Raw genomic sequence first — 60,948 nt, 5'->3', positions numbered from 1 at the left:
CAAGATAATCCATCCACCTGAAAGGTGTGGCATATCAAGAAGCTGATTAAACAGCTTGACCATTACACAGGTGCACCTTGTGCTGGGGCCAATAAAAGGGCACTTCAAAATGCGCAGTTTTGTCACAACACAATGCCACAGACGTCTCAAGTTTTAAGAGAGCAGGAATGTCCACCAGCGCTGTTGCCAGAGAATTTAATGTTAATTTCTCTACCATAAACTGTCTCCAACGTTTTTTAGAGAATTTGGCAGTACGTTCAACCGGCCTCACAACCGCAGAACATGTGTAGCCACGCCAGCTCAGGACCTCCACATCTGGCTTCTCCACCTGCAGGATAGTCTGAGAGAGGGAAGGGGGGGGGGGGGGGGTGAGGAGTATTTATGTCTATAATAAAGCCCTTTTGTGGGGAAAGCATTCTGATTGATTGGGCCTGGCTCCCCAGTGGGTGGGCCAAAATGCCAAGTAGGTGGGCCTATGCCCTCCAAGGCCCACCCATGTGAAATCCATAGACTAGAGCCTAATCAACTCATTGAAATTGACAGATTTTCTTATATGAACTGTAATTCAGTGAAATCCTTGAAATGTATTTTTTTTCTCCCCAGTGTATGTATATATACGCACACACACTTAGGCTCCCGAGTGGAGCAGCAGTCTAGAGGCGTCCCTACAGTCCCTGGTTTGAATCCAGGCTGAATCACATTCGGCCGTGATTGGGAGTCCCATAGGGCGGCACACAATTGGCCCAGCATCGTCCGGGTTTGGCCGGGTTAGGCCATCATTGTAAATAAGAATTTGTTATTTTAACTGACCAGGCAAGTCAGTTATATATATATATATATATATATATATATATATATATATATATATATATATATATATATATATATAGCTGACTTGCCTGGTTATTCAACCAGGCAAAAAAAAAAAATGTTGTACTGCTATTGACAACATATGCCATATGGGCAAGTACAAAAACATGTTTTTTAATCAGTGTATTGCTACTGATTGTGCCAGCATCAGACATACTGTAGTACATATTCTGCAGGTAGGTGGGTTGTGAAGTAAAGCCGTCTGTTGTGTAGCTGGCCTCATACTGGTCTGTTTGCTGGCACTGGTGTGATGTGGTTTAAATAGTGGGTCTGTCTGTAGTGGTTCTGCATGGCTGAGATAAACTGCCCGTCATTCTGGGTCTTTGACTTTCACGCCTGATGCATTCTGATCCCTCCATCCATCCTTGCTTATGATGCTGTTCGGAATGCCCATTACAATAAGGTTTTATACGTTTATATAAAAATCTTCCTCCATGTTCTCCTCATGTGCTCTTATTCCCATCCAACACTACCGTTCCATAGAGACTCTGTAACCACATGGTAGTGATGAGTCATTAGTGTAGCATCCATCCATGCTGCTCGTCCCTCCAGCCCCACAAGGGGTGCTGTCAGTCTGATGAGGAAAACGGCAGGCGTACCATGATCTGGCCACAGACTCGTCCAAGCAGTGAAGTGGTTTTGCTCTGTCCTCCTGAGAGGAATGGAGGTGTATGGGCAGAGGATGAGGAGGGTTCGAGATAGGGGTCTTTGGGTGGTCTGAGAGTCTGTGTTCAGGTGTGTTTCTCCCCCTCTCTCCCTCTCTTTAGCAGGCTTTTGGCTTCTCCAGGCCTTTCACAGGAAACTGTCTTCCACCAGCTCTGAGTCCAAACACATCTCATCCAACAAGCTGATGTCCTCCAGGGTCTCTCCTTCTCTCTTGGCCAGCGTGAAGCTGGAGCCTGTCTCTATGGCACTCTCTTCAGATGTCTGAGAGCTTCACAGGACAGAGAGGAACAGGTCAGTGTTACTAAACAGTTAAGTGAGTGATAGGGTATTATAAACAGGAGGAGACCATTAAATAAATATAAAGGATATCTATCTTGTTTGCATTTGGTAAACAGAACTAGCACATGTGAGGTTGTAAAACGGTGTTATCAACCTATACCACATATAAGAATCTGAGATTGAAGATACACATGTCTGAGATTAAGGTGGTAGCCTACCTGTGGCGGTTCCTCTTGACGTACTCATCATCAGACAGAGGGTCCAGGTCGGGGAGGGGGATGATGTAACCGCTGTCAGAGCTGAGGCGCTGCTCGTCGAAGCCACTCTCCCTGTCCTTCAACTTGTCCTGACTCTTATAGGTGATCCCAATGTAGGTGTCATCACTCTCCACCTGGACCCTGGTCACTGCTGGATGGTCGCTCTTCAGGAACTCATGGCTTGCCCTCTCGAAGCACTGCACAACAGAGAGAAAGCCCAATGAACATTAACCTACAGTATCGAGGAGCATTGAATCATGTCTACAGTACCATGCAGAAAGCTATATGTCTAACCGTTTAAAAAAAACAGTGTTGTGCATGTAAATAAAACATGTTTGGCCTGGAGTACTCAATAGTTATTTACTGCTCTGGTACCTCCCATACAGTACCTCCAAAACAGTAGCATCCCCTTCATAATCACAATTCATAAATCACTTCAACTCATAAATCAATCCTAAAACAGATTTATCAGTTGAACCAGTTAAACCAGCTGTCAGTGGTGTGTGTTCTCACTCAGTCAGCCTGGTGGTGATCTCCCATCCCACCCCACCCTAGCCCAGCCAACCCAACCCCAGCCTGAGGTGCTAAAACAGGAGCTAACTCCTCCACTCTCCTGGACCAGCAAAGCAGAATAGTGGGGGAGGAGGAGGTTTGATGTGCCATGTGTGTCGTGCTGTTTAATAGGCTCATTATAGTTAGCCTAGCCAGTGAAGGGGAGGTGGAGGGGAGACCTGGGGCTGCTGCTGCTGACTGCGTCAGTACTGTGGTTGGGGTTGGTCACTGACCGCCAGCTGGAGCATTAGCACTCTAATCATCGCCAGAGCTGGGCTTTAATACAACGGAAATGCACAGTACTCAGCGCCCACATAAACAGCCTCAACTGGCAGAGCCCACAGAAACACACTACACTGGCAGCGTTGGGGGAAGTGGTTGGAGTTTGTGAGCCTGGTTTTAGATGAACTTCACTTTGTTAGTACTGTAGAACTATAACAAGCCCCAAGGCTAGGGGGAGCGCACTGGCTAGGAAAAGTGTGAGAAAGGTATGGAGAAAGAGTATGGTTGAAGCACTTACTCCCTTTCTGTGTAAAATTAGGATAGGTCAGGTAAGGTAAAAGGGGGATGAAACTGATTAGAAAGGACAAGAAACATTAAGAGGGAGGAGTAGGTCCAAACGTTGGAGGTCAGGGTCAGGAATTAAAGAGAGAGGGACATTAGAAAGCAGGGGTGAGGAACCCTGGGAGAGATTGTAAGGTCAGAGCTCATACTGAAGAGACGCTCACCCTCTTGTAGCCGGAGGGCAGCAGTGAAGCCACACTCTCACTCAGGCTGAGGAAGGAAGGCCTCTTCTCAGGCTCACTGTTCCAACACTTTATCATCATCTCATACCTGGAGGAAGGAAAACACCCTAGTTAAACAGAGAGAACGGGACAGACAATACAGGGAGTGAAATGCCATGGTATAACAGTCATATAATTGTATTGTATATCACAGTTTAGTACTGTGCATTCACAGCAGTAGTAGCGTTCCATAGTATTTGCATGACATATGGGACAATGTTATCTGATCCAGTGTTGTAAAAATTGTTTTGGCATAAAAAGTGTACACAACACAATGTAGAATTATATAAAAAATATATGTACATACACATCAGCGGGGGCGTGCTCAGGTTTGGCCATCCTGTAGCCACTCTTGATCTTGTTGTAGAAGCTGGAGTCCACTACCATCCCTGGGTATGGGGTGCCACCTTTAACACAAACACACTGCCATCAGTACACCAGCAAACAGCAGTAACACTGTCAACACTGTATCTACACACGGATCTGGAGTCAGATGTCTCCTTAACATGCTTCTCAAGATGTGTCTTTGTCACAGATTTGGGGTCAGCTTAGCCTCACCTAGAGAGAAAATCTCCCAGAGGAGGATGCCGTAGGACCAGACATCACTGAGGGTGGTGTACATGTTGTCAAAGATACTCTCAGGAGCCATCCACTTCACTGGCAGGAAGGTCTGTGGTCAACACACACAGCAGATGGATCAAACACACAGCACTCATATAACGGATACTACAATAGTGGAACATAATGGAGTGCTAACATGAACAAGCAGGAAACATGTCTATGCTCAGGGGACACAAACAGCCAGTATGGTCATAGAGAAATACTAACGCTGCCTTTGGAGACATAGTTGTTGTCATGCATGATGTCTCTGGCCAGGCCAAAGTCACAGATCTTCACTATCTTCCCCTGAGAGAGCAGGACGTTCCTAGCAGCCAGGTCCCGATGCACACACTGTACAACAAAACAGACACACAGAGAATTAATTTAATCTCAATTCAAAATAAACGATTTCTATGTTCTCCCTTTCCATTTATTCATTCTTTCCTCCTCATGTTTTACAGGGTGGCTTTATATCAACAGGCCAGCCTAAGAAACAGCCTTGACTGACCACTCCTGGCCAGGGGATATTCAGGGATAATAACTAGGAGGCTGTATGAGGAGCTTATAGCTTCTTTGTACCCAGTGTAATTCCAGCCTACTGGGTGTTCTATATAAAGACCTGGCCTGTCTCCTGAGCAGTGAGCTCAGCCTTCACAGGGCCGCTTATCACACAACCCCTGATTTAGCCAACCTCTTGGCTTTCACAGCTGTCATCAAGCACAACAGCAGCCCACAACCTGCCTGCCATCATTACCGTGGTTACCACTGGAACATACAGACGGCAGGGTTGACGTGGCAACCGACCCACTCCCTGTTGTGTACCAACAGAGAGGTCAGAACAAGCTTGCCAGTGACACTAGCTTCTGCTAAGCCAAAGGAATCATGTGACCATCACTTCCTTTGTTGCAAAGTCAGGCCAATAAAAGATGGCTATGGCATCCTAGGCTCACTTCTATATCTCTTGTTGATATATTCTGGAAATTCCCTAGGTCTCTCCTGAGTTAGGTAAATCAGCTTTTAGTTTTATTGCACCTTATTTGTGTAAAAATATAATAAATGTTGTTAAAGTGGATGTTTGTTATGATTCTTTTTACCTATATTTTAATAGGGAAGACATATTGAGACCTAGCTCTCTTTTACACATGTACCCTTTATATACACAACATAAATATACACATTATACCCAACCTACATATATACATTAAAATACAAAAACACAGTCATGGGAAGCACAAATAAAACATCACAAATGCTAAAGAAAAAAGTTACATTCCTCCACAAATAAGTCCCCAATCAATACTTTTAAATTGGCCGATCTGCACCAGAACATCAAGACGAAATGTACAGCCTGTTTTGGTGCCTCTGGGGCAATTCACAAAGCTGATTGAGGACCTTATTACTGATGAATCCATTTTGTTTTTTATGACTGTGTTTTTCTTTCTGCTTACATTTTGATGTGTGTAATTTCTGTAATTCAGGGCTCATCTGTAAAAGAGACCTTGGTCTCAGTATAGCTATTGTATTGTATGACATTGGCCTGTTATCCCCAGCCCACTGCACTGACCTAACATCATGTCCCACTGATCTCCAGTCATTCCCAGCCCTTGGTCCCACTCACGTTCTTAGAGGACAGGAACTCCATGCCTCTGGCCACCTGGTAGGTAAAGCTGAGCAGATCTGTGGTGCTGAGGCCCTCGTTGCCGTCTTCTGACAGCAGGCTGTCCATCTCATTATCTGGATCAGAAAAACACACATATACAGACATTTAGCTTCAGTCGGTCTATGAGTGAGTGAATAAAGTGTGTGTTTGTATGTTTACGTGCATGTAAATATAGAACTGGCTGCTGTAACCTGGCTTTTCCTAATGGGAGGGAGAAATACAACTGCTACAATTACCCTCTCTATATAATTACAGGCTGGACCCCTCAACCAACCCAACCAGCGTTGACTAAAACCCTGCGCCGAGAGAGAGAGAGAGAGAGAGAGAGAGAGAGAGAGAGAGAGAGAGAGAGAGAGAGAGAGATAGAGAGAGAGAGAGACTGTCAGACTGAGATGTACTCACCACCCTTCTGTGATGGTGGGTGGTCATATTCAGACCTCTGGATGTCGGAGTACTTGGAGGCATCACTCATCTCCAGCATGGGCACGTACTGCGTGGTGTCTGCCTGCTTCATTTCCATGTAGTCCCCTTTACCACTTTCAAAGGACAGGATCACATAGCTGCAGGGAAGGAGGGAGGGAGAAGGTTGGTAGAAAGACAACAACCATGGTAGAATCACCATTCTCAAAGAACACCCAACGTATATACTGAGGTTCCCGCTACAAAGGGTGCAGGTGATGGTGTGGTCATTTTGAGATGTGGTCATTGTAAGTAATCTGTCAACACAGATCAGCAGAGCAGACAGGAACAGGCAGGCCTCTCCCACTGTTTCCCTCATGCTCTCCTGGTCAGAGACCATTAACAGGTACCAAACAACAGTCATGATTAGGCTGAAAGCCGAGCACCACTTCAGACACAGATTTGATTAGTGGAAGACACCAGATGACCTCCTCAGCCATGTGGAAGACTGGGGTAGGGCTACGTTATGTTACCGAGAGCCTGCAGTAGAGTGCTGTCAATGAGACAGAATGACTGAGTGGGGAGAGTTGGAGCAGGAACTGAGGAGGGGGACACATGACATAGGGGTGTGTGTGCGTGCTAGTGCATGCGAGTGTGCGCGCCTGTGCCTGTGTGCGTCCGTGCCTGTGTGCGTCCATGCCTGTGTGCGTCCGTGTGTGTTTCTGCAGCTGATTCTATGTCTCTTTACCTCCTGCTGCTCTCGTCTGCAGGGTTTATGCCAAAGATGTCCAGGTCTTTCTTGGTCTTCTCTGAGTGCAGGCTGAGGAAGTTCTCTCTGTTCTTGTGCAGGTAGTTGACCAGGTCTCCATAGAAGCAGTACTCAGTGATGATGTAGGTGGGGCCTGCATGGGAAGATAGGAGAGAGAAAGAGACACAAGTGTCAGTTTGCTGGCTTAACTTTTCAGAGGCTCATGAAGGCTAAAAGCTACGCCAAGAGGGCAAGCCTTTACACTCATAAAAACACTATTAAAATACCACACCCACCAACGGCCCAGAGAGTAATGGCAACTGCCTTTCTTGACTGTCAAAACCATATGTGTGTGTGTGAGCATATCTGCAGCGGCGGAAAAAGTACCCAATGGTTACACTTGAGTAAAAGTAAAGATACCTTAATAGAAAATGACTCAAGTAAAAGTGAGTCACCCAGTAAAATAAAAGTATCAAAAAGTAAAAGTATAAATCATTTCAAACCCCTTATTTTAAGCAAACCAAATGGCACCATTTAAATAAATAAAAATGACTGATAGCACACTCCAACACTCAGACATAATTTACAAACGAAGCATTTGTGTTTAGTGAGTCTGCCAGAGGCAGTAGGGATGACCAGGGATGTAGGCATTGGACCATTTTGCAGTCCAGCTAAGCATTCATAATGTAAAGAGTACTTAGTAAAAGTAATAGTAGTCAAAAATATAAATAGTAAAGTACCCAAAATAGTAAAGTAAAGCACCAAAAAAAATTACTTAAGCAGTACTTTAAAGTATTTTCACTTAGGTACTTTACACCACTGCATCTGTAAGTGTGTGTGTGTGTGCATGTGTATGTAGTCACCTGACTTGGTGCAGGCCCCCAGGAGGTTGACGATGTTGAGGTGAGGGCCCAGGTGAGTCATGATCTTCAGCTCTGACATCAGGGCCTGTTTCTCACTGGAGCGGGCCGTGGCTACAACGCCAAACAGACAAACAATAAATCAACCTTCAATCAATCACACAGCACATATCGGCCAATCACACACAATCAATTCATCAACAAGATCCATCAATGACTGCCATTGTTTCATCAATCACAAAGTAAGCTGTCTGTGTTCAACTCTATAGCTGTCTGTATAGCTGTCGGTGGTCAACTCTATAGCTGTCTGTATAGCTGTCTGTGTTCAACTCTATAGCTGTCTGTATAGCTGTCTGTGGTCAACTCTATAGCTGTCTGTGGTCAACTCTATAGCTGTCTATGGTCAACTCTATAGCTGTTTGTGGTCAACTCTATAGTTGTCTGTATAGCTGTTTGTGGTCAACTCTATAGCTGTCTGTGGTCAACTCTATAGCTGTCTGTGGTCAACTCTATAGCTGTCTATGGTCAACTCCATAGCTGTCTGTGGTCAACTCTATAGCTGTCTGTATAGCTGTCTATGGTCAACTCTATAGCTGTCTGTGGTCAATTCTATAGCTGTCTATGGTCAACTCTATAGCTGTCTATGATTAACTCTATAGCTGTCTATGGTCAACTCTAAAGCTGTCTGTGGTCAACTCTATAGCTGTCTGTGGTCAACTCTATAGCTGTCTATGGTCAACTCTATAGCTGCCTATGATCAACTCTATAGCTGTCTTTGGTCAACTCTTTAGCTGTCTGTGGTCAACTCTATAGCTGTCTGTGGTCAACTCTACAGTTGTCTGTATAGCTGTCTATGGTCAACTCTATAGCTGTCTGTATAGCTGTCTGTGGTCAACTCTATAGTTGTCTGTATAGCTGTCTATGGTCAACTCTATAGCTGTCTGTGGTCAACTCTATAGCTGTCTATGGTCAACTCTATAGCTGTCTGTGGTCAACTCTATAGCTGTCTGTGGTCAACTCTATAGCTGTCTATGGTCAACTCTATAGCTGTCTGTGGTCAACTCTTTAGCTGTCTATGGTCAACTCTATAGCTGTCTATGATCAACTCTATAGCTGTCTGTGGTCAACTCTTTAGCTGTCTATGGTCAACTCTATAGCTGTCTGTATAGCTGTCTGTGGTCAACTCTATAGTTGTCTGTATAGCTGTTATTGGTCAACTCTATATTTGTCTGTGGTCAACTCTATAGCTGTCTGTGGTCAACTCTATTGCTGTATATGGTCAACTCTATAGCTGTCTGTGGTCAACTCTATAGCTGTCTGTGGTCAACTCTATAGCTGTATATGGTCAACTCTATAGCTGTCTGTGGTCAACTCTATAGCTGTCTGTGGTCAACTCTATAGCTGTCTATGGTCAACTCTATAGCTGTCTGTGGTCAACTCTATAGCTGTCTGTATAGCTGTCTGTGGTCAACTATATAGCTGTCTGTGGTCAACTCTATAGCTGTCTGTGGTCAACTCTATAGCTGTCTGTGGTCAACTCTATAGTTGTCTGTGGTCAACTCTATAGCTGTCTGTGGTCAACTCTATAGCTGTCTGTGGTCACCTCTATAGCTGTCTGTGGTCAACTCTATAGCTGTCTGTATAGCTGTCTATGGTCAACTCTATAGCTGTCTATGGTCAACTCTATAGCTGTCTGTGGTCAACTCTATAGCTGTCTGTATAGCTGTCTATGGTCAACTCTATAGCTGTCTGTGGTCAACTCTATAGCTGTCTGTGGTCAACTCAATAGCTGTCTGTGGTCAGCTCTATAGCTGTCTGTGGTCAACTCTATAGCTGTCTGTGGTCAACTCTATATCTGTCTGTGGTCAACTCTATAGCTGTCTGTATAGCTGTCTATGGTCAACTCTATAGATGTCTATGGTCAACTCTATAGCTGTCTGTATAGCTGTCTATGATCAACTCTATAGCTGTCTGTGGTCAACTCTATAGCTGTCTGTGGTCAACTCTATAGCTGTCTATGGTCAACTCTATAGCTGTCTATGGTCAACTCTATAGCTGTCTGTGGTCAACTCTATAGCTGTCTATGGTCAACTCTATAGCTGTCTGTGGTCAACTCTATAGCTGTCTGTGGTCAACTCTATAGCTGTCTGTGGTCAACTCTATAGCTGTCTGTGGTCAACTCTATAGCTGTCTGTGGTCAACTCTATAGCTGCCTGTGGTCACCTATAGATGTATGTGGTCACCTATAGATTTCTGTGGTCACCTTTAGATGTCTGTGGTCAACTATAGCTGTCTGTGCTCAACTATAGCTGTCTGTGGTCAACTCTATAGCCGTCTGTGGTCAACTATAGCTGTATGTGGTCAACTCCATAGCTGTATGTGGTCAACTATAGCTGTCTGTGGTCAACTTTATAGCTGTATGTGGTCAACTATAGCTGTCTGTGGTCAACTCACGTTTCAGCATCTTCACAGCAACCTTCATGACGGGCTGGGAGCGGCTGAGTCCATATGCAGTTCCCTCCACCACCTTCCCAAACGCCCCAGAGCCCAGAACACGACCTGCAGACACAGCAGACATGGCACACGATCAGTTAACATGGAGGGTAAACAAATACACAAACATAGACAGACAGGCAAACACACACACACACTCTCAAGCACTGACTCTATGCACACACACTGGACTCTACCCACAGACTCACACTCTAACACACAGATACCTACACACAGTACATATGCCCACACAAACACATAACATGCGCACACATGCATACTGACGCCACACACACACACTTTCACACTCACCACATACTCTGCTGCTACTGTCTATCTATCCTGTTGCCTAGTCACCTTACTCCTATCTATATCTACAGTACACAGTTACCTCAATTACCTCGTAACCCTACACATTATCTCAGTACTGGTACTCCCTGTATATAGCCATGTTTACTTGCTTTTGTTATTCACTGTGTATTTATTCCTTGTGTCACTATTTCTATTTCTATTTTATATTTTGTATCTTTATCTTTTACTCTGTATTGTTGGAAAATGACCCATAAGTAAGCATTTCACTGTTAGTCTACATCTGTTGTTTACGAACCATGTGACAAATAAAATAAAATGTTACTTGACACACACGTCTGCCTCTGCCCTCTCATCTGTGACTTCCCCAGTTACCCAGTGAGTGAGATTCCCTTTGGTCAGTGAGTCACAACCCATACCCAGGCAGCACGCCCCAACCTCCCCTTTCTGCCAGGCCAGATGGCCTTATCACATCCTCACTTCAAAGACCAGAGGGAGACATCCAGACCAAAGCCTGACTAGAACACGACCACCCAACCATGATGATGTGACACTCTGACCGGAACATGACCACAGTAAGACCACAGAGAAAGGAAGCAGTGCAGTCGGCTCTTACCCAGTACGAGCCCATCGCGAGAGAACTCCCATCTGGAGTCATAGGGCAGTTGCATGGGGTCAACGTAGATGTACTCATGGCCATCAGGGCTCACTGACTCTATCACCCTCCAGCGGATCTCATAGCGAGGCTTCTGTAAGATAGAGGACATAGATAAACAGATCCATGCATAGGCTCTAGAGCAGCGTTTCCCAACTCCGGTCCTCTAGTCCCCCAAGAGTACACATTTTGGTTGTATCCCAGGGCAAACATACCTGCTGACTGAACTCATCGAGGGTTTGATGTTGACAAGTTGAATTAGGTGTGCTTGTCCGGGGCTACAATTAAATGTGTACTGTTGGTGGTACTGGAGGAGCAGAGTTGGGAAACACTGCTCTAAGACAAATTGTAGGCGACTGATTTAATGAGTCATTGGGAGAATGAGTCAGTGAGTGAGTGAGCGAGTTTGTGCGTGTGTGAGGGGCAGTGGTGATCTGTTGTACCTGTTTCCAGATAATGACCAGGACAATGAGTGAGATGATGACAATGACCAGCAGCACCAAAACAGCAGCAGTTACAGGCAGCTCAGAGTGGGGGCCTGTTCAGGAGGAGAACCACCACACACACATGAGATGGAGAGCAAATCATGGAGAATGCCACAGAGAGAAAACAACATGGAGAATGCCATAGAGAGAAAACAACATGAAGAATGCCACAGAGAGAAAACAACATGAAGAATGCCACAGAGAGAAAACCACATGGAGAATGCCACAGAGAGAAAACAACATGGAGAATGCCACAGAGAGAAAACAACATGGAGAATGCCACAGAGAGAAAACCACATGGAGAATGCCACAGAGAGAAAACCACATGGAGAATGCCACAGAGAGAAAACCACATGGAGAATGCCACAGAGAGAAAACCACATGGAGAATGCCACAGAGAGAAAACAACATGGAGAATGTCACAGAGAGAAAACCACATGGAGAATGCCACAGAGAGAAAACCACATGGAGAATGCCACAGAGAGAAAACCACATGGAGAATGCCACAGAGAGAAAACAACATGGAGAAGTCAATGTAAGTCAATATGGGAATGTTAGTTTGATTAATTATTTGAAGAACCCAACATGAAGTAAAATATAAAGAACTTCAACATGGCAATCCAAATACCCTATTTAAATGGCATAGTTCAGCATGGTGACTCACACCCAATAAACCAAGCCAGTGGGGTCTCCAGATTATCAGGACCAAAAGGTCTGCTGAAGGGTTTAGGGAGAGGTGCGGGGTAGGGGGGCACAGCTTGAGGGGCCAAATGTACTAAGCTACCTGGGCTTTACTTTTCACAGTAAAAGTATCCCAGGCTAATAAAAGTCTGTGAACATCTGCCCTACCACAGACAATTTACCAGACAGCTACCTCAACACTGACAGCCCAGCCCAGTCTCTTCAATGCCTATCGCACATCAAGTGTCATAAAGGGGCACAACTACAGGAAGAAACTAGCTATTAAAAGAGGAGACTATGGCAGGAAGAAAATATACGGTAGCAGGCAAACTAAGATACTGTGAATCTAGTCACCACACTATACCAACCATGTATGTTGTACAGGGCCTATAGAAAGTCTACACCTCCTTGGATTTCTCCACATGTTATTATGTTACAAAGCGGGATTAAAATGGATTTAATTGTCATTTTTTTGTCAACGATCAACAGAAAATACTCTGTAATGTCAAAGTGGAAAAAAATGTCTAATTTTTTTTAAAAGATGAATGAAACATAAAATAATAATATACCTTGATTATATAAGTATTCACCCCCCTGAGTTAATACATGTTAGAAACACAGTTGGCAGCGATTACAGCTGCGAGTTTTCTTGGGTAAGTCTCATGAGCGCTTTGCGCACCTGGATTGTCCATTATTCTTTGCAAAATTCTTCAAGCTCTGTCAAGATGTTGGGGATCATGACTAGACAGCAATTTTCAAGTCTCGCCATAGACTTTCAAGCAGATTTAAGTCAAAACTGATAACTTGGCCACTGATTCACTGTCTTCTTGGTAAGCAACTCCACTGTAGATTTGGCTTTGTGTTGTAGGTTATTGTTCTGCTGAAAAGTGAATTCCTCTCTGTGTCTGGTGGAAAGCAGACTGAACCAGGTTTCCTCTATGATTTTGCCTGTGCTTAGCTCCATCCGGTCACTTTTTATCCTGAAAAACTCCCCAGTCTTTGTCGATGTCAAGCATACCCATACCATGATGCACCCAACACCATGCTTGAAAAGAAGGAGGCAGTTACTCAGTGATGTGTTGTGTTGGATTTGCCCCAAACATAAAGCTTTGCATTTAGGCCAAAAAGTGTATTTATTTTCAGTGTTTTTTTGCAGTATTACTTCAGTTCAGAGGAGGTGTGTAAACTTTCTATAGGCCCTGTAACGGAGAGAGGAGGTGTGTAAACGTTCTATAGGCCCTGTAACTGAGAGAGGAGGTATGTAAACTTTCTATAGGCCCTGTAACTGAGAGAGGAGGTGTATAAACTTTCTATAGGCCCTGTAACTGAGAGAGGAGGTGTGTAAACTTTCTATAGGCCCTGTAACTGAGAGAGGAGGTGTATAAACGTTCTATAGGCCCTGTAACGGAGAGAGGAGGTGTGTAAACTTTCTATAGGCCCTGTAACGGAGAGAGGAGGTGTGTAAACTTTCTATAGGCCCTGTAACGGAGAGAGGAGGTGTGTAAACGTTCTATAGGCCCTGTAACTGAGAGAGGAGGTATGTAAACTTTCTATAGGCCCTGTAACAGAGAGAGGAGGTGTGTAAACTTTCTATAGGCCCTGTAACTGAGAGAGGAGGTATGTAAACTTTCTATAGGCCCTGTAACTGAGAGAGGAGGTGTATAAACTTTCTATAGGCCCTGTAACGGAGAGAGGAGGTGTGTAAACTTTCTATAGGCCCTGTAACTGAGAGAGGAGGTGTATAAACTTTCTATAGGCCCTGTAACGGAGAGAGGAGGTGTGTAAACTTTCTATAGGCCCTGTAACTGAGAGAGGAGGTGTGTAAACTTTCTATAGGCCTTGTAACTGAGAGAGGAGGTATGTAAACTTTCTATAGGCCCTGTAACTGAGAGAGGAGGTGTGTAAACTTTCTATAGGCCCTGTAACTGAGAGAGGAGGTGTGTAAACTTTCTATAGGCCCTGTAACTGAGAGAGGAGGTATGTCAACTTTCTATAGGCCCTGTAACTGAGAGAGGAGGTGTGTAAACTTTCTATAGGCCCTGTAACTGAGAGAGGAGGTGTGTCAACTTTCTATAGGCCCTGTAACTGAGAGAGGAGGTGTGTAAACTTTCTATAGGCCATGTAACTGAGAGAGGAGGTGTGTAAACATTATATAGGCCCTGTAACTGAGAGAGGAGGTGTGTAAACTTTCTATAGGCCCTGTAACTGAGAGAGGAGGTGTGTAAACTTTCTATAGGCCCTGTAACTGAGAGAGGAGGTATGTAAACTTTCTATAGGCCCTGTAACAGAGAGAGGAGGTGTGTAAACTTTCTATAGGCCCTGTAACTGAGAGAGGAGGTGTGTAAACTTTCTATAGGCCCTGTAATTGAGAGAGGAGGTGTGTAAATGTGACTTGGTGCGTGTATGTCTCACCTTGTGACACCAGCTTCACCTCCCTGCTGACTGCGGCCATCTCGTTCCTGGCCAGGCAGCGGACGGCCAGAGTGTTCTCAAGACGCACGAAGATCACCTGGCTCTCCAGCTGGTTGTCCTGATCAAAATGCGCTTCCACAGTGATATCTGTGTCGTTGGTTGGCAGGGGCACCCACTGAGATGAGTCATTGGCGCAGCTGGACAGGGGAGGAAGGAAGAGTAAAGAAACGAGAACTGATAGCGTGACATTATCACATTGGGCATAGTAGCATATGAAGTGGCCAGGGAAGTAAACCATGTACAGTAGGTGTATTTTAATTTTAAGGAAGAAAACTGGCTATTGTTGGAGTGAAAGTGAGAGAACAGGGGGAAAGAGGAAGAAAGTGGGGTTGTGAGAGGGTAATCTTACTGTTTTATGTTCTTGCAGATGAACCACTCCACCTCAGGAGTGGGCATGCCTCCAGCGATACACACTACAGACTGGCCTGAGGCTGAGCCATGGTGGAGGTCCATCAGGTCCACAATGACTGCAGGTACTGGACACAGACAGAGAAAGAACAGGGGGTCAGACCACAATACAGACAGTGACAGAAGAAGCGAGGAAGAGAGGGGAAAAAGAGAAATAGAGAAAGGGGGTCAAAGAGAGATGGTTAGGAAGTTATGGGAGTATGGGACCACAGGTGTCAGTGAGATAAAGGTAAATGAAAATTGAGGAGTTGGAGCATTCCTCTGCCTCACCTTTGACCTGCAGGCTGAAGCTGTGGCTGTGGGTCTGGTTCCCGTTCTGCACTCTGATGGTGTAGTTCCCACTGTCCTCCTCCTTGGCCCGGATCAGGGTCAGAACACTCAGGTACCTACAGAGACAAAACACCATGTATGGTTACACTCTAATCTCATGTGATCGCTGTTAAGTCTGTCATGAGAGACTAGTTCCAATCTAACATCTCACCACACCACACCTTAATAATAGACATCTGAACATCCTAGGTGAACTGGGGGACCTGTTATTAGCCAGAGAGTTTAGTGTGCAGGACAGTGGTTTATCATATCTCTTCAGTCAGTGTGGAGTCATGTTAGAGGAAGTTTCACCTGGTCTCGCTGAGCTGCTGGAGGCTGTTGGTTATCTCAGCCGCCACATAGTTGAGGGGGAGGCCATCTTTGAGCCATGTGACCTGGGCGCTGGGGAATGAGTCGATGTCGGCCCGGAACTCTCTGCTCTCATCCAGGTCTGCTGACTCCTGAGAACTGAACACAGGGCGCAGCGACACAAATGGGCTCTCTGTCAGGACAGAAAATGGAGAGAGAACCTTTCATTAAATATGTACAGGTCACAGCTAGTTAAAACAATCTACCAGTTCAAGCAAGATGATAGACCAAGATTATTGCCTTGTTACTAGGTTAATAAACAGTGACAAAAACGTACCATAGACAGTGATGGCCAGCTCCTTGGTCTGGCTCTCATTGCTGATGATGTCAGTAATGGAGCAGGCGTAGATGCCGCTGTCTTTGGCTGAGGCCTGGGGGACAGTCATGATGTACTGGATCTCCTGGTCCCTCTTATTCTCACGCACTGACTTCAAGCCACGGTTCACCTGACACACACACAGGACACACACACAAGTTAGACCCATTTATAATCAAACAAACAAATGTATTTTCAAATTAATCAATTAATATGCACTCCAAAAAGAGAGTAATAACTATGTACAGTATGTGCTGTTGTTTACCAGTTTTCCAGGGTACTTCCAGTGGTCTTCCAGTATCTCAGACCCCCGGGCCACACAGGTGACAGTGATGGTGTCTCCCACCAAGAGAGCAGTCTTCAGGGCCTTCAGCTCCACATGCAGCTCCGACCCCCCTGCCCAGCCGTGGACGATGTACTCCTCACTGAGGTGCTCCTCTCCATTGACGAGGGCCTTGCAGACATAGGTTCCTGCACTGAAGAAGCCCACGGCGCCCCTCTTGCTGTCGTAGACAGTCATGGGCACGGCCTGCTGGGTATCAGTGTTAACCAGGGTCACATTGGCACTGGGGTCTGACACGCGACACTGGATCTCCATCTCATCATGACCATTCAGGACGTGGTTGCCAAAGGGCACCAGAGAGGGGACAAAGGGCACCTCTGGATCTGAGGGGGTGAGAAGAGGGCATGGTAAGTTTCTAATCATTCAAACGTCTTACATAGATTTAACTCCAACACCACAGTGATGTCTTCCCTATACCTGGCACATATATGTAGATGCTGCTGTCCTCTCCCTCCTCAGTGGAGTTCCCTCCGTTGTAGAAGCAGGTGTAGAAACCAGTGTTTGCTGCAGTGGCGTTCTCTACGGTAACCGTGGTGATGAACAGGCCGCTGTTGTCCTCCTCTGTCTGCTCTGATAGGTAGACGGGCGTGTCCCAGGCCAGCTCGGCCTCGCCCCTGCAAGTCAGAGTGAAGGGGGTGTGGAGGGGAACAACCATCTCCTCTCTCTGGGGGATCAGCACCGGAGCTGAGGCTGGCTGGAACAGCACTGGGGCTGAGGCTGGAAGGCACACACACAGGCAGACATATGGTCAGATTTAGGATTATTCTGAGACAATACACGCACACTGACACATTCACAATTCCTAACACATTTGAACACATAAATGCATGTTCACACACATGTAAAAGTGCATTTTCACTTGGCTTGAAGTTATTCTCACCTTTCACTTTGAGGGTGAAGGAGAACTGGGCAGTGTGAGGGATGCTGAGGACCATGATGGTGTAGTTACCACTGTCCTCCTCTAGTGGCTGCCGAAGAGTCAGAGTGCTCTGATGCCTGAGAGATGGGCAGAGAACCACTTAGCTCAGTCCAGCACACACCACACAAAGGTCCACAGACACACAAAAAAACAGCCTTGCTATAAACAGCTGTTGTGATCTTACTTGTTCCCCTCCAGGCGGCTGGTCTTGGTGAGGAAGTAGCTGTTCTCAGTGATGGCGATGCCATCTTTCAGCCAGGTGACTTTAGGAGCAGGGAAGGCTTCAATACTGATGGTGAACTCTGTCTCCTCCATCATACTGACAAACTCCACCACTCCAATCCCACTGTGGTCCAACATCACAAAGGGGTCCGCTTCTACAGAGAGAAGGGGTGGAAAAGAGAGGGGAGCAGAGGGAGAGGTAGTGATGAAGAGTGGGGTAAAGTGAGAGTGAGAGAAAAAAGAAAGAGAGAGTGATAGAGAGGGGACACAGAAGGAAGGATGAGAAACAGAAAAAGATAAATGAAATTCTGGCACACATCTGTTGAAGCCATCCCATAAAGCATTGGGGCTGTTGAAGCCATCCCATAAAGCATCCCTTCCCTCTAGCACGTCAAACTGACACTGATAGGCAGGATGAATTAACTCTATACTTTTATGTGAATTCAAGGGGACTACTTTTAAAGACTTATTCCAAGAAGTATGATGGACCCCAAGTCGTTTCTGTTTAATACATCTACAGCTAAGTGGTATTGGTAGTAAAGAGTAATGCTGTTGAAGGATAAGCAATGTCTTGAGTGATATTGATAGACATTGTGCATATGTTTTCAAAATGAATTTTTGATTGGCCATAAGGAGGTGAGAGTGTACCAAAGACAGTGACAGCCACCCTGTTGGCTCTGATCTCTCCACTGAAGTTGTTGGTGATGGAGCACTCATACACCCCACTGTCCTGAGAGGTGGCTGCTGGGATACTGAGGGTGTAGACCACTCTATCAGGCAGAGTCTGTTTCATCTGGACTGCATCCACAGCCTAGATAGAGGAACAAAAGGAAGGAAGATGAAATACACTATAGACACACTCACACACACATACACCATCTATAACCATCTCTCGGGAATAAAAAATCTTGTCTCTATGCTCTTCTCCACCTTTTTACAGGTTTAGAGATTAATTCTGTATGTCAGAGCAGTATGTCTCTCTATAGGTCTGTGAGCTGATGGGGTAAACATGTGCTGGTCCACAGGAGATAAATCAGGACCCCAGGGCCTTTAAATGCCTGTAATTGTAGCTGAGACCAAAGCCAGGAATCAGGAGTCCGGTGCTCTTCTTACCCTAACTGTCTCTGGAAAAGGGCTTAGGAATCCCACCGCTAAAACAGACGCTCTGTCACAACGTGCTGCAGGGATTACTGAACAGTGCACACAAAGACAGAGGTGCACACACACACCAAGACTATCACTTCAGACAATCCACTATCTACACTACCATCTACACTGACACACAAACTTAAATTTACTACATTTATATTATATCGGTTATATCTGCGGGGTCATTTAGGGTCATTAAATATTGTGTGGATGAAGGGCAGGTTTAGGGTCATTAAATGTTGTGTGGATGAAGGGCAGGTTTAGGGTCATTAAATATTGTGTGGATGAACGGCAGGTTTAGGGTCATTAAATATTGTGTGGATGAAGGGCAGGTTTAGGGTCATTAAATATTGTGTGGATGAAGGGCAGGTTTAGGGTCATTAAATATTGTGTGGATGAAGGGCAGGTTTAGGGTCATTAAATATTGTGTGGATGAAGGGCAGGTTTAGGGTCATTAAATATTGTGTGGATGAAGGGCAGGTTTAGGGTCATTAAATATTGTGTGATGAAGGGCAGGTTTAGGGTCATTAAATATTGTGTGATGAAGGGCAGGTTTAGGGTCATTAAATATTGTGTGGATGAAGGGCAGGTTTAGGGTCATTAAATATTGTGTGATGAAGGGCAGGTTTAGGGTCATTAAATATTGTGTGATGAAGGGCAGGTTTAGGGTCATTAAATATTGTGTGGATGAAGGGCAGGTTTAGGGTCATTAAATATTGTGTGATGAAGGGCAGGTTTAGGGTCATTAAATATTGTGTGATGAAGGGCAGGTGGGTTGAATAAAGAGAAAACAATACCTTAAAATAATCCTTAAATGTATCATTCTTGTGCACTTTATATCTATAGGCAACATTGAGGTTTTTCTGACATTAGTGCATAAGTCTAAACTTTAGGACCTAACTGCATTCGTGCCAAATAGCCTACATGTCAATCGCCAAATGCTTTTGGGAATGGGCAGAAAAGGTTAATGTCGATCTAAGGAGGCAAATAGGATAATGTCTGAAGTTTATTCAAGAAGAGAAAAGCTGTGAAATGGAGAGTTGAAAATAAAGAGAAGGGAGGTCCAGAAAATGTTTGGGAAAGATTTGGGGAAGTGTTTAAAGAGGATGATAGCGGTGCTGGCAATGTTATGTGTAATGATTGTGAGATGCTATACAAATTCGACAGTCACAAAACGGGACTTCAAATAGGCCTATGGCATGTCAAGGGAGCTGTAGCCTATTGTTCAGATGAGTTAAATGGAAACTGAATTCGGAACACTGACTGTAAGTCTATAACCTCTCACATAGACTTAATATTAACCCCTGCAGAATTAAGCATTTCTTGCTGTAAAATGATACAGTAAATGTAAGCAACATTTTTACTTGGGAACAGGAGTGGAGAAATATGATTTAATTATTTCAGCATCTTGAGAGAATGTGAATATGCAGTTAGATACCGTCTGTAGAGGTGCTTTCTTTATCAGCATCATAGTATGACAACCACATCAAATATTCATCCAAGCCAAACTGAACACTTATCAGAAACATGTTGGGTCATTTTCACAGCTTCTTTTATTTAATTTTGAAATTTTGCACAAAACATCTTTCAATGTATTTATTTTGTATTGCATTTTCTCATTTTGAGGTATTGCATTTTCTCGTTTTGAGTTATTGCATTTTTAGTTATTGCATTTTCTCTAATTGAGGCTGTTCTGATGGAAAGGGGGGGTGGGGGGGGGGGGTTGGACAAATGTTTTTGCCTGCACTAGACGTTTTTATTCTGATTTTACAGGGGGTGCTGCAGCACCACTACTTCTCACGGCTATGGGGGTGAGGCCTTGCCTGTTTCCTGGGGTGGAGCCACTGCTGCTGGTTAGGCAGTCCTGGAGGTGCCACACAGGTGATGTTGAAGGGTTCCCCCAGTCTCACTGCCTCTTCGCTGGCCTTCACCTCCACATGGACGTTTTCCATCTCTGTACAGATCACCAGGGGAGGGAGGAGCAATACGGTCAACGGGGACAATATGGTAATCTACAGGCCTCTGCATGGTATCACCCTCTCTGAGTTCACTGTAGGCTGATGGCATCACATTCTCTCTGTCTGACTACAACTTTGTGAAGTTATCTCCCCAGTACTAATGACATGATGTCATCTCATCTCTCTCTATCACACACACACACTCTCTCTCTCCCTCACACACACTCTCTCTCTCTCACACACTCTCTCTCTCACTCTCACTCTCTCTCAGACACTCTCTCTCTCTCTCACACTCTCTCACACACTCTCTCTCTCTCTCTCTCACTCTCTCTCTCTCTCTCTCTCTCTCTCTCTCTCTCTCTCAGTAGTAAACAAGTCCAGGGTGTTAATAGCTGGCCTCAATATCATCCCCCTTTCTGGGCCTAATGTTTATTCAACCATGTCTCTGCTCTAAGGCATGAAAAAAAGATGACCGCTTTTTTAAACCAATGTGATATTAAAACTAAGCAGCATTTGTCATCAAACAAATCATGCACATCTGGACTCCTTACGTTTGTTGGCCTCCACGGTGTAAGTGTCACTCGTAATTGTCATGCCATTCACGGTGGTCTCACAGATGTACAATCCAGCGTCCAGTTTGCCAATGAAGCCGATCTTGTTCTTATAAACTGCGTCCACCTCTACTCCACTGGGAGCGCTCTTTAGGACCACCTGGGATTGAGGGTCTGACACCCTGCATGGGATGATGGTTCTATTGGGATAGACTGGGACTAGCATGCGATCTGGCTCCTCAGGCACAAATGGAATCTCAGGATCTGAGGAACAAGGCAAGAACATGGTTGTTTGGTCAAAAGCTATCAATATGGGAATTCATATAATAGAATAGAATCACAGAGCATGGATATGACAAACAATTTCACTATATTTACCTGGGACGAAAACGTATATGAACGCATCATTGGCTACGCTATCCACCTCTTCATCGCCCTCTTTGTCTTGGTATTTGCAGGAGTAATATCCGGTGTGTGTCACAGAAGCGTTGTAGATGAAGAGCGTGGAGGTGTAATATCCAGGCAAAACGAATGTGTCGTCCGGTAGGGGCTCGACCCAAGCAACGTTCCTTTTACCAGTGCAGCTGATGTTGAACACCGAGAGCGGCTCGAGAACAAACTCATCTTCAGTTGATACAATGGTCGGTGTGGCCAGCCCGCGGGTAACTAATGGAAACCACAAGTTCACTGAATGTCGATAGTGTTTTCAATACAAAATATTGGACAGGTTTGTTTATTTAACAGTGATAAAAACACATGTCGAAAGGAAAAGGCAAGTTGGGTGCGCTGGCAGTATATTTTCAGGTTATAAGAACCAAGAAACATTTTGACTTACTTAAATTAGTTTCTTACCTGATAACAACCCAAGCAAGAAAACCCCAATGATGAGACATGTCTTCATTTCATCCATGGTCACGGATGGTTAATTCTGCTGGAAGAGTTTAAATACTTGCACGTCAGACATGGTTCCACCAGATGTTGCAAAAACAACACTAGTATCTGTCTAAGCTTAGAGAAAATGTGTTGATTTATGGGAGAAGATACCCCTGTCTCCACTACCTAAGCCTTTTGGAAAACATTGCAATTTAATCAATTAAAATCAATAGAGGGACTTTTACTGCTCCAGCACAGCAGTAAAACTGACTGGCTCTATCCTGTCTCCAACTATAGCCTACTGTGGCACACCAGGTCTTGTAAAGCGCACACTGAGTAATCTTGTTGAGCCGGGGTGATGATTACACTGGTTTGGTCTCAGAAGATGTTTATAAAAACGTTGGACATGGTTGAATCAGCAAAGTGGCGCCAACGTTTATTTTTTTGCCAAGAAGAGCTGGAATTCAATTCAGGCTCTGAAGTCGCTAGGGGGCGACATAGTTCACGTTTCGCCTGCATCAAGCAGTCATCTGTGGGCTGTAACTTCTTTCTCCAGCAGGAAAGTTGGATTATTGTTTGTCATTTCGCCAGAAATGGAATAGCCTATTTCTGTGGCAATGGCCAGGTATAGGCCTAGACTACAAACATGCCAACTGTATTAGGCTACTGTATAAGCCTATAGAGCTATAGGAATTATGCCGTCTAACAGCATCAATTAACACAAATTGTAAGTACTACAAAAGTCGAAACAGAATTTCAGGATTGATTCTGATGTTTCAGTTAACAAATATGTTTGCATCTTGACTTATTCACTGCAACATAAAATCTAGACATGGCTACCATAGGCTTGTAAACCAAGTAACTCGACCCAACTAACTTTTAGGTTGTTAAAGAACTCGTCCATCCAGGTTTAATCGTGCTTGCTGTCATGGGTCTGTGGTCAACAGACATTCCCCTGGTACGAGCATTATCTCTCTGTCTGGTGCGCAGGACCCTGGATTCCATCAACGCACGAGCTGAGAGAGACGCAACTCCAAACACAGGCGCGCTTAACTCTGAAACGTTTATATACCTACCAGTTTTACTCTAATCTATTCAATAGAAACACTTAGTTTAAACCTAATTTGTGACTATAGGATAATTATTTTACATTTCCTTCTAATTGTTATCTCCCATTGGCTCGATTAAAATACATTATTTTAATCTATAATCAAAATCCCCTTTGTCTCAAAACGTTTGCTGCTACTTTTAACAGTGTAGGGCTAAGTGATTAATTTGAGGTAGTCAGCTCTATCTCACCCGGGACTGGCTAATTATCCCTGGCAAACCAAACCCAGGGTTAGAGAGGGACTATAATTAAGAGACCCCTCTCTTGAAGAGAAGTCTGTATGACAAATATTCGCGTGGGAATCCTGATTTATACATTTTGACACGTTTGCGCATTTTTTGAGTCTTCTCCTTTTCTCGCCCGAACAAAACACTACAGTCTCAGCAAATGTGCAGCCTGCCAAAACCCCCTTCTGCTGCGCTTGACACTTTGGAGCAACAGCTGAGAGATGGTTGATCAGCTCTCTGTCCTCCACAGACATTTAAACTGTTAAATTCAAACCCCCATGTGCAGAATTGATTTTCATGGGAATATAGCAGAGACATGTCTAAATATAGCATTTTGAAATGAAGAGGGTGGTAAGGGCATTGGGGCAAGCAATAGCCTACACTCAAAAATGTCCAAGGCAGTGAGTATCACTGATGGAAAACTTAAAGATTTGTATCTAACTTGACTGTTACAGTCGTGCAGCGCGCAACTCTATTCTATTGCAATCTTAACAAATATGCATACATATTTTCTGCATGTTATATTGGCCATCATTAAATTATAGGCTAATTATGAAGAATTATCTTGGGGGCAAATGTAGGCTATTTGCATGTTGTTGTCTGGTGCACTGAAATTACATCCAACTAGGAATTGGTTCCCCTCTATAGGCTACTATACTTTTTTAGTGGGTTAAAAAAACAACCTTTCTATCTACTTTTGAATTCCGTTCGGCTACAGCTTGCGTCCAATCTCAGAAAGCAAATGGCAAGGTACAATATTCAATTTAATTCCACACATTCCAAGTGCAATAACGAAAACAACTTGAAATCCAATTTCCAATGTGTTTTCCATTAGATGTCAAGGCAGGCAGCAGCATCCCACAATGGACCCTCAGTCCTAGAGGTGACACCTCCAGCTGTGAGGCCGAAATTGAGCGCTTTTATCCAGCCGAGTCAGCGACATCTCTCCGCTTGGCATCCGGAGGTGAGACCATATGTTTCATGGAAAACTGAATCCCGTTCAAAGCATAATTCTTTTTGCATAACGCATAGCCTGCAAACTAATGCATTTTCAAAGTTTCAAGAAGTTTACTGGAACGTTTCTTCGTAGCGAAATTAGGCTAATGAAAGCCCCCAAAGTGGGATGGATGGATCAGGTCAGATTAATCATTTCTTCTTGGTAAAGTTTTCACAATATGGTGATATCCTAATAAGAAGCTAGGCTATTTCTTCAATATTCACTAAGGAGGACAAATCGAACTAGTCTAAAAGTGTCCAGTTGGATAACCTTTTTATTTTAGCAGATTTGAAATTATCTCAATTGATAGCCTTGTTGAGAAAATAACAGTTAGCAAAAACAAAAAATATTTGCTAATTTATTTTAAATACAAACCTCTTAAATTCCCTTGGATTATGTGTCTTGATTTTAAATCCCAATAGAATGAAATCAGGAGCATAAAAGCGCTCCGGTCGCCTCAGTGAAGGCTCCTCTACGCAATTGTGTTGCAGTGGTAGTAATCCTATGGCCACGATCCTTCACTGTGAGAGCTAGCATATGTGCGCCCCTCCGTCTGCGTCCACTGCCGCGCTCACAATGTGCTTGAGCTACAGCGTCCAGTAATTGATTCAATGTTACAGCCCGTCCTTCCCAAAAAAACTAATCATCTGGCTCAAAGTAAATAACTCTCAGGAAATGACCCCCCTCTCCTCCCCTACAGGAGGCTCCAGCTCTGGGATTCTTTTCAAAATAAGAGTCATGTTTTCTCCATGAGACTGGAGCTGGACTCTGCTGGGCAATGATGTAGGAAAGAGGGACGAGAAATAAATATGCACAAAAATCCGGTGTCGAGCTTATTTTCGAAGAAAAGCAAACGATATAACTTATCAAGCGACATTGACGGATGTTTTCAAATAGATAAATAAATGTCACCATTCCGCAAATACGCAAAGGTAACATTAAAGGAGTTTTGTTCGAACATTAGTGCTCAGTTCATTAGCACTTTTGAAAACTGAAACTTGCTAACATGAACGTCCAAGCCTCCATTGCCCACAGGGGGCGCTCCAACACCAGGCACTACACACAACTCAACTCTCTCTCAAGTCAACCACATATTGACTTCATTATATTCCCCAAGAGGGAGGTATTTCCAGTTATTCTTATTTTTTGGGCAATTTCTTATGAAAAAAGTTTTTTGTTTGTTGCCCGTTTGGCACACTGTTTCCTCTGTTGTTTGCCGACTCTGTGAAGGTGTTTTGTGACCCCAGCCCCTTCTCCCCAGGCCCTGAGGCTGGCCTAATAGCTGGGATAAAGGGTCATTATGAATTACCTATCTCACTGCACTCAGGGATGTGGAGCCAAGTCAGCCGACCAGGCCGTTTTTCATGGAGTGGAGCCCCGGGGCTGACCACCCCCAACCCCTCTCTCAGCGGCACTTCCAGCGGTGCCCGGCCCGTCCCGCAGCGCTCACCTTGCAGAGAAACACATATCTCCAGCCGCTCAGCGCGATGACTTCCACATGTTCCCTCAGCCGAAGCGCGCAAAAGAACACTTCACTGTACCTTGTTCTCCAAACAAAAAAAAATCTAATTTTAGTGCCTCAAACTGGTAGAGTTCCTTACTGAAGGCTCTCCTCTTATTTTACCCTCTACAACAACACATTCATAACGCCAGTCCATTAAAATAGTACGCTTATTTACTTAAAGTTTTTTAAAAAATTGGAATTGTGATTTGTAGTATGCCTCGACATACAGAGGGCTATAAAAAAACTGTTCCAATGCATTGGTGCAAAATCAGTTGTATACCTATTAAGGTTAGTGTGTAGCCAATTTCTTTCAGACATTTTCCAACTCTGTAAAAGGTCATGCAAGCTGGCTTTTGAGGACGTTGTTTGTGATAACTGGCTCATCTAAGGCACTTTCCATGTTTCTCGTGTTAACTCATTTTTATCGCATTGCGCGCTTGTAAAACAAGTACAATGGCGTTTTGTGGATGTGATATGATTACATTTTGACGTTAATTCAGCATTGCACATCTTTAAACAGAGTGGAATGTAATCTATGGCTAAACATGCGCAACCAAGAGTGACTGTTGAGTATAAATCAAATCAAAGCAAATTGTATTTGTCACGTGCATCGAATACAACAGGTGTAGTAGACCTTACAGTGAAATGCTTACGTACAAGCCCTTAACCAACAATGCAGTTCAATAAATAGAGTTAAGAAAATATTTACTAAATAAACTAAAGTTTTTTATTTAATTTTAAAAAAGTGACACAAGAAAATTACATAACAATAACGAGGCTATATACAGGGTCAATTTGCGGGGGTAGAGGTTAGTCGAGGTAATTTGTACATGTAGGTAGGGGTAAAGTGACTATGTATAGAAAGTGACTATAGACTATGCATATAGCACACATGTACGCGTGCACAAACAAACACACACACACACACATTTCCTAGCATTACTTAATACATCATTAGGCCTATTACAGTCTACAGCAATAATCCAGAAATATAATTCATGAATTGTGATGACCAGTTACGAAATGTTGATCAGGATGGCCACATTTATTGACTGCCAATAAGAAAAGATGACCTGTGGAAATTACATACTTCTACTTAGAAGCAAACATCCACAAGGGGGCATTGAAATGTTTATGGTTTCAACTGGAGGAATTTTGATATATGAGCCTAAACAGTGTTTTTTCCCAGACCGGTTTATTGTTTGAACCCAGCATCATTCAAAATGAAGTAATTTCAGTAGCCTATAATAAGCCCATAGAAATGAATTAGAATAGGCTATCTATGGTTATGCCACTGTTCCTGCTTTTCTACTGTAACATTGTTACACTAGTGCACCCAAGTGTTATACTAGGGAAATTGTGTTTCCATAGCTATAAGGCTGACAATGAGGACTTGTGAAGAGAAAAATCAACAAACTCTGCATAATCAACAAACGTGCTTTGTGAGAAGGTGTTAAAGTTCACAGACAGTCATTGTTATGTAAATGAGTGTTGAAAAGTACCAGTGACCTGGCTTTGGCCCCGTGAGAGCAGATCCAAGCATGGCCCGACAACGCCTAGATCACACCTACAAAGTCATTGCGTAATGGTACACCAGAAGTACATTCATTTCCAATGGAACTGCATTTGCCTTGCAGAATCGCATTGCAGAGGCAGTTGTTGTGCGTTCTGTATGGTGCATACATTGAATAAATCAAATCAAACTGATTTGTCACGTGCGCCGAATACTACAGGTGTAGACCTTACAGTGAAATGCTTACTTACAACTGCATTGTTGGGTTGTAAGAAAAATAAGAGTTAAGAAAATGTTTACTAAATAAACAAACATTGTTTTTTTTAAGTAACACAATAAACTAACAATAACAAGGCTATATATAAAGGGGGGTACCGGTACCGAGTACAGGTTAATCGAGGTAATTGAGGTAATATGCACATGTTGTAAGGGCTTTCGTCATCGGATGAGGAAGAGTAGTCGGACCAAAGCGCAGCGTGGTAAGTGTTCATGTTTGTTTATTGAACTGAACACTAATACAAAATAACAAGAGAATAAAGAAACCGAAACAGTCCCGTAAGGTGCAAACACTAAACAGAAAGTAACTACCCACAAAACCCATGTGGGAAAAAGCTACCTAAGTATGGTTCCCAATCAGAAACAACGATAGACAGCTGTTCCTGATAGAGAACCCTACCCGGCCAAAACAAAGAAATACAAAACATAGAAAAAGGACATAGAATGCCCACCCAAATCACACCCTGACCAACCCAAAAATAGAGACATAAAAAGCTCTCTACGGTCAGGCCGTGACCCATGTAGGTAGGGGTAACGTGATTATGCATAGATAAAAACATTTTTTTTTTAAACAGCGAGTATGAGCAGCGTTAATAAAGTGGGGAGGGGGGGGGGGGGTCAATGCAAATATGGCTTTTATGGCTTGTGGGTTGAAGCTGTTAAGGAGCCTTTTGGACCTAGACCTGGAGCTCTGGTACTGCTTCCTGTGCAGTAGCAGAGAAAACCGTCCATGACTAAGGTGGCTGGAGTCTTTGACAATTTTTAGGGCTTTCCTCTGACTCCACCTGGTATAGAGATTCAGGATGGCAGGAAGCTTTGCCCCAGTGATGTACTGGGCCATACACACTACCCTCTGGATGCCCGAGCAGTTGCCATACCAAGCTGTGATGTAACCAGTCAGGATGCTCTCGATGGTGCAGCCATATAACTGTAGTCCATGATCATCTTCTTTGTCTTGATTACATTGAGGGAGAGGTTGTTGTCCTGGCACCACACTGCCAGGTCTCTGACCTCCTCCCTATAAGCTGTCTCATCGTTGTCGGTGATCAGGCCTAGCACCGTTGTGTCATCGGCAAACTTAATGATGGTGTTGGAGTCGTTGCTTGGCCACGCAGTCGTGGGTGAACAGGGAGAACAGGAGGGGACTAAGCACGCATCATTGAGGGGCCCCTGTGTTAAGGATCAGCGTTGCAGATGTGTTGTTGCCTGCCCTTACTACCTGGGGGCGGCCCGTCAGGAAGTCTAGGATCCAGTTGCAGAGGGAGGTGTTCAGTCCCAGGGTCCTTAGCTTAGTGATGAGCTTCGAGGGCACTATGGTGTTGAACACTGAGCTGTAATTAATTAACAGCATTCTCACGTAGGTTTTCCTTTTGTTCAGGTGGGAAAGGGCAGTGTGGAGTGCAATAGAGATTGCGTGATCTGTTGGGGCAAGCTTGACTGGGTCTAGGGTTTCTGGGATAATGGTGTTGATGTGAGCCATGACCAGCCATTCAAAGACCTTCCTGGCTACAGACGTGAGGGCTACGGGTCAGTAGTCATTTAGGCAGGTTACTTTGGTATTCTTGGGCACAGGGACTATGGTGGTCTGCTTGAAACATGTTGGTATTACAGACTCGATCAGTGACAGGTTAAAAATGTCAGGGAATACACTTGCCAGTTGGTCAGGGCATGCTCCGAGTACACATCCTGGTAATCCATCTGGCCCTGCGGCCTTGTCAATGTTTACCTGCTTAAAGGTCTTACTCACATCGACTATCTAGAGAGTGATCACATATTCATCCAGAACAGCTGGTGCTCTCATTCATGCTTCAGTGTTGCTTGCCTCGAAGCGCGCATAGAAGTAATTTAGCTCATCTGAAAGGCTTGTCACTGGGCAGCTCGTGTCTGGGGATTCCTTTGTAGTCTGTAATAGTTTGCAAGCCCTGCCACATCTGAAGAGTGTCAGAGCCGGTGTAGTAAGATTAAATCTTAGTCCTGTATTAATGCTTTGCCTGTTTGATGGTTCGTCAAAGAGCATAGCGGGATTTCTTATAAACGCTCCTTGAAAGTGGCAGCTCTACCCTTAAGCTCAGTGCTGATGTTGCCTGTAATCCATGGCTTCTGTACAGTCACTGTGGGGACGACGTCATCGATGCACTTATTGATGAAGCCGGTGACTGACCAGATGAATCCTGGAACATTTTCCAGTCTGTGCTAGCAAAAAAGTCTGGTAGCTTAGCATCTGCGTCATCTGACAACTTGCATATTGAGCGAGTCACTGGTACTTCCTGCTTTAGTTTTTTCTTGTTGGAGGGTATCAAATTGTATGCGGAGAATGCTTGACAGAAATGGTAACAGAAATGATAGCGTAAATCCTCGATCACACCTACAGCGTCATTGCACAAAATGGTAAATAGCATCATCTGGATATGTGTGCAACGAAAGTTCAATATTCACCTTCTGCTACCATTTCTGTCAATCCTTCTATGCATACAATTTGATGCATACATTCAATAGCAGCATTCCATTGAAAATGTATGTACTTTTGGTGTACCAAAACGCAATGACGCTATCAATGTGATAGAGGCGTAAGACTCGGGTGCCTGGCTGTGTAGATGGGTAAAACACCGGAAATGAATCAACCTATAGAAATGCACCATGGTGAGACTTCTAAACAGCAGTTTAGGAGAGCTCTCCAAGTTCCAAACAGACTGCATTACTGACATGCTGACCACACGCGAGCGTTGCAAAATAAATGTACACATACATGTTATTCAATCATTGCACCCACACTGCTCACTCGTCTCAACGAGCTTCTGCATGGCTAGGTGCTAAAATAGAAATAGGTTCTATTTGTGACACTCAACGCGCTGCAATTGGCCTCTCCCATCTCCTCATTGGTTTTTAGGAGCATATACCCACGTGCCATCTACTCACTGGTGTTTAGGAGCATATACCCACGTGGGTGATTGAAAGATGAACTGACGTCCACATTCCAGTCGGTTGTAGTAATGCACTGTAAAGTTGGTTGCCAACCACCATATAAAGTCCAAAGAAGTAAAAAAGAAGCCTGAGGAAGGAGGAGAGATGATGAGAAAGGAATTTGGTTTTCCCGTTTCATCTGTGGATTAATTGTCAGAGTAGAGGACCTTGTGGATTTCAGGTAAATAACAACCCAATGTTTATATCCCAGGACAAATTAATTAGCAACAGCAAGCTAGCTAGCTAAATTGTCATAAATGTTCAATTATTTTCGACCTGTCCTCAAATTAATATAATTGGTTGAGAGTTTGTTTTGAAATTTCAACCTGCGTGTCCTGATTGTCTGGTGTGGGGGTTCAAAATCAACATGCGCGTGATGGAGCACGCAGGCGCACGGTTTGGTCAGCATGATAGGCTATACGAAGAAAAAAACATTGTTTTATGCACAAAAGTATGTGGACACCCCTTCAAATGAGTGGATTCAGCTATTTCATCCACCCCCTTTGCTGACAGGTGTATAAAATCGAGCACACAACCATGCAATCTCAACAGACAAACATTGGCAGCAGAATGGCCTGTACTGAAGAGCTCAGTGACTTTCAATGTGGCACCCTATAGGATGTCAGTTCGTCAAATTTCATCCCTGCTAGAGCTGCCCCTGTCAACTGTAAGTGCTGTTATTGTGAAGTGGAAACATCTAGGAGCAACAAGTGGTAGGCCACACATTATTAACGCTACAGCATACAATGAAATTCTAGACAATGCTGTGCTTCCAACTTTGTGGCACCAGTTTGGGAAAGGCTCTTTATTGTTTCAGCATGACAATGCCCCAGTGCACAAAGCGAAGTCCATACAGAAATGATTTGTTGAGATCTGTGTGGAAGAACTTGACTGCCCTGCACAATGCCCTGACCTCAACCCCCTCAAACACCTTTGGGATGAATTGGAACCCCGACTACGAGCTAGGCCTAATCGCCCAACATCAGTGCCTGACCTCACTATTGCTCTTGTGGCTGAATGGAAGCAAGTCCCCGTAGCAGTGTTCCAACATTTAGTGGAAAGCCTTCCCAGAAGAGTGAAGGCTGTTATAGCACCAAATGGGGGACCAACTCCATATTAATGCCCATGATTTTGTAATGAGATGTTCGATGAGTAGGTGTCCACATACTTTTGGCTTTTACGTAAGGTTTTACAGGGATGGGCAGCTCTGGTCAAGGTGGGGGCCACAAAAAATCTGAACTCATCATGAGGTGCCGCCGTTGCTTGCGAGTCTGTCTACCCACATGTGCATATTGCAATTTTCTAACAAATTTCATACAATTATACCATTTTTTCCATGCGACTGAGAGGAAAATTTGCAGTTTTAAAGCTAATTTCCTGCAACTCTATAAAACACATTTTTGCCATAGGGTGGAGAGAAATGTTTTCAGTTTTTAAAAGGATATCTGAGGGCCTTCAAAAGGAGGGCCGGGGTCCGCATGCAGCCGCAGGCTGTCATTTGCCTATCCCTGCTCTACCCAGTGGTCAATGCATGGTATAGGGCTATCTGTCCCCTCTAGCCTGTCCAGTGTGCGGAAACGTGGTCTCCCAACTTGGCAAAAACTGATTGAATCGAAGTTGTTGTTGCCACGTCATTTCAACAACATAAATCAATGTTACAACGTTGATTCAACGTGGAAAACTAATTGGATTTGCAAAACATCATCAACATAAGGGAATTTTGTATTTTTTTCATCCAACTTTTAATATAACTCCAATGACGTGAGGACATTTTTTAAATTGATTTAATGTTGAATTGACGTTAGTTGACAACTCAACCAAATGTAAATCAAAACTAGACGTTGAAATTAAGTATATATTTGTTTCGCAGTGAGCAAAGGCTGCAGCCCATGCAAACACAAATGTCCTTATCTTAGTATTCTAACAACATGAAAATATATCGTGTATACATCTTTCTTTGGCTTAAAAGTTTCGCCCAGATGACAGAGAACACAACCTGTAGAGATCTGAATAACTGATATGAATTTATAGGTTTAACTTCACCTGGCTCAGTTGTGTTGATGTCTGTTGATGGGTGTTGCTGGGCGGGCGACCTGCATTTGCACGACCAGCGGAAATGACACAGTGACTTAATTGTTTGCTCAAACCTGGGGGGCAAAAGTCATTCTAGTTCTGGGTATTTGCCATCATCCCTTTTTCTTATTTTTACTTTCTCTGAGTTAGGTAACCAACTGAAAGAGAACATGTTGCCATTTGCATTGTTCCTCATTTTCAAAAGGTATTTTGTTATCTTAAAGTTTTGTAAACGTTGGCCTGCAATTGTAAAGCGAAATCATATCTTAACCACTCATAAATCATTTGTCCACAAATTACGGGTCGTGACGCCCATAAGATAAACCCTTTGCAGGTGCCTTTTAGACTTATGAGACCAACCATTCTGCTGGCAAAATGCCTCTTGTGTTAGTTATAGCCTATCACACAGGCTATATGTGGAACAAGGAGGAAAATTATAAGCATTGTTAATTAATCTGCATATTAAGTAGGCTAAAGGTAAGACATGTCTTAATCATATTATTGGCTAGTTCTAGCGTATTGGTATATTTTCAGTCATTCAACACGGTCATTCATTGATACATAGTCTGCGTGTAGGCCTCCAATTAATGAATGTATGCTCTGTTATCCTAACATGCGTTTAAAACGCAGAGAACAGGTAAATCATTTCCAGTGGGCTGTTAACAATGGCAACTATTGTGTATCTAAAATAAATTAGACAATACATTCTGAAGTAAATGGATACTCTTATCCATTTTAATTAAAATTCCAGATATTTTCAGTCATTTAAAATTGAGCAATTTTTAACAAAATGTTAGTTTATGAACATGACAAATAAATGAATTACTCGCAAATTTAGCAACATTATATATACGCACAAGACAAAGAATTGAATAGCTCTCAAATTCAAATTGTAAAATGTCCCTATAGCCACATCATAGGCCTAACGTAGGCTATAAAGTTTAAGCACATATAGGCCTATCATTTTATAGACAAGTGCAACAAATAATCTGGATGTCAAACCCAGGGTCATATGCTGCTATCCTAACGTGTTATCAATCCTTATTGGAAGACTCCGGTTCATGGTGGTCAGAGGGGCTTCGTTTTTTCGTTTCTTCTTTTTTCCACTTCATCCGCCGGTTCTGGAACCAGATTTTGATGTGTCTCTCTGTCAGTTTAAGTGTGGTGGCTAGTTCATATCTGCGGGGCCTGGATATATACTTGTTAAAGAGGAACTCCTTCTCCAGCTCCAATAACTGAGCCCGGCTATACGCGGTGCGGCTCCGCTTGTATTCGTCCCCGTTCTGGGAATAACCACCTTAAATTAAAAGATACATACATATAAAAAGTGTGTCGTTGTTCAGTTAATCTATCTAGACTGTGTTTGCATTTTTACGCTAATGCTATAACCTTGTTTATTTCAGGTTAGGCCAAGTTTTGAGGCCTTGTGAAACCTTTTCTTCCATCTAATCATTTTACCTGTCAGACAAAATCGCGTCACAACTATGTATGTTATAAAATTGCACCTATAAAGTATTCTGCTCACCTGGGAGTGATTGGTATGAGTGAACTCTGGAGCTCCTCATCCAGGGGAATGGCACTTGTGCCGGGGACTCTACCTCCACCACTAGGCTGTCTCCTAGATGGTAGTCGTTCGGTACACGACCCTGACCTGTCAGGTATTCCTGTTCCTGGGTCTGTGTCTGAACAGGCCTCGAGTACTGACAGGGAGGTAGATCGTAGGGCAGTAAAGTTCCCTTGCTCCGGTGCTCGACAGAGGCACAAGGGGGCATGGGGATCCGTACCTGCTCGGTGTCACCGCTGTAGCGGCAGGAGGGCGGGTTATAGTCATACTCTTCCGGTGACTGCTGTTGGAAGCGCTCACCGTCATAGTAAATATCCGAGGTATCCATTATTGAGCAGATTTTCCCAGCGATAATTTTTACAGGATGTCCATGTACGTCCCTGCAATATATCCTTCAAGTGAGGCCACAACTTGGAGTGCACCTATGAGTGAATACCTATCCCTAGTCACGTGACTGACACAACTCATAACTGGCTATGGGCCAGATTGACCAAAGTTTGCACTGGTGCAAAGTTGAACCTGTTATTTCCAGAGGGGAATGAATCACAAACAAAAGAGAACATGAAACATACGTTATCCTCATCTTTAACCTGAAACATGAAAAGTTCCATCTTTTAACCCATTTCTTAGGTAACAGGTGCACACTTCGGAGCACTACAATCGCTTATGGTTACTTAAACCCACCATGTTCCATATTTACTGAATGAAATAATATTTATATTTACATAAATATTATTTCGACAAGGACAGATTCTTGGAGGCACACAACGTTTCTATTGTGTCAGGTGGAATTACACAGAAGCATATTCAAATGCTTGAGTTCAATATGACTTGTGGCATGGCATGTACTTCGGCCACCTTTCGTAATCAAATGGGTGTATAATTTATTTCCTTTGTAAATATGTAAAGCTGTCATTCTGGCTTAGCTGATAAAATAACACTGGCTGCTTTTATGGAACTACTTGAAACATATGTAAGTAGCGCAGTGATTAGTAATGCTGTTACACACACAAACACACACACACAGTCACTCAAACACACACACAAACACACACACACAGACACTCAAACACACACACAGACACTCAAGCACACACACACAAACACATGCACACACGTGCCATTATGATAGTGACACAACTGAATCGAATAATTGGCCTATAACATATCTATACTGCGGTGGTATAGTTATTCATAAGTCACTTGGGCTAAGCCTACATTACTCTCCATAAAAAAAATGTGTTTAAGATATAATTATTACCTTGCATGGGTGTCCAATTTGGGCTTTGTGAAATGTATGTATATTTCAAGGATGTATATCGTCATATTCTGTTCGTTGTCCTCTGTTTCGGAGAGCCATATTCATTAATTCAGCGACTAAATGCAGTTGATGATTTAAGAGGCACGCTCTAACCCAACAAAATAATGGATTTTAAAGTGGTTGACATTTTAGAAAAGGCCTATTCTGAAGAGCATGACAAAAGCTCATGGCACATATTGTGTGGTGACCGGGCTCCCACTAGATTAAGTCACCAAAGACGGCATTGATGGGGCACGTGTCCAGAATTCACAGTTTCATCATCATTTGAAACAAGCAACTCACTGGACACTCCTGGACCCCTGCCTTTACCAGGGCGGGATGATTCATCGCCACTCGAAGCACTTGGACTCAGAAGAGAGGGTTGTCACATTTATCGAGGGCCAAAATTGTACTTGCAGATTCATGACCAAAGCAGAGGTCTCCGCAGGCCAAGACAAAACTTTTTCTCTCCTTTTCTCATTGACACTTGAGTTTGCTCTTATATCTCCACACGAGACAGCAGCTGCACACTGGTGAAAAGCAGTCGTATTAATTGTCTTTTGTAATGCGTAATTGCCACATTTTCAATAGTAATTATATCGTCTTTGGAGTGCTGGTTTTGGTGGCTATTGTATTTGAACAGGCCTCATACCTCATCCAAAGTAACAATGTCTCAATTTTACATTCCACAATATTTTGGGCTGAGTTACGGTTTAGACTTTAGACCTATAATTGCATTATTTTTCTATTAAGGCATTTTATAAATCGACCATGCAAATTAAAAGTATGAAAGTCATGCCACACGAATTGGGGCAACTGCTTCATGCTATTGCTTTTCTTCTGATTTTAGCCAAAAACGCGACTGTCCTTACACGCCTACTATGATAGTGTTTTTGAGAGTTTACTTTGTCTCTCCAGCTAGTCTTGTCATGGCCTGAAGGTATAATACACATGAGCTTCAGGCTATTATAGCGTACTGACAGTTCGAGGTCAGGGCCCATCGGTCTGAAAAGGGGGAGACTTTCCCAAAACTGCAGTTAGCTTCATTGTCAATCGGTTTTAATGGGCCGGTGGTCTTTCACTTTCACACCTGCGAGGGGTAAAATCTAATTTGATTAATAGGAACTTCAATATATATTCATTAGGTGGCTTTCGCTCAATAATATATGATCACCAGCGGGATGTGAAAAGAGACCATTTATTCCCGGTCTGAATGGGCCTGCGTGGGACCAAAACTTCACCTGCTTCCCCTCTCAATTAGGAATGTATCCCAAACTCCGACTGAAACGAGTTAAATTAACCGTTAGCTAATTTCCTATCGCCCTTCTTACGCAGTCATTCTATTTCAGCATGCCCCCTCAATTTACCATAAGTTGAAAGGTTCAACTAGTGCTTAATGAAACAGTGACTAAATCGTTCTCTCGCGCTCAGAGGAACCCTGTAGCTGTCTCTTCAAAGCCCCCAGAGTCTGCAGCCGTCGGGGGTCCACTGCTAAATGCGAGTCCCAAGACAGGACAATCTAACCTGTCAAAGCCTTTGCCCAGTTCTATATATCCTTGTTCTGTGGTTTCGAAGGAATTGCAGCATAATCAGCCAACGTGGGACTGAAACTGCAATTAAACTCATTTTGGACAAGCAAAATCTCTTCAAAAGCGAACATAACATGGATGATCGAGGCTATTACCCCGGTTTAGCCCTGGGCTTAATCCGATAGGTCTTTGTGGGCAGGATACATTATGGGCCTAGTACTTCATATAGCCTCTAAATAAAGTCCAGGTATCAATAATAACGTCATAATAATGAGGGTGTTAATAAAAAAGAACAATACTACTACTACTAATAATAATAGCATCATCATTATAATAACTAATGTAGGCTACTTAAAACAAATTGACATATAAAACATGATTAGGCTCTATTTCATTTCAGAACACCATTTTTTTTATTCGAGTCTTTTATTCGAGTCTGAGTTTAAATATGGTCAGTATAGGTTAGGCTACATGTTCGTTTTTCTCTAATGCTATAATGTGTTATAACTTTTAATAATTACCCATTTTGGCTATTGTCAGGCTATACGAATATACTAACATGTAAATACTGTTTTTTAAATGCACCAGAGAATAAATTGGCAATAATTCAACTGAAACTCAGCTCTAATATAATAATCTAAAACTGACCCCTAAAGTTATGCTTTTAGCCATTAGGGATACCATAGGAACCATAGGCCACAGCTTTTATATTCGGACTGTTTTTCTTTTCTGCTTATGATTGGGGGGATGGGAGTGTGTGCGTGTGTCAAATCAAATCAAATCGAGACCCTTTTAGCCATTAGGGATACCATAGGAACCATAGGCCACAGCTTTTATATTCGGACTGTTTTTCTTTTCTGCTTATGATTGGGGGGATGGGAGTGTGTGCGTGTGTGAGAGAGAGAGAGAGAGAGAGAGTCAGAGAGTTGTTAAGTATAGACAACATCAACTTAACTCTTTAATTAAGTGCCAGTATAGTTCATTAACAGGTAATGCACTCCTTGATGATATCTTTTATCAACCTGTTACCTAATCAGAGAGGGACTCAATATAACATGTAACATGGTTAACCCGAGCAGGGCACTGCCAAAACCAGCTCTAAGAACAGACAGAAAATGTCAAGATTTATAAAACTATCAATCTATTCTTGATCATCTTAAAAAGAGTACAGTACATGCATTTGGCTGTAAATGAAGGTGAACGTGGATGTAAATCTAATACTGTTTATATTAGTGTCTCTGATCACCTGCATATGATGACATTAATGTGTCCCTTGAAATGGTCTCATGAGAAAATTCGTGCAATTATTATATTAAATTGACTATTTATTCAAAATACAGACTCAACGTTGATTTCTTGACAATTATATCATTCAAACACAAAAGCTCTAACAATAGCCTTTAAGGGCCGAATCAAAGATACACCTGCCAACCGGTCAAAAAACATAGCACGTCCATTTTTGTCTGAGATACAACTCACCAAAGTTTTATTAAAATAAATACAAATATACATATTATTTACATAATAGTCTACTAAGCACATACAAATTCACGTGGATAAATCAGATGTGAAACAGAGTAGATCAACGGCTGTCATAGCCACATCGGATAAATATGATATTTATCTAATCACATGGAAGAGGAAAGATACCAAGCATTGTATGACAACTACTGAGGATGTACAACTTTGACGTTGGTTGAACCCTGAATGATTTAACATTACATTTATGTTTCTAAATGTTTTAACAAATAAAACATGTATTCACAATTTGTTCATATTTGACAGTTAACATAAAACGAATGACAAATAAGCCTACACGATTTAACCAGAGGGAACCAAATATATTCCCAATAGTTCTTCTCAGACTGGAAGTAGCATATCATGGCCATGAGGTCGTCTGGTATTGCTGAATCCGTGTTGAACAAGGGTAGACTATGCCAGTAGTGTAATGGAAGTATGTATAGTGTGAGATGGCCTCAGATTGGGGAGATCTCTTTCTCCTCTGACGCTGATGCAGGGGATAAAGATTCCTCGTCCTCAGACCTCGGGTAGTCCGTGTGACCACTTGCGCACTTGCAACCGCTGTGCGCGCTCCTCTGTGTGCCCTTGCCCTCCTTCTTGTGTTTCACCCTCCGGTTCTGGAACCAGATTTTCACCTGCTTCTCCGAGAGGTTCAGATACGTCGCAATTTCGATTCTTCTGAGCCGGGATAGATACATGTTGGAGGAGAACTCTCTCTCCAGTTCCAATAGTTGCGTGCTGGTGAAAGCCGTACGCATCCTTTTGCCATTCTGGATGTGATTGCTCTCAGAGGCGGCTGATGGAGACAGCACAACGATTTAGCCACATCATTGTTCTATTCACAGTTCTAACAGTGCACTACATACTTTATGCAATAAATGGCATTGGTTGTACTGTGTGTAATTGCGCGTAATTGGATAGACTAATACGAAATAACAAACATTATAATGTTTGTTATTTCGTATTTGTTATTTCGTACTAGTCTATTAAATTACGCATAATATATGTGGTGCAATTATGATATGTTGCTCTAATTTCAAAGTTTTAATTGACAGGTTGTTACATTGCGTTGAATTGCAGATATGCAGATATGCACAACATATTCTTACCTATGGAGAGACAGTGGTACCTCCTGGGGTCAGTGACGCTGTACGTAGGCGTGCAGACAGGTGCGTGTCCCAGCGCCGGAGACTGTTGGTGGTGTGATATCCTCTGACAATATTGGGGCTCCGCTCCCGGGAACTGACTCTTCAGCATCGAAATGCCGCTGCGGGGAGAGTGGAGATGGGACGTGACGCAAACCGGGCAGACGCAGAAAGTGCCGGTCTTCCTGGATGGGCACACCGGCGCGTTGACCGTCATCATGGTGGGCGAATGCATGCTGATGGGGATGAAGAAGTCTTGTCCGGGATGCTCGTTTAGAGGTGCGGGTCGCACGGTGTCCTTAATAATCAAAGAGTCGACATAAAAGGATCTAGACATGGCTGCAGAACGATAAGCGGTCAGTCAGTATTGGTGCTTGCACAAGATGTTGACCGTTTCTCATCTGAAGCCCTCAGGATCTCGGAAGGTCCTTATGTTTGATGGTTAAACAAAAGGGACCCCGGAGAGGGCTGGCCCTAGCGTCACCCACGTGCGCAGCCGGCTCCCAGGGCTTCAGTATACTGCAAGTGGCTCAAACCACGTGATTTCTCAGAGAACTTCCAATCAAAATCTCCACATTCGCTCGTTTTACCCCCAATATAGTGAAAAGTCGTGTTAATAACAAGTCACTCAAAAAAACATAATATGAGTAGTTATCAAAGTTTATCTATAGCATCATCAGCTACCTGAGACAATAGTGCCCACATCTCAAGCAATATATTGTTTCTGTGCCGTAATGTAATTTGATGAAGAAAATAATATTTCAAATATAAAAATCCATATTTTATCTAAACAACAATCCGATTTTAAATTAATTTAAACGGTTTCATTGATTAAGGAATAGCAACAGAACAAACAGCCTAAATTGGTCGGGCGATGGAGTCTCCAAGGTATCGAAGTGTTCGATAAGGATTCTGGCCCATGTTGACTCCAATGCTTACCACAGTTGTGTCAAGTTGGCTGGATGTCCTTTGTGTGGTGGACCATTGTTAATACACATGGAAAACTGTTAAGAGTGAAAAACTCAGCAGCTTTGCCGTTCTTGACACAAACCAGTGCGCCTGGCACCTACTACGATACTTCCTTAAAAGACACTTGAACCTTTTGTCTTGCCCATTCATCTTCTGAATGTCACACGTACACAATCCATGACTCAATTGTCTCAAGGCTTAAAAATCCTTCTTTAACCGGTCTTCGCTCCTTCATCTACACTGATTGAAATAGATATAACAAGTGACACCAATAAGGGATCATATAGCTTTCACCTGGATTCACCTGGTCAGTCTGTGTCGTGGAAAGAGCAGGTGTCCTTAATGTTTTGTACAGTCAGTGTATATGGTCAATTCAGACGTAACATTGAATTGTCCCAAAAATTGTCTGTACACCTGTTCATGATCGATTCAAATGTGAACTTTGACCGATAGGCTACAAATATTCATATAACAGTAGGCCTCTATAGCTAAAATTGATCATAAACATCTGCAATAGCCTATTGGAGTTGAAAAGCCCCATGCCCCATACCAACCTCTAATTTCATATCAATTAATCTCCAGCCTCTGAATATACTGTAGCTCTCAGCAAACTCACATACAAAACACATGCATTATCTACAATGTGAGCAGTTGCCTTGGGTAGCCTATGGGTGATGATTCCTGTACTGTTTGTTACCAGACTTGATCGCCCATAACACTGTTGGCCTAAACAATGAGCTCTCTATTAGCAGGGATTCAAACCAGCGTAATGCCTCCAGTTGGTTATTCGTTTTGTTTTAAATCCCAATTATTTTGAAAACTATGCTTAGATAATTACTTTATAATTGACATAATTGTATGGCCCAAGCCTTGTATATTGTGACAATGAGAGTCAATCTACTTTTCTGAGTTTATTTGTGGAAATGCGATTTGAATTGTAAATCTCGTGACTACCTGGACTAAATATAATTGCAGTTTAATCATACCCTGGATGCGTTCCTTTGGTAAAGATTTCAGGTCCAGCAATTAAAGAATTATGAATGCCTCTGTCTGGGTTGTGACTATTTGATAGCGATTAGAATTAAATTAGAAAGTGTTCATTACGCTGGGTTTCTGCCGGGTAAACAGGCAGCTATTTCAGAAATGCATTAATCCCTTATCTTGTGACAATAATTAGCGAGTTTGATCTCCAGGCGGGTCACCAGTGGGTTTACCTTCTACTTTCATCTGCGGACTAACGCCTCGAACCTCCAGACAGAGCGCATGGAAGCGAGCGGCGTGCGCGGTTTCCGAAGTTTAATTGTGCAAATATTACAAGCGTAAACATCCATTCAGTCTCTTGAGCAAAGGACAAGTATGCATACAAGAGTTCAGTTTAAGGATTGCAATATTGAGGTAAAACTGGACTATAAACCGCACTACGTTGTCTATACATTTTCCAATGAAACTAGGCCCATATATCCAAGATCATACAATTACATTTTTGTGGGGTTTACAACTGTTTGCTCTACGTGTAAATTAGCCGTATAAGAGAGGGGAACATGGTCAATTCGTTGTCTGCTTAATTTGGGGAAGCAACCAGTGGGTGACCAGTGCTCATACGATTTTAATTGGCATCTTTAAACGAATTAGAATATGACTTAATACAGGTATACATTACAGAAAACAAACACGTCTGTCACGCAGACTGTAATTGCTATAATAAAGTGAACACGGTGTATGACATGAGAAGCGCAATGGGTTGTTGTGGTACGGAGAACAGTGAACAGTTTCCAGAGAGAAAGAGAGAGAGAGAGAGAGGACAAACCAGGCGGAATGATGTGTGGCGCGCGCCCTCATCACACTATCCTAGCTCCAATATTATTTTTCCATAATTCTGCACGATAAAATTTCATTGTCTATTAAGTAATCCCACAAATGAGATCCTTTATGAGGCTATAATGAGCTCTAATTGCCACGACCAGTCGAGCCACGTGGAAGGGTTTAGCAGGCATTAAGCCGTCGGGTACAGAGCACAGGCTGTTACCTAGCCATTACTTTCATAATTCAAGAAGAAAATTAGTCCATTTAAGGTAAAAATCCTTTGATTATTTTTATTCTGCTTGGGGTGACAGGACTACAGCTTTGTCCGCTTCAGTTAAAAAGCGGCTGCAGCAAATGGGACCGTTACCAAATCACCCCCTTAAAAACGAAACGTCTGAGTTTGAAAGAATGTCAGAAATCCATAAAGCTCAGAGGGCCCCACTGCAATGAGTTCCCTCTCCCATGTTGTGTGCAAACGATATAATCATTCAGCAGTTACTCCATTCAGCCCTATTCAAGTCATGTTGATGTGGCAATTAATCATGTGCCCATTAATTATAATGAAGATCAAATTAGTAATAAATCACACTTTAGGAATTAATGCACACTGCTTAATCCTCCACATATTAGCTGTTGATATTTTCCTTGTTAGTGGGAAGATAAACCAGGCCTTTGCTTGTTTGTGATCAACAAACTGTTAGGCTGTTAGTTATTAGGGATACCATAAGAACCATATGCCACGGGTTTCTATTCTGACAATAATGTTCTTATCTTATGGTGTGGTGGGGTGGGAGGGGAGGGGGGGGGGGGGCACTGCTTTGAGTTTCTCAGAAACAAAAACACACAAACGTGTTAATGTGCTTTGCTGAGGCAGCCCCCTCTCATTCACAGTCCATATTATACCGTGAAGAAGTCCATTAATGTTTTGTTGAACAAGCGTCATTAACTTGTTGTATCAACGCCTTTTTACAAAAGTTGCATTGTTGCACAGGGCCGGCTTGCGGCCCATCTTGGCCAATACAGTGGGTGATTTCCTCCTTTATTAGTAACCAGGCAACAGATCCTGAATACCAAAACTGAATAGAAACACTCGGGTTCTCAATATAGTTTTCAATGGTGATGGAAAAATGAACAATGATCCTGCAGACAACATAATGCCACGCAGTGACTTTTCATTTACAATTATCTCGTTCATGTGAATAGCAGCTGCAGTGGCTACTCTCCATCTCATGGGTTTCAGTGAAAAGAGAGAGTGAGAGAAAGAGCCAGTAGGAGAAGTTGAATAGGATTCTGCAGGAGTCATGGTCCCACTCAGTGTGGAATCTAATTTATATCTCAATTAATAATTTGATCTCTATACAAAAATGAGTTAGAAATAAAAACGTTTTCTTTAAGTGCATCAAACCATCCATCAGTTCATGCTATGAGAGAGAATTTGGGATATTTCTGTGCACAGAACATCAGATAAACATTAAATGTGGAACTAAACCCTGAATAACAATTTTACATCTGCATTTCTTGCTGTTTGGCGTTTTAGGCTGTGTTTCTGTATAGCACTTAGTGACATAGGCTGATGTAAAAAGCGCTTTATAAATACACTTGATTGAATAACAAAATAAGGGTTTTGCTCCTCATTCAGAATTGTTAAACCTGGAACTTAGTAGGCCTACTCTGGCAAACCATTTCTAATAGGTGATATAAGGCTTTATTCACTGTTTTACCCTACGTTTAAATAGAAAACACCATTCCAGGCAATCCTCCTCAGGACAGTGACACCCACAACACTGGGTGAGCCTTGTGAACCAAGCCACTTACAGGCCCTCTTTGTCGACCGAAGAGATGCGCTTGGCTCCCACTAATTAAAGCAACGTTTCTAGCTCTCACCAAGCTGCTTAGCCGAGACACTCGAGACTGAAGTGTGTCCGTCAGGCAAGAAGTGTCTGGACGTCCACACAAACAAACACAGAAATATGTCTGCGTTTCAATACCATGCTCAATTAAGGAGAGTCTAGAAAACGAGATAAATACCAACCGATGGTTGCCTCCTCTCTTCCCCTTATTAGGGCCCAGTCCCCCTCTCTGCCTCGTCTCTTCCTTCTAAAAGACTAAGCAAATAGTCATTACTGAGCCAAAACGATCTACAGAAAATAAAATAGCCCTTATAGCAATCTCCTCTTGCTTGAGTTGCCAAAGAAAAGACCTGAATATTCATCCTCCTTTTGCTCAGAAGATGTTTCAGACGTTGCCCTGTGATGCTTCTCTGTTCTGTCATCACTGTTGCTGTTAATGGTTATTGTTGTCTGCATTTGGGAACTTATTATTGGGGACATGCACTCTCTTACTGGTCACTCTGGACATCAAGACCCTGTTTTTTAATGGGTGGTCTTTTACCATAACAGCTACATTGTTGAAGCCTGCCTCTGTACACCATACACCAAACATTTCATTTTAAATCGTGGTCTCCACTATTTCCCGCCAGCAAAACACACAATCACAGAATATGCACAATTTGTGTAATAGAGACAACCTTTATCTTTCCATCCATGGAGAGCAAAAATAATAGTGGAACAATCAATGTATTAATTTATAGCAGTGATGATCAGTTTTAATTTTCTCTATTATTTATAGTCATGACAATTTCTTGGCCTATACAGTGGGATGGTATTATTGATGCTCGGCATGCTTGGAGTATTCTACAGTGGGTTGTTCACAAGTTCAACATAGATGCATGTCTGAATTTCATCCTTACAGGTTCTCAGCCATTCACCCTCTTGTCAAGCACCTGCCCCACAACAAGAGGATGATTCTGACTTCCTGCTTGGCTTTGAACCAGGAAATGTATCCCAGAGTGAGTGAAGGCTCTCCTATCCATCTAGTTACCCCACCCATCTCTCCCAGAACATAAAAGAGGTGATATTGTAACCGTTTTCTGCTTCTGAAAGGGGAAATCCCTAGGATTGAGCTTGTGTGCTGGAGCGGAAGCAGTCTGGAATGTTTGGCCAGGCCATGTCTTTTGTCACCAGGCCTCGGCTGAATAGGCATGGGGTACAATCTGCTCCTGTGGGCTCAGGAAAAGCCTATAGCCAGCTGATGGAAGCCTTCACTCTTACACCTTTTATAGCATCCTACACCTGTCAATCATTTAGTCCTGTCATAAACAAAGGTTTCCTTCATTATCAGTCAGTTGTTATGCTGGGGGATTGTACAAATAAAAAGACAAAGGATTAGCACAAAATGATTGATGATAATATGTCAAATGTTCTAGATATTTCAATGTGTGGCCCGTGCACTGTCAGCTAAATACAGGTTTCCATCGCATATCGTAGTGAATAGAACGCCCATTACTGGGATTTAGAGGATGTTTTAAAGGGCAGGCGAATGCTCTGGTGATTCAGGCTCTTGTGATGTTTAGCAAATTGACACAATAGGCTTTGATGAGGAGGAAGTTTTATTTCTTTCTAAATAAATAATTTATCTTTCTGATTTATTTTTCTTTCAGTGCAGTTTCCCATCCTCAGACGAACTATTGATTGGATAACATGTCAGCCTCATCCAGAGAAGTGTTTGTCGTTACGCTGATGTTCATCATTGCCAGTTAGTGTCCGCTACCATGTCCCTTCAACCACATCCCAGGCCTTCACACAGGCAGGCAACACCACTATATCTGAGGCAAATGAGAGGAGAGGCCATACATCCCTAGTCTCCTAATGACCCTTCACCCATCTGGATGGGCAAAGTCACACATCTCTTAATTGAGATTGTGTCTGCATTTTTCCACCTATTATCCACTGTGTTATTCTAATGCGACACTTAGCAAGATGTGCTGAGCAGAATAGGAGGAAGAGAGGGGGGTTAGCGGTCAAGATCCAGCCCCACACTGGGCCTATGCCATACTGTACTCATTTAAACAATTGAGTGCATCAATTTGTTTTTTTGTCTGTATCTTTCTTAAAGCTGTTGTCACTTCACTGCTCGTTTGTATTCATTTCACAGAGCTGCTAGCACAATCAGACATAATTGAAATGGTCTTTGTTTTATAAAACAAAGCTCAGTTCTTCTGTTACATCTAGAAAGTGCTTTTTCGCCATGTAGAACTTAGAGGGAAATTATTCTCTCTCTATTTGTAAGAGATGACTATCAGCCAAGCTCAGCTCCAATGATTCATTTACATCTGTTTGCATATTTAAAAATTTTAATTTTATGGCCCAATGTGAGGTCTAAAAGATACAGTACTCTCTGCTTTTAAGATAAAGTGAGATTTAACAGCTGATAGTTGCCAAAAAAATGCTTGATAGAATCCTTCCTATGTCATAATACTTTGCTTATACGAATTAAGCAAACAGTTATTAGAATCAAATTGCTACAGATGTAGGATCTTGATTTGAGCCAGTTTGCTACAGCAACAAGAATTGTACATTATTATGTGGATTATAATTAATAGGCATTTTTTTTGTAGGAGTTGATACATTTTTCGTTAGGGCAAATCAAGTCTGACGTTTTAAAGTAGGAATTGCAAACTTTAGAAGCGTTTTTAGAAGCTTAGTGTGTACGTCATCAGGTCTTATTGTTCCTAAAGTCATCTGAGGTTTTATATGTTTACATGAATTTCAGCTAATACATGCTCTTTGTGTGTTCCCATGCTCCCCTTTGAATCTTATTTGAGTTCTGTTAAGTAGTCTTTGAGTAAACAGAGTGGTATAGGATAATGTGTGAACACATTGGAAATTTAGTGGATTAGAGTGTTTCAACAGGATATGCTTAATACTGTACATAAAGATTATGTCCAATGATAAGAAGCATACTGCGGTCCAGATTATAATTTAAACTAACAAGTCGTAAGGCCCTGATGTTTCCCCCCACCTCCATTCCCTGAAAATAATATTACAGTAGGGGAGGGTATTGTAGAAGCTAGTTGGATTGAGTACATCAAGGTTGATGGCATACAAACCCAGCAGAGCCTATTATACAACAGGCGCTTAATTGTGCGGTAGGTAGATTGGTACATCACATGAACTGGCTGGGTTTCTTTTGCACAGCTGCATCACACTTCCAGCTCTGTGTGCTCTGGAGCGTTGCATTTGGGAGGTGTAATTCTCCGGGGGAAAGAGCTGCTCTCCTTTAGTGGGCTAGCTGGTTCCGACTAGAGGGCCCGTCTCAGCCACTTTCCTGGCTGTGAGTGAGGACAGTAGGTCTACACTCATCTGAGGGCAAGGACAGTTATTCTTTAGTGTTTTAACCCATCATCTATCGTAGTAATAGGGTGAATGTAGGGCAGACACGCTGAAATTATCTCACACTCTATGATACAATTTTAGTAGTCTAATACAATAAAGATATGTGGAAATATTGTAGCATACTTTGCCTGAATTGAATTGCTTTTAATTCTTTATTTAGTAAGGTTTCCCCCAGTTTATCAGTAACAATCCACTTATATAGTGTTCACCACTAGCTGTATCCAGTCGGTGCCAGTATTGAGTGCTGCTATTGTGGGGTTAGTTTCAGTAGACAGGGGCACAGAGCTGAGGTCAGGGACAGGAGGCTGCATCATCTCCCTGCTCTGTGCCAGGCTGATAAATGGAGAGGGGTTTCTAAGCCGCCTGAGCTTTGTGTTTGCACAGAGTGTCAAAACTCCAAGTGTTTGTGTCCATGAAGGAGGTTTGGGGGGGGATGATATTTGTATTCAGACTGCATACAGTGCCTATATCCCCCACACCCCTACACCCGCTCTATGTCCTCTCACCTGCCTGTTGCTGTGAATCATAGAGCTGTCAAGTGAAGCGTGTTAATGTGTCTGCACGTGCAAGCGCTTTTCTGCACCTGTCAGTGTGTATGTATATGTGTGTGAGAGATAAATGTATGTATTTTGTTGAGCTGTTGCAATGGATATTTATGTTTATTTTATTTGTGTCTTTGTGTCTTTGTGTGTGTGTGTGTGTGTGTGTGTGTGTGTGTGTGTGTGTGTGTGTGTGTGTGTGTGCGTTTGTGTGTGTGTGTGTGCATGCATCCGTGAGTGAATGCTTGCGAATGTGTGAGAGAGATTGAGGCTGTAAGTTTGAGTGAGATGGAGACATGTTGCATGTGTATGTTTCAGGTAGACCTGTATATTCGTATACAGGTAGACTTGTGTGTATTTGTGAAGTGTACAGAGTTAGACCTGTGTGTGAGGTAGCTGGGTGTCAGGCAGATGCCGTCCCGTCGGTCCGGTTGAGAGCTGCAAGATTCTTCCCTTTGACAGAGTATCCATTCAGAGTCGATGAGCTGGGTCAAAGCCTGCGCGTCAGGCTGCAGCTCGGCCTAGCGCTGGGGCGGTCCGAGAGGTCAGGCCCATTCAGACATCGCTGTCATGCAAATGAACCCACCCACGCTTAAACAACTCTTGGAATTTTTATCTCTGCTCCCTGGCCCTTTTTTCCCCTTTTTCCTCTCCCTCCCTCGTTATTTCTCTCTCACTCTCCCTCTCCAAATCTCTCTCCTATGTATTCACAAAGTCATTGACGAGACATTCAAAGCTTTTTAAATTGGCCAGCTTCATTGTGTTTGAAATAAGAGGGGGGAGGGGGGGATAGGAGTGGGCCTAAATTTACTCCGGACTGAAAGCAGTTAGATCATGTTCTTTTCATGGTCCGATTATAATCAAATCGATCCCCCCGCCCCTCCTGACACTCCAGGTCTTTTAGAGGAGCGGGCCAAACAAAGACTTTTGGGGCGAGACGAGGGAAGGAGTGACCGAACCGGAATGTTAAACAGACTCTTAAAGTCTTCTCTTTTAAGCCCAACAATACACAGGAGAGGAAATGTTTTCGGAATATGATAAATGTATCTAGGCCTACTGTACATCTAGAATAGATACATCTACAATTATGATATAGGGATCTTTGGCTTAGATCTTATCTGCATAGTAATTAGAAAAACAATAAACCCCAGTGGTGGAGCGTTTTAAAAGGGCTTTAACTCTTACATTTACAAAGGGAGGGATTTAAGGACTTCTTCAGAGCCAGTGAGGGTATTTTAAAGAGTACTTTATAGTAAATTATAGGCAATTAGCAAGACACCCCCAATAAAGGAGTGGTTCTGCAGGTGGTGACCACAGACCACTTCTCAGTTCCTATGCTTCCTGGCTGATGTTTTGGTCACTTTTGAATGCTGGCGGGGCTTTCACTCTAGTGGTAGCATGAGATGGAGTCTATAACCCACTCAAGTGGCTCAGGTAGTGCAGCTCATCCAGGATGGCACATCAATGCGAGCTGTGGCAAGAAGGTTTGCTGTGTCTGTCAGTGTTGTGTCCAGAGCATGGAGGCGCTACCAGGAGACAGGCCAGTACATCAGGAGACGTGGAGGAGGCCGTAGGAGGGCAACAACCCAGCAGCAGGACCGCTACCTCCGCCTTTGTGCAAGGAGGAGCAGGACGAGCATTGCCAGAGCCCTGCAAAATGACCTCCAGCAGGCCACAAATGTGCATGTGTCTGCTCAAACGGTCAGAAACAGACTCCATGAGGGTGGTATGAGGGCCCGACGTCCACAGGTGGGGGTTGTGCTTACAGCCCAACACCGTGCAGGACGTTTGGCATTTGCCAGAGAACACCAAGATTGGCAAATTCGCCACTGGCGCCCTGTGGTCTTCACAGATGAAAGCAGGTTCACACTGAGCACATGTGACAGACGTGACAGAGTCTGGAGACACCATGGAGAACGTTCTGCTGCCTGCAACATTCTCCAGCATGACCGGTTTGGCGGTGGGTCAGTCATGGTGTGGGGTGGCATTTCTTTGGGGGGCCGCACAGCCCTCCATGTGCTCGCCAGAGGTAGCCTGACTGCCATTAGGTACCGAGATGAGATCCTCAGACCCCTTGTGAGACCATATGCTGGTGCGGTTGGCCCTGGGTTCCTCCTAATGCAAGACAATGCTAGACCTCATGTGGCTGGAGTGTGTCAGCAGTTCCTGCAAGAGGAAGGCATTGATGCTATGGACTGGCCCGCTCGTTCCCCAGACCTGAATCCAATTGAGCACATCTGGGACATCATGTCTCGCTCCATCCACCAACGCCACATTGCACCACAGACTGTCCAGGAGTTGGCGGATGCTTTAGTCCAGGTCTGGGAGGAGATCCCTCAGGAGACCATCCGCCACCTCATCAGGAGCATGCCCAGGCGTTGTGGGGAGGTCATACAGACACATGGAGGCCACACACACTACTGAGCCTCATTTTGACTTGTTTTAAGTTCATTACATCAAAGTTGGATCAGCCTGTAGTGTGGTTTTCCACTTTAATTTTGAGTGTGACTCCAAATCCAGACCTCCATGGGTTGATAAATTTGATTTCCATTGATAATTTGTGTGTGATTTTGTTGTCAGCACATTCAACTATGTAAAGAAAAAAGTATTTAATAAGAATATTCCATTCATTCAGATCTAGGATGTGTTATTTTAGTTTTTGAGCAGTGTATTTTCCTGGAATATAAGTAATGGAGTGGCTTCGGATCAGACTTTTTTGGCCTCCTCCTCCCGACAGCTGAAGGTCCTGAATCTTCTGCGCATGTGCAGCTTAATAAAGTTAGATCAAAGCTGAATCAATGTCTGCAATATCACATTATGATAGTATTTGTCACGATTGTTATAAGAAGTGGACCAAGATTCAGCGTGGTATGTTTCCATCCTCTTTATTAGGAAAAGAAACTCAAAGAATAAACAATAAAGCCTGAAACGAAACTTGAAGCTCAATGAAGTGCTCGCAGGCAACTATACCTAGGCAAGATCCCACAAAGCACAATGGGGAAATGGCTGCCTAAATATGATCCCCAATCAGAGACAACGATAAACAGCTGCCTCTGATCAGGAACCATACCAGGCCAACATAGATAATTAATCACCTAGGTAACCCACCCTAGTCACTGTCACTCCCCAACCAACATAGAGAATAAACAGCTCTCTATGGTCAGGGCGTGACAGTATTCTACATAACAGAACTGTATATAATAGCATAGTGTAAGATTACTGTAAGACAAATACACCACCTAATGTATTATGAGATTTTATGATGATTCTGCTCATGTGGTCAAAATTCCACAGCTCACGCCACTAAGCAAAATATGTGCTTTGATTTAAACTAAACACAGGTAGGCTAACAGCATCTGCTCTACAATTCTCTCACTGTACATCATTCAAAACAATACTGTAGGCTACTTTGAAACAACACTGTATATCTAAGAAGATCTAAATGTACAGTGCCTTGCGAAAGTATTCGGCCCACTTGAACTTTGCGACCTTTTGCCACATTTCAGGCTTCAAACATAAAGATATAAAACTGTATTTTTTTGTGAAGAATCAACAACAAGTGGGACACAATCATGAAGTGGAACGACATTTATTGGATATTTCAAACTTTTTTAACAAATCAAAAACTGAAAAATTGGGCGTGCAAAATTATTCAGCCCCCTTAAGTTAATACTTTGTAGCGCCACCTTTTTTTTTTTCTTCTTCTTTTTCTCCCTATTTTCATGGTAGTAGCTACTATCTTGTCTCATCGCTACAACTCCCGTACGGGCTCGGGAGAGACGAAGGTTGAAAGTCATGCGTCCTCCGATACACAACCCAACCAAGCCGCACTGCTTCTTAACACAGCGCACATCCAACCCGGAACCATTCCATTGTAGATTTTGCTTTATGTTTTGGATCATTGTCTTGTTGGAAGACAAATCTCCGTCCCAGTCTCAGGTCTTTTGCAGACTCCATCAGGTTTTCTTCCAGAATGGTCCTGTATTGGGCTCCATCCATCTTCCCATCAATTTTAACCATCTTCCCTGTCCCTGCTGAAGAAAAGCAGGCCCAAACCATGATGCCAAACATAACGTTTTGCATTGTTGCCAAAAAGTTCAATTTTGGTTTCATCTGACCAGAGCACCTTCTTCCACATGTTTGGTGTGTCTCCCAGGTGGCTTGTGGCAAACTTTAAACAACACTTTTTATGGATATCTTTAAGAAATGGCTTTCTTCTTGCCACTCTTCCATAAAGGCCAGATTTGTGCAATATACGACTGATTGTTGTCCTATGGACAGAGTCTCCCACCTCAGCTGTAGATCTCTGCAGTTCATCCAGAGTGATCATGGGCCTCTTGGCTGCATCTCTGATCAGTCTTTTCCTTGTATGAGCTGAAAGTTTAGAGGGACGGCCAGGTCTTGGTAGATTTGCAGTGGTCTGATACTCCTTCCATTTCAATATTATCGCTTGCATAGTGCTCCTTGGGATGTTTAAAGCTTGGGAAATCTTTTTGTATCCAAATCCGGCTTTAAACTTCTTCACAACAGTATCTCGGACCTGCCTGGTGTGTTCCTTGTTCTTCATGATGCTCTCTGCGCTTTTAACAGACCTCTGAGACTATCACAGTGCAGGTGCATTTATACGGAGACTTGATTACACACAGGTGGATTGTATTTATCATCATTAGTCATTTAGGTCAACATTGGATCATTCAGAGATCCTCACTGAACTTCTGGAGAGAGTTTGCTGCACTGAAAGTAAAAGGGGCTGAATAATTTTGCACGCCCAATTTTTCAGTTTTTGATTTGTTAAAAAAGTTTGAAATATCCAATAAATGTCGTTCAACTTCATGATTGTGTCCCACTTGTTGTTGATTCTTTGCAAAAACATGCAGTTTTATATCTTTATGTTTGAAGCCTGAAATGTGGCAAAAGGTCGCAAAGTTCAAGGGGGGCGAATACTTTCGCAAGGCACTGTATATCTCCATGAAACTGACTGATATCAAATGGTTGGAATGCCGATGCTGCTGCATGGACGTTTCACCTGTAAAGCTTGAAAAATTATTATTCACAATTGTGAGAAATGTGAAGGGGGGTGACCACAAAAAGGTGTGTGTAAAGTAGAGGTAAAGAAACACATGCACAGAACGTGATTCGGATCTTCAGCTCTGGGGAAAAGGGATCCGGGTGGGGGGGCGGGATGGGGACGGGACAGGGGGGGTCACGTACGGATCCGCAGCCTCAGCCTATAAATATATATGATAATTGCCTAATACATTTTTACATTCTGTGAGACTTATTATATAAGTACCAGTACATTCCATTTGGTGCTAATTAGTTACCAATTGACATGAATTCTTAAGTACTTATTGTTTTCACATACCGTATATTCTTTGTAAATACCAGGCAAATACCAGCTTTTTACTTCATAGTAAATCTTAACAGATAAACTGCTTGAAAACAAACAACAAAAAAATGTAAGGAACTATTTGCAGCCAATCAAATTGGTTGATTAGGACAGCACTGTGTTGGGCTGCTGTTTCTCCAGAACAGCACCTTTATCCCAGTGAAGTCATATTCATATCCATATCCATAACTACAACTATAACCAACTGAGATTTCAGAGACTTCATAACCACTTTAATCCATCTCCTACTCCTAGTTTTTCTCTTTGAGTTTTTCCTTTGAAAATGTTCAGTCGATTATTAGTAGGTTGTTTGTTCATCTGTGCCTTACATTAAATATAATCGTTGAGTCTGGGGACAAGCAGGCTAGAATACTATTTAAGCCTTATTGAGATCTGGCTTTGACACAGATAAGAGTTAAGACAACTCAGTAATGTGCTTTATGTGCTCAACTTATTATAGCGGAACCTTGTTTGTTTGTGTACATACAGTATGTGTGAGACCGCTCTTCTCCTTCTCTCTCTATTTACACATAGTCTTATTCCCTTCATCTCCTCTCTCTATCTTTCACTATTCCATGCATCCACAACTCCACCCCCTCTCTATAGCTCCCCCTCCATCTTTCCTCTGTCTCCTTATGTGTCATAAGGTGGTGTCTGTTCTGTGCCCAGAGTGGGTCAGTCAGCTTGGAAGAGGAGAGAGGAGGAGACGCCTGGCTGTTTGTGTCCTGGTTAGTGGGCTGGGACTCTGGAGGTGGGGGAGCAGAGGGCAAGACCACCCTGCAGCTGCCCCCCTTCTCTTCTCCCGTCTCTCAATCCCACCTCTCTCATCCCCTCATCATCCCCTCTTCTATTCATTCGGCAGCTGCAGTTCTGTGCCCCTCTCTCTCTCTAACTCTTTCTCTCACACACTTTCTCTCTCATTTGTCCCCCAGACACGAAGATGGATGGAGAAGCTCCTGGAAATGGTAGAACAATGGCCTGTGCCACAAGGTGAGCAGCCGCAGCTGCATAAGGCCCAATGCTGCCTTTTCCCCCGTCCGCTAGCTCTCCGGCCGACCCGGGTGTGTGTGTGTACGGGGGGGTCTGAGCGGGGCAGTATGGCAACAGATGCTTTTGTTCAGCCAAAAGTCTGAAAGGGGCCATGGGTGGGGGGCTTAGCAGTGTCAGTGCGCAGAGTCATTTTTCTCTCCTTTTTCTCTCTCTCTCCCTCTCTTTCTCTCTCTCTCCTTCCACCCAGCTGTGTCTGCCGCGGCGGCTGAGCAAGAGGAAATGTGAGGGCAACAGCATGATGGAATACGTAAGTGGGGCGCGCGGTTTTGGCCTGTTTTGTGGCCGCCTTCATTAAAGGGTCGTTTATCTGGCCTGTGATCCCATTGTCCTGGGCCTTCTTTATCGGCCCCGGTGTGTCAGGGGGGTGTAATTGGCCGATTGGCCACGGTCCGTGCATGCTGAGGTGATTTATAAAGCTGTGAATGGAGCTGACTCCTCTCCAGGCAGCACCCTCTCTCATACAGGAGAGACACTGCCTGTGCTCCAGAATAACGCTGAATAAACGCAGAAGAAACGTGAAAAGGATGAAACGTCCCCAAAGCTCTTTGTGCAAGTGTGAAATCAGAGACTTGAACAAAGAGGGCCCTGGACTCTCTCTTTCTCTCGCTCTCTCCTTCGCCTTGTCATCAATTTTTTCCCCACCTTTATACTTGATTTGACATTGTTGTTTCACCTCTCTCTACCCTCTATCCTGCTCTCTGTTCCTCTCCTCCCTCTCTCCCTCCCCTTTTCACCCTTCTGCACTCTTTTTGCTACTCTTCCCCCCACACTGGCGGTTCCTGGGAGTATTGGCAGTCTACGGCTTCTTACAGCTGACTTATGTCCAACAGTTCTTTTGTTATTCTCTCTCTGAGAAGACAGTCACTTTGGTTTGACCTTCTCGGGATAAAAGTCATAGAAATAATGATAATTTACCTTCACTACTTGCTATTCACAAGCAATCAGGCCTTTTATTGCAGACAGTCTGTGTAGTGAGGTCAAATGTTGGATCTGTGTCCAGGTGAGTGGTTTTGTCCCTACTGGTTGAATGTATGAGTGCAAATGTGTGTAAATAAATGGCTCCAAAAGTGCCTCTGAGTGTGAGTGTATGTATATGTGTCATTCAGTCTATGTGCTGAGATGGCTTTATATGCTCCCATGTGGGGCTGGGGCGTCTCTTTAATGACCTCCTAATTAAAGCAGCCCTGCCCCTCCTCTTAATGGCCTGATCATGTCTGGAGGTCAAGGGTCATTTACAGGGCTTCTGGTGGCCAGTGTTCCAGCTCCATGCTAATTACCCTGTTAGATGCACAGCAGCATAGTAGATCCACCTCTACTCTGTCAGATAGACCAGAGAGCAGAAGCACATAGAAACACAAACACCAATGCATAAACCACAACTCTGAAATACACCAAGATTCAAACGCATATTATAACACCAACACATTCACACACCCACGCGATTATGAGATAGGTCTGTTCTAACCCACAATTAATTTAGTCTACAATATTCCCTCCCCTTCTCCTTCCATCTCCCGCTCCATCACTCTCTTCCTCTCTACAGCCTAAACTAGCCCAACTTGGTGTGTCAGAACCAGTTCTAGGGATGTTCCATTCTGCCATCTCTGATCCCAGGTGCATCTCTCCTCCATTCCCCTACTCTCCCCTCTCTATCTTTCCCAGACAGACTAGGTCCTTAGAGATGCTTCAGACCAGTGCATTGTGCTGTAGGAGACAGACCATGAGCTCATAAAGTAAGGCAGAGTGTTTGGATAAAGGCTAGACAAGAGCCAGAGACAATGAGCACTTCAACTTGAGGAAAGTGTTTGTATAAATACTGGATATGTTCCAGGATCTCACTAATGTAGTTGAAGTATTTACAGGTGTATGTTCCATTTGTGTGTGGTTATTAAGATAATTGGGGATTTTATTGCATGATTTCATGTCCGGGGAACCACCCCATGAAGCTCCCATGGTTTATGTCTAAGTTCCAGCTGGGCAATTGTATAATGGTATAGATAAACATTTAAATTAATTAACTCTTTGGTCAAGACCAAATTTATACATTCAATAAATCACTTCCAATTTCCCAAAAGTTATTGATAAATAATTTATACATTTATAAAAATAAAATATTTGTCAATCAAACATTTTCAAGCCTGAATTAATGTACTTGTTTTTAGTTTGATATATTTACTTTGCATGCATAACACATAGCTAAATGTGTTTATTCCAGGGCTCAGTTACTTTACATTCCCTATAGAGCTCTGTATAGAGTCCAGCACCCCTCTCCTCCCCTCCTGTTCCCTTCTCCGTCTAATGGCTGTTTAAGGGGGGCTGGGATTTAATAGCGTTGATTGTGCTCCTGTGAAAAAGGAACAGTTTCTTCTGTGTTAATTTTCTATTTTGTTGCTGTCTGTGTGCCCAGCTTTTGTGTCCAATTCTTCTTCCCTTCCTAAACGCCACTGCCTCCCCCTCTTATTCCTGTCTTTTCATTTCTCTTCTTGTCAGACCATCTAGATTATGTTGCTAAGGAGATTTTTTGCTTTTTTCACTGTTTCCCATTGATTTGGTGTTAATGCGTTTTGAATGCCCCTTGGTGTGTGCCGAGCGCGGGGGGACGAGGGGGGCACAGGGTCTTGCTGAGTGGAGGAATTTCAATCTGAAGCGGTTAGGTGGGGGGGGGGGGGGGGTTAATGCCCAAAGAGAGGCACTCAAGTGAGAAATGAAGTGGTTTGCAGAGCCCAGGAACCCCTTAGACATCCGCCTCCTACACTGCACCCCTTCTCTCCTCCTTCCTTCCCTCCCTCCCTCCCTCCCTCTCTCCTCCCTCCCCCTTTCCTCCGCCCTTCTCTCTTCCCTCCCTGCTTCTTTCCCCCTCCCTCTCTCCGCCCTCCCCAATCTCTCTTCCCTCAGTCGTCTTTACTCCATCTCCCCTTCTCTCCTCACTTCTCCTTAGAGTCTGGTCCACTGACAGCTCACAGGTGCACTGTCCATCTCCCCTCTCTCTCACTGAAAACCAGCTCTAGATAAGTCAAAACAAACGCTGATTATGTGGTTATGCTATAAGTGGCTCGTCAAACTTCTCATTCCAAAATCATGGCCATTAATATGGAGTTAGTCCCCGTTTTGCTTCTATAACAGCCTCCAGTATTCTGGGAAGGCTTTTCACTTGATGTTGGAACATTTCTGCGGGGACTTGCCTCCACTTAGCCACAAGAGTATTAGTGAGGTTGGGCAGTGATGTTGGACAACTAGACCTGGCACACTGTTAGCGTTCCAATTCATCCCAAAGGTGTTCAATGGGGTTGAGGTCAGGGCTCTGTGCAGGCCAGGACTACCTGGCCTTTCTAGGGAGTTTTTCCTAGCCACCATGCTTCTACACCTGCATTGCTTACTGTTTGGGGTTTTAGGCTGGGTTTCTGTACAGCACTTTGAGATATCAGCTGATGTAAGAAGGGTTTTATAAATACATTTGATTTGATTTGTTGCTCCTAGACTTTTCCACTTCTCAATAACAGCACTTACAGTTGACCGGGGCAGCTCTAGCAGAGCAGAAATTTAACAAACTAACTTGTTGGAAAGTTGACATCCTATGACGGTGCCACATTGAGAGTCACTGAGCTCTTCACTAAGGCCATTCTACTGCTGATGTTGGTGTATGGAGATTGCATGGCTGTGTGCTCGATTTTATGCACCTGTCAGCAACGGGTGTGGCTAAAATAGCAGAATCCACTAATTTGAAGGGGTGTCCACATACTTTTGTATATATACTGTATAATATACATTTGAAGTGAGTGGAAGGGAAATTTTTAAGTGAATGAGATCATGTATGGATGTTGGACTAGCCTTTTTATAGGATCTAATGTCTGTGTATACTCTGAACCCTGTGTAAACTGGAACCTGCTGACTGAGTTACATACCAATACTTATTACATTTTAGTAGTTATGGCATGGTGTCAGTATAATTACAGAAAGGGTGTCCTCTCTTCAGTCCTTGAATGCCGCCTCATCTCCTTCACACACACACACACACACACACACACACACACACACACACACACACGCGCGCGCACACACACACACACACACACACACACACACACACACACACACACACACACACACACACACACACACACACACACACACACACACACACACACACACACACGCAGGGTTGGCTTCTACCCAACCCTGCAGCTGTGAGCAGATTGCAAATGACCCCCGCACCCATAATGACCTCTTGGGCCAATTTATCCATGCTTGCTCTTAATCAAGGGTTGCCTAATTCTAGAGAGGTTGTTCAGCTCCTGTTCCTTTCAAACAGCTGTGGTTTTCCTGTGAGGCACCTTGGTTTGTCTTGTTTTGACCCCATATATTTTGAGTACATGTTCCTTGCACCTGAAGCCATGTTTTTACCCCCTTCCTGTAGGTTTTTCCTGTACTTTAGAATGGGTGTGTCTTTGTTTTTCTGCTCTCTAGTTAGTCAGGAGGTCTGTTTCGCTGCCTGACTTTGGGGTTACAGGTGATTGCCTGGGGGTGTTTTCCAAATCTCCTCCAGACCCGGCCTGATTTAACCTCTAACATTTGACCCTGATCTATCAGTACGCCAGTGGTCAACCATTTCCAGATTTCCAAATGCTGTAACTGGCTATTAACTAGAAAATATGAACACCTCACCTCAACATGCAATGGCTTTTGGTTTCTCAAACTCTTTTCTCAAAAGATTTGGTTGAGTTACTAGTTTAAGACACAAGTATATTAAGATACTCCAGACACAAATGTTAATTCGGAGTGTCACCAAACAACGTCATTCAAAGGACAGAAATGGCCAAACAGCTGCTGCTTTTGAAATGTGTGACTTAATTTAATTAAGTCTATGCTCTGCTTTGAACATTGTGAGCTAAAGCTCAAATCATTTTACAAGAAATAGTGTGAAATACTATTTATATTCAACCGTAAATATAAACTAAATTGATATTTTTACATTTACTAAGTCATCATTTTTTTGAAACTATACAACATATCTTCCCGTCAGCTTGATATTTACTGAGATTAACAATCGGGATATTTTTATTCAAATATTCCAGCTTGCTGATGTTTGCGTTGCTGGGAAACTTTCAGAGTAAACAATTTTTTTCATGCCTTCCGTCTCATCCTCTCTGAGCGGAGCTTGTGTGTTTGTGTATACAGTGCTGAGAGTGGACGATCCATCTGACACATTTGGGATTTAGTCTTTTATTTTGGTAATGAGAGAGTGTTTGGTCGGAGGACAGACGGAAGGAAAAACGTATTAGTGTCGTTCAGAAAAGCAACAATGCCACCGTTAATTAAGGTTTACTTTAGTTTACATTAGTTTGTTTATTTGTTTGTTTCTGACTATGGATGATGACAGGTGGAGCTTTGAGATACAGTATGGATGAACACACCCTGGTGCTTTAACTATGGCAACATACAGTACATACCAGTTGATGTAGCCTATACTGCCACCTATACCTTAGATATTGAACAATATGAACTATGGGCTTTTGATCCCATTCTGCTCCCTCCAGTGTATAGAGTTCTGTTTATGTCATGGACTGTGCCTACTTGCCATTACTAGACAGCAGAGGTATGGTTTCAAGTTGTCTGACGACCCCGTGGGAAGTCATGCCAAACTTTCCCTCAATGTGACACCACATGGTCGACAGACTGTCATGTAAACTTATAACGGCATATCACACATATACTTACACCATATACTTACACACAGACATCCTTCACCAGACAAAATACTCACAGGCATACTTGGAGACCGACACACTTGTTGCAGCCACCTGTTTTGCACTATTGCAACAGTAGCTGTGGAACTAACAGCTGATCTCCAGTCAGGACAGGGAGGCGTGGGGGTGCCATCATTCGTCATATCTTCATACGTTTGATCCTTTAGGCCGGGAGCTTTACTGCTGGAGGAGAGAAAATCAGCAAAACTGAGTTAATGTGTCTTTGTCCTCCGTAGGAGGGGAGAGCCTTTCTTCTTGCCCAAGTACAAATCGCACGACTTTGGAAGCATTCTCCAAGGACAGAGGGAGGCAAT

At 43.3% G+C, this 60,948-nt stretch overlaps 3 protein-coding genes across 4 annotated transcripts; all 3 read right to left on the bottom strand.

Moving 5' to 3' along the window:
* Positions 1-844: 844 nt before the first annotated feature.
* LOC110523003 (platelet-derived growth factor receptor alpha) lies at positions 845-25,148 on the bottom strand. 2 transcript variants are annotated; one of them, XM_036978394.1, is made up of 28 exons: positions 24,896-25,148; positions 22,168-22,246; positions 21,694-21,981; positions 21,316-21,579; positions 20,630-20,760; positions 18,306-18,468; positions 17,620-17,812; positions 17,397-17,512; positions 16,934-17,233; positions 16,439-16,839; positions 16,135-16,303; positions 15,801-15,990; positions 15,450-15,565; positions 15,121-15,247; positions 14,712-14,908; positions 11,577-11,671; positions 11,095-11,227; positions 10,131-10,235; positions 7,680-7,790; positions 6,817-6,970; positions 6,072-6,229; positions 5,628-5,743; positions 4,238-4,360; positions 3,968-4,079; positions 3,717-3,816; positions 3,353-3,458; positions 2,034-2,269; positions 845-1,804 (listed from the first exon to the last, which is right to left on the bottom strand). In XM_036978394.1, the coding sequence occupies exons 2-28, from the start codon at positions 22,223-22,225 to the stop codon at positions 1,663-1,665; spliced, it is 4,404 nt and encodes a 1,467-aa protein (XP_036834289.1). In that variant the 5' UTR covers positions 22,226-22,246; positions 24,896-25,148; the 3' UTR covers positions 845-1,662. The 2 variants fall into 2 exon arrangements, with proteins under 2 accessions (XP_036834289.1, XP_036834290.1); XM_036978395.1 differs by having other exon boundaries at positions 22,168-22,243.
* Positions 25,149-32,620: 7,472 nt separating this feature from the next.
* On the bottom strand, positions 32,621-34,867 carry LOC110522886 (pancreas/duodenum homeobox protein 1-like). The gene is made up of 2 exons (XM_021601335.2): positions 34,373-34,867; positions 32,621-34,144 (listed from the first exon to the last, which is right to left on the bottom strand). Exons 1-2 carry the CDS (start codon positions 34,737-34,739, stop codon positions 33,882-33,884), a joined length of 630 nt encoding a protein of 209 aa, XP_021457010.1. The 5' UTR covers positions 34,740-34,867; the 3' UTR covers positions 32,621-33,881.
* A 3,837-nt stretch (positions 34,868-38,704) lies between these two features.
* LOC110524557 (GS homeobox 2) lies at positions 38,705-40,243 on the bottom strand. Its single transcript, XM_021604333.2, has 2 exons — positions 39,871-40,243; positions 38,705-39,557 (listed from the first exon to the last, which is right to left on the bottom strand). The coding sequence occupies exons 1-2, from the start codon at positions 40,241-40,243 to the stop codon at positions 39,217-39,219; spliced, it is 714 nt and encodes a 237-aa protein (XP_021460008.1). The 3' UTR covers positions 38,705-39,216.
* Positions 40,244-60,948: the final 20,705 nt, after the last annotated feature.

Source organism: Oncorhynchus mykiss, chromosome 5 (genome assembly GCF_013265735.2).
Source record: "Oncorhynchus mykiss isolate Arlee chromosome 5, USDA_OmykA_1.1, whole genome shotgun sequence".
In the NCBI taxonomy this organism is placed as follows: domain Eukaryota; kingdom Metazoa; phylum Chordata; class Actinopteri; order Salmoniformes; family Salmonidae; genus Oncorhynchus; species Oncorhynchus mykiss.
The sequence above is the reverse complement of the archived record's forward strand: the minus strand, read 5'-3'. Positions and strand labels throughout refer to the sequence as shown.

Bases quoted from the DNA above. Each gene is read 5' to 3' on its own strand.
- LOC110523003 (XM_036978394.1), bottom strand. From the start codon at position 22,225: ATGGATGAAATGAAGACATGTCTCATCATTGGGGTTTTCTTGCTTGGG. The intron at 21,982-22,167 runs GTAAGAAACTAA...GGTTTCCATTAG, and splicing joins CTTGCTTGGGTTGTTATCAG to TTACCCGCGGGCTGGCCACA. The intron at 6,971-7,679 runs GTGACTACATAC...CTTCCCATGCAG, and splicing joins GGGGGCCTGCACCAAGTCAG to GCCCCACCTACATCATCACT.
- LOC110522886 (XM_021601335.2), bottom strand. From the start codon at position 34,739: ATGGATACCTCGGATATTTACTATGACGGTGAGCGCTTCCAACAGCAG. The intron at 34,145-34,372 runs GTGAGCAGAATA...TTTTAATTTAAG, and splicing joins CTCATACCAATCACTCCCAG to GTGGTTATTCCCAGAACGGG.
- LOC110524557 (XM_021604333.2), bottom strand. From the start codon at position 40,243: ATGTCTAGATCCTTTTATGTCGACTCTTTGATTATTAAGGACACCGTG. The intron at 39,558-39,870 runs GTAAGAATATGT...TGTCTCCATCAG, and splicing joins GTACCACTGTCTCTCCATAG to CCGCCTCTGAGAGCAATCAC.